At 46.7% G+C, this 68,718-nt stretch overlaps 2 protein-coding genes across 3 annotated transcripts; one reads left to right on the top strand and one right to left on the bottom strand.

Annotated features, from left to right (window-relative positions):
- Positions 1 to 10,700: 10,700 nt before the first annotated feature.
- On the bottom strand, positions 10,701 to 51,317 carry LOC123365820 (titin homolog). Of its 2 annotated transcripts, XM_045008812.1 has the most exons (27): positions 51,008 to 51,317; positions 49,501 to 49,590; positions 49,034 to 49,099; positions 46,712 to 46,819; positions 46,168 to 46,233; positions 44,812 to 44,901; positions 43,193 to 43,258; positions 42,321 to 42,410; positions 41,854 to 41,919; positions 40,580 to 40,687; positions 40,035 to 40,100; positions 38,678 to 38,767; positions 38,211 to 38,276; positions 36,938 to 37,045; positions 35,717 to 35,782; positions 34,379 to 34,468; positions 32,846 to 32,911; positions 31,489 to 31,578; positions 31,022 to 31,087; positions 27,789 to 27,878; positions 27,244 to 27,309; positions 21,512 to 21,592; positions 19,889 to 19,981; positions 19,164 to 19,359; positions 12,651 to 12,761; positions 12,034 to 12,123; positions 10,701 to 11,017 (listed from the first exon to the last, which is right to left on the bottom strand). In XM_045008812.1, the coding sequence occupies exons 1-27, from the start codon at positions 51,106 to 51,108 to the stop codon at positions 10,763 to 10,765; spliced, it is 2,541 nt and encodes an 846-aa protein (XP_044864747.1). In that variant the 5' UTR covers positions 51,109 to 51,317; the 3' UTR covers positions 10,701 to 10,762. The 2 variants fall into 2 exon arrangements, with proteins under 2 accessions (XP_044864747.1, XP_044864818.1); XM_045008883.1 differs by lacking the exons at positions 34,379 to 34,468; positions 35,717 to 35,782 and having other exon boundaries at positions 27,789 to 27,896.
- Positions 51,318 to 51,488: 171 nt separating this feature from the next.
- Positions 51,489 to 67,508, top strand: LOC123365912 (heat shock 70 kDa protein 12A-like). The gene is made up of 4 exons (XM_045008971.1): positions 51,489 to 51,793; positions 62,008 to 62,232; positions 63,787 to 63,958; positions 65,779 to 67,508. The coding sequence occupies exons 1-4, from the start codon at positions 51,506 to 51,508 to the stop codon at positions 66,825 to 66,827; spliced, it is 1,734 nt and encodes a 577-aa protein (XP_044864906.1). The 5' UTR covers positions 51,489 to 51,505; the 3' UTR covers positions 66,828 to 67,508.
- The last annotated feature ends 1,210 nt before the right edge of the window (positions 67,509 to 68,718 follow it).

The raw sequence follows: 68,718 nt of genomic DNA, 5'->3' as shown, positions 1-68,718 counted from the left end.
ACCGCTCGCTTTCGCCGAAGAAGAAGGACAGGCAGTCGAAAGCAGTAGCGCAGGCCCGCTCTGAGGACTCTGCAAGAAAGGTTGCGCAGTCGGCGGCACCTGCGGTGCCAGTGCACAAACCGTGCACCGGACCCTTGACTCCGGCGCCGCAAGGCCCGTCGAGTCCGGCACCGCCATGCTCCCCGGTACCGTCCGCGGTTGAGCCCCGGCTACCATCAACGCCGGAGACATTCGCCTCCGCAAGAGACCTGATCCAGCTGATAGAGGCACCAGGCCTCCGGCCCCCGGCACCGCCGGTGCGGGCTGTCGTGTCGGCGGGGAAGCCGGCCAGGATGACCCGGCCACCGTCCCTGGACAGGCAGCATGGACGTCGCTCCCGGTCCCGGTCTCGTTCCCGGTCCCGCGGCAGGTCTCCATCCAGGCGCTCGCGATCTCGGCACCGCTCACCTTCGCGGTACCGGTCGCCATCAAAACGCCGGTCGCAGTCCCGGTACCGCTCGTCATCGCGGTACCGGTCGTACTCCCGACGCCGCACGAGATCCAGGTCGCCATCGCGTCGGCACCATCAGAGATCGCCGTCCCGGCACCGCTCCCGGCACCGTGACTCGCGCGCACGTTCGTGGCACCGTCGATCTCAATCCCGGTCGAGCTCCCGGCACCGATCGAGCTCCCGGCACCGGTTGGGCTCCCGGCACCGGTCGGGCTCCCGGCACCGTGGCGGACATTACTCCAGGTCTCCTTCCCGGTACCGGCCGGAGCAACCTCGCGCTTCTCTGCCTCCCGGGGACGGACTACCCCATTCGGCAGTGCACTCTGCGAGTGCTTCGGCACCGCCCTGGCCTTCTCGACCCGAGTCGGTCGCTTCGGGCACGCATGGCTACGGACTCCTGCCGCCCACCCCACGAGACCATCCTCAAGGGGCACAACCGTGGGGCTTTTGGGTGCCATGGGCCCAGTACGAGGCCCAGGGGGTGCCTTTTCCACCTAGGCCCCCCACGGCGGAGCGCAGAGCCCCAGAGGCGATGATTTCCAGACCGGCCCCTTCGCCACGGGCGGCGGATGCTGTGGCGTCGGAATCCCAGGACCAGACGCAGCCCGCACCCTCAGGCGGGCAGGTGGTGAACCCCTCTGACGAACCGGTCGTCCAAGGGTTGTCCTCCTCGTCCTCGCCTGATGAGGCGGTGGCCGGTGCAGCAACTAAGGAGCCTCCGCCAATTGACGTAAGAGCTCACCAGGACCTCCTTCGTCGTGTGGCGACGGCAATGGCCTTGCCCATAGAGGAGGTACACGAGGACGAGGACCCTATCACCAATGTGGTCGAGGCCGACACGCCGGTGAGGGTTGCACTTCCGTTTGTACGGACGGTGCAAAAGAACGCCACCACTATCTGGCAGATACCAGCATCCGTGCCCCCTACAGCCCGTGGGGTTGAGCGAAAGTACTCTGTCCCTCCCACGGGCTATGAATACTTGTACATGCATCCGACCCCGGACTCCCTGGTAGTCCAGTCGGTTAATGACAGGGAGCGGCACGGTCAACCGGCTTCCGCGCCCAAGTCGAAGGACGCGAAGCGTATGGACCTGCTGGGCCGAAAGGTCTATTCTGCAGGAGGCCTGCAAATGAGGATTGCCAACCAGATGGTCCTCCTCGCCAGGTACGTCTTTGACATCCTGACGTCCCTGGCGAAGTTTACCGAGCTCCTGCCGTCAGCCTCCCGACAGGAGTTCGCGGCCATGTTGGAGGAGGGACGAAGATCGTCCAGATCCTCTATTTCGGCCGCACTCGACGCTGCAGACTCGGGGGCGAGGACCTTGGCTTCCGGGGTCACGATGCGGCGTATCGCCTGGCTGCAGTCTTCCACCCTGCCGCCGGAGGTCCAATATACGTTGCAGGACCTCCCCTTTGACACTAAAGGGCTGTTCTCTGAGAAGACGGATTCTAGGATCCAAACTTTAAAGGACGGCCGTATCGCGATACGCACGTTAGGCATGCATACGCCGGCGACGCAGCGTAGGCCCTTCAGACCACAGCCCTCCCGACCGGCCTACCAGTCCCGGTATCGGCCCTACAACAGCCGACGTCCGGCCCAAAATCGCCGTCGACCGTCCGGCAACCGCCGCAACCAGGGCCAGGCCGCTTCAAAGGCCCCTCAGGGGGCCAAACAGGCCTTTTGATGGGACGCTCGAGGACGGCCCATCACTCTCCCTACCGGATCCTTCCCCTCTGTTTCACAATCGCCTTTCCCATTTCTTTTCGGCATGGTCCCGGTTAACGTCGGACAACTGGGTGCTCCAGACAGTCCAGTCGGGATACCGCCTGCAATTTGTTTCGCCCCCGCCTTCCCACCCACCCTCCCTGTCCCTCTTCAGGGACCCCTCTCACGAGCAAGTCCTCTTACAGGAGGTCCAGACTCTGTTGAGCGTGGGTGCCATAGAGGCAGTGCCTCAGGACAGAAGGGGCAGGGGATTCTACTCCCGTTATTTTCTCATCCCCAAGGCGAAAGGCGGGCTACGTCCTATTCTGGACCTTCGCGAGCTGAACAAGTACCTGCTCAAGCCCAAGTTTCGCATGGTCACTCTGGGGACCATCATTCCCTCTCTGGATCCGGGAGACTGGTTTGCCGCCCTCGACATGAAGGACGCCTACTTCCATGTCGCGATCTATCCTCCACATCGTCGTTACCTTCGGTTTGTGCTCAACGACACCCACTACCAGTTCACGGTGTTGCCGTTCGGACTGTCCACCGCCCCGAGGGTGTTTACCAAATGCATGGCGGTGGTCGCCGCAGCCCTCCGACGTCGTCAGATGCACGTTTATCCGTATCTCGACGACTGGCTGGTTCGAGGCCAGTCCCGGCAACTTGTGATGGGCAACATGGCAGAGATCCTGTCTCTCTTTCAGCGGCTCGGTCTTCTCATCAACACAGAGAAGTCCACTTTGATTCCGACGCAGCGGGTGGAGTTCATCGGAGCGGTCCTCGACTCCACGACGGCCAGAGCCTGCCTCCCTCGCGCTCGGCACCAGACGATGGTCTCCATCATCCGGGACCTCGTCGCCTTCCCAACCACGACGGTGCGCTCCTGCCTCCGCCTCCTGGGCCACATGGCTTCGTGCACGTATGTCACAGCATACGCGCAGCTCCACCTCCGCCCGTTCCAGTCTTGGCTCGCGTCGGTGTACCGCCCTCATCGAGACCCCATCGACATGGTGGTCATGGTCACCAGGACGACCCTCGAGTCCCTCCGCTGGTGGCTCGACCCGGACGTCGTGTGTGCGGGAGTCCCATTTCACCCTCCTCGGCCGTCCGCTACTTTGACCACGGACGCCTCAGCGCTCGGTTGGGGGGCCCACCTGGGCAATCTCCACACGCAGGGCCTGTGGTCGGTCCAGGAGCTCGCCCTGCACATCAACGTTCGCGAGCTACGCGCCATCCGCCTGGCCTGTCGCACCTTCTGCGCCCACCTACAAGGTCGTTGTGTGACAGTATTCATGGATAACACCACCGCGATGTTCTACGTGAACAAGCAAGGCGGAGCCCGCTCCTCCCCCCTCTGCAAGGAAGCGATGCTCCTGTGGGACTTCTGCGTGACCCACTCAATTCACCTGGAAGCATCCTTTCTTCCAGGAGTGCAGAACGCGCTGGCCGATCATCTCAGCAGGTCGTTCCTCTCCCACGAGTGGTCTCTCCGTCCAGATGTCGTCCACACAATCTTCCGGAGGTGGGGGTTTCCCCAAGTAGACCTCTTCGCCTCCAAAGACAACAGGAAGTGCCACCGGTTTTGCTCGTTCCAGGGTCGCTCGCCAGGCTCCCTGTCGGACGCCTTCCTTTATCACTGGAGGGATCGCCTCCTCTACGCCTTCCCTCCCTTCCCGCTCGTGCACCGAGTGCTCCTGAAGCTTCGGAGGGACCGGGCCCACGTCATTCTGATCGCGCCGGCCTGGCCGAGGCAGCACTGGTACACCCTGCTGCTCGAGCTCTCCGTTCGGGAGCCCATCCCTCTTCCGTTGTGGCCGGACCTCATCACCCAGGATTTCAGCAGACTCCACCATCCGAACCTGCAGTCCCTCCATCTTACAGCTTGGTTCCTGAGTGGCTGACCCACACGGAGAGGGACTGCTCTGCAGCGGTTCATCAGGTCCTGCTCGAGAGCAGAAAGCCTTCCACTCGCTCCACTTACCTGGCGAAGTGGAAGAGGTTTGCTCTCTGGTGTGATCACCGAGGTCTTAATCCCTTCCTGGTACCGGTCCCTACCATTCTGGACTACCTCTGGAACCTTAAGGAGCAAGGTCTGGCGGTCTCCTCCTTGAGAGTCCATCTGGCAGCAGTATCCGCCTTTCGTCCCTCCGTGGAAGGTCGGTCCATCTTCTCGAACCAGATGGTTTCCCGTTTCCTCAAGGGCTTGGACCGCTTGTACCCGCCGGTGCGGCGCCCTGCCCCGACCTGGGACTTGAACCTCGTGTTGACCAAGCTGATGGGTCCTCCGTTCGAGCCCTTGGCCACGTGCTCCCTGCTCTACCTCTCGTGGAAAACGGCTTTCCTCGTGGCCATTACTTCAGCGAGGCGAGTTTCAGAGCTTCGCGCCCTAACGGTGGATCCGCCGTACACGGTCTTCCATACGGACAAGGTGCAGCTGCGCCCTCATCCGGCCTTTCTCCCGAAGGTGGTGTCAGCATTCCATCTCAATCAGGAGATCTTCCTCCCGGTATTCTTCCCGAAGCCGCATGCCTCGCCTCGGGAACAGCAGCTACATACGCTCGACGTCCGTAGGGCGCTCGCCTTCTACATTGAGCGGACTAAGTCCTTCCGGCGTTCGCCCCAGCTGTTCGTCGCGGTGGCTGACCGCATGAAGGGAGATGCGATATCCTCCCAGCGGATTTCCTCCTGGGTCACTGCGTGTATCCGGACCTGCTACGAGCTGGCTCGTGTACCACCAGGCCGTGTCACTGCACACTCGACGAGGGCACACGCCTCATCTCTGGCCTTCCTGGCCAACGTCCCAATCCAGGACATCTGTCGAGCGGCCACCTGGTCTTCGGTACACACCTTCGCCTCCCACTACGCGTTGGTGCAGCAGTCTCGAGACGACGCAGCCTTCGGCTCTGCGGTATTACACTCCGCCACGTCTCACTCCGACCCCACCGCCTAGGTAAGGCTTGGGAATCACCTAACTGGAATGCATTGGAGCAATCACTCGAAGAAGAAAAGACAGTTACTCACCTGTAGTAACTGTTGTTCTTCGAGATGTGTTGCTCCAATCCATTCCAGACCCGCCCTCCTTCCCCACTGTCGGAGTAGCCGGCAAGAAGGAACTGAGGAGCGGACGGGCCGGCTGGGGTATATATTTAGCGCAATAGCGGCGCCACTCCAGGGGGCGCCCAGCCGGCCCGCCGGGGTTGCTAGGGAAAAAAGTTCCGAGATGCTGTGCACGCGCGGCGCGCACACCTAACTGGAATGGATTGGAGCAACACATCTCGAAGAACAACAGTTACTACAGGTGAGTAACCGTCTTATCCCCACACTCTTTATGCAGCTGCGAGCTTATCTATCCCCCACAAGCTGGAGGGGAGGGCGATGGATGACACTTATCTATCAAGCGAAGAAATGGTGCCTGCCTGTGACTTTATTCACAGCGGTTTCCCAGGTCTCTACTTAACCCTTACATATCTCCAATTTGTCCACATCCTTTCTGTAGTGGGGGGCCCCAAAACCGGACGCAATGCTCCGGATATGGCCTCACCAGTGCCCAATAGAGGGGAATAATCACTTTCCTTGATTTGCTGGCAATGCTCCTACTAATGCAACCCAATATGCCATTAGCCTTTCTGGCAACAAGGGCACTGTTGACTTATATCCAGCTTCTCATCCATTGTAACCCCCAGGTCCTTAACCGCAGAACTGCCTCTTAGCCAGTCACTTGTCCTTGTTGACCTCATCCGATTTCTTTTGGCCCATTCCTCCAATTTGTCTAGGTCACTCTGTATCCTATCCCTACCCTCCAGTGTATCTACCACTCCTCCCAGTTTAGTGTCAGCTGCAAACTTGCTCCAGGTGCAATCCACGCCATCCTCCAGATCATTAATGAAAATATTGAACAAAACCAGGCCCAGGACCAGCCTTTGGGACACTCTGCTTGATACTGGCTGCCAACTAGACATGGAGCCGTTGATCACTACCCATTGAGCCCAATGATCTAGCCAGCTTTCTATCCACCTTATAGTCTATTCATCCATCCCATACTTCTTTAACTTGCTGGCAACAATACTGTGGGAAACCATATCAAAAGCTTTGCTAAAGTCAAGGAATAACACCTCCTCTGCTTTCCCCTCATGTACAGAGCCAGTTATCTCATCATAGAAGGCAATTAGGTTAGTCAGGCATGACTTGCCCTTGGTGAATCCATGCTAACTTTCCTGAGAACCTGCTCCATGATTTATCTTAGGTGCCTGTACACCAATGCAAGAAGCCTGGGAAACAAGCAGAAAGAATTGGAAGTCCTGACACAGTCAAGGAACTATGATGTGATTGGAATAACAGAGACTTGGAGGATAACTCACATGATTGGAGCATCATGGATGGGTATAAACTGTTCAGGAGGGACAAGCAGGGGAGAAAAGGTGGAGGAGTTGCACTGTATGTAAAAGAGCAGTATGATTGCTCAGAGCTCCAGTATGAAACTGGAGAAAAGCCTGTTGAGAGTCTTTGGGTTAAGTTTAGAGGCAAGAGCAACACCGGTGATGTCGTGGTGGGCGTCCACTATAGACCACCAGACCAGGAGAAGGAGGTAGACAAGGCTTTCTTTGGACAACCAACAGAAGTTTCCAGATCACAGGCCCTGGTTCTCATGGGGGACTTCAATCACCCTGACATCTGCTGGGAGAGCAATACAGCAGTGCACAGACAATCCAGGATGTTTTTGGAGAGTGTTGGGGACAACTTCCAGGTGCAAGTGCTGGAGGAACCAACTAGGGGCTGTGGTCCTCTTGATCTGCTGCTCACAAACAGGGAAGAATTAGTAGGGGAAGTAGAAGTGGGTGGCAGCCTGGGCAGCAGTGACCATGAGATGGTCGAGTTCAGGATCCTGACAAAAGGAAGAAAGGAGAGCAGCAGAATAGGGACTCTGGACTTCAGAAATGCAGGCTTTGACTCCCTCAGGGAACAGATGGGAAAGATCCCCTGGGAGGCTAATAGGAGGGGGAAAGGAGTCCAGGAGAGCTGGTTGTATTTAAAGAAGCCTTATTAAGGGTGCAGGAAGAAACCATCCCGATGTGCAGAAAGAATAGCAAATATGGCAGGTGACCAGCTTGGCTTAACAGAGAAATCTTCAGTGAGCTTAAACACAGAAAGGAAACTTACAAGAAGTGTAAACTTGGACAGATGACTAGGGAGGAGTATAAAAATATTGCTCAAGCATCCAGGGGTGTAATCAGGAAGGCCAAAGCACAACTGGAGTTGCAACTAGCAGGGGATGTGAAGGGTAACAAGAAGGGTTTCTACAGGTATGTTAGCAACAAGAAGGTCAGAGAAAGTGTGGGCCCCTTACTGAATGGGGGAGGAGACCTAGTGACAGATGATGTGGAAAAAGCTGAAGTACTCAAGGCTTTTTTGCCTCGGTCTTCACAGACAAGGTCAGCTCTTAGACTGCTGCACTGGGCAGCACAGTATGGGGAGGAGGCGAGCAGCCCTCAGTGGTGAAAGAACAGGTTAGGGATTATTTAGAAAAGCTGCACATACACAAGTTCATGGGGCCGGATGCAATGAATCTGAGTTGGCTGATGTGATTGCAGAGCCATTAGCCATGATCTTTGAAAACTCGTGGCGATCGGGGGAAGTTCTGGACAACTGTAAAAAGGCAAATATAGTGCCCATATTTTAAAAAGGGAAGAAGGAGAATCCAGGGAACTACAGACTGGTCAGACTCACCTCAGTCCCCAGAAAAAATCATGGAGCAGGTCCTCAAGGAATCCATTTTGAAGCACTTGGAGGAGAGGAAGATGATCAGGAACAGTCAACATGGAGTCACCAAGGGCAAATCATGCCTGACCAACCTGATTACCTTCTATGATGAGATAACTGGCTCTGTGGATATGGGGAAAGCAGTGGACGTAATATACCTTGACTTTAGCAAAGCTTTAGATACAGTCTCCCACGGTATTCTTCCAGCAAGTTAAAGAAGTATGGATTGGGTGAATAGACTATAAGGTGGATAGAAAGCTGGCTAGATTATCGGGCTCAACGGGTAGTGATCAATGGCTCCATGACTAGTTGGCAGCTGGTATCAAGCAGCGTGCCCCAGAGGTCAGTCCTGGGGCCGGTTTCGTTCAACATCTTCATTAATGATCTGGATGATGGGATGGATTGTACCCTCAGCAAGTTCTTGGATGACACTAAGCTGGGGGGAGAGGTAGATATACTGGAGAGTAGGGATAGGGTCCAGAGTGACCTAGACAAATTGGAGGATTGGGCCAAAAGAAATCAGATGAAGTTCAACAAGGACAAGTGCAGAGTCCTGCACTTAGGACGGAAGAATCCCATGCACTGCTACAGACTAAGGACCGAGTGGTTAGGCAGAAGTTCTGCAGAAAAGGACCTAGGGGTTACAGTGGACAAGAAGCTGGATATCGGTCAACAGTGTGCCCTTGTTGCCAAGAAGGCTAATGGCATTTTGGGCTAAATAAGTAGGAGCATTGCCAGCAGATTGAGGGACGTGATCATTCCCCTCTATTCGGCATTGGTGAGGCCTCATCTGGAGTACTGTGTCCAGTTTTGGGCCCCACACTACAAGGATGTGGAAAAATTGGATATTGTCCAGCGGAGGGCAACAAAAATGATTAGGGGGCTGAAGCACATGATTTATGAGGAGAGGCTGAGGGAACTGGGATTATTTAGTCTGCAGAAGAGAAGAATGAGGGGGGGATTTGATAGCTGCTTTCAACTACCTGAAAGGGGGTTCCAAAGAGGATGGATCTAGAGTGTTCTCAGTGGTACCTGATGACAGAACAAGGAGCAATGGTCTCAAGTTGCAGTGGAGGAGGTTTAGGTTGGATATTAGGAAAAACTTTTTCACTAGGAGGGTGGTGAAGCACTGGAATGTGTTACCTAGGGAGGTGGTGGAATCTCCTTTCTTAGGGGTTTTTAAGGTCAGGCTTGACAAAGCCCTGGCTGGGATGATTTAGTTGGGGATTGGTCCTGCTTTGAGCAGAGGGTTGGACTAGATGACCTCCTGAGGTCCCTTCCAACTCTGATATTCTATAATAACTAGCCGATTGCCCTACTTTCTCAGTATGAATCAGGAGGCCTCTCCTGTTGCACCCTCCTCCTTGTGTTTCCATCTGGTATCTCACTTCCCCACTTACCTCATGGCTTAGGTCTCCATCTACTGCAGTAGGAGTACAAACCATTATATATTTTCCTTTTGTAAACTCAGACACTGTCCAGATTCTTAGGGGACAACTGAGTGTTGCTGATTGCTGTGGAGGGAGGACCTAGAATTAATCAGAATTTTGTTCTTAATAAGGTTGAAATGATCGAATAATTTAGATGTAATTATTTAAAAACTGTAGCACACATTGAACTTGACCTGACATCACTCTGGTATAAATGCTACTTAATAATGGTCAATTCTTACTCACAAACACAGAGCTAAACTGATTGCACAATTTGGGGATTAGGAAGACCCTAGGGTATATTGGCAGGGTCTCCAGAGCATTGGTGGGATATTACCCTTTTGGATCAAGGAGGTGAGGCTGGGCTAATGAGATTCTCTCTCTCTCTCTCTCTGACACACACACACACTCTCTCTCTCTCTCTCACTCATCCCCCACCTCCATTTTTCCTCTCTGTGTGCCCCCTATTAGTAAAAAAATACAACTTTTACAGAAACTCCTTGTTACTTTTGATTTCTGCCTGTGGGTTTGAGAGCATTGTTTGTGCCTTTATAATAGCAGCTTTGCAGCAGCACTCTGCTCCCTGCCCAGCCTATCTAATCTAGGGATGAAGAAGAGAGGCAGGAATGGGGGACCAAATGTTACAGATGGTGGAAGGATTAGTTAAACCTAGCACTTCAAGAGAAGCAGCTAGGCTGTAATGGGTGGATAGGAGGTGAGGCTGCATTCCTACTGGGCTCCAATCACCCTTTGACATCTACAACTGGTCACTTATGTATACTCAGCCTTTGAACTCTGTGATGCTGGTGAGTCCTGGAACACAAGCTTGATATTACCAACATGTCCTGCATTTCCCTTTCCTCATTCTTGATTACCGGTACTAAGGACATTTTCATGCAAACAGGATACTTGCTCCTTAACACCTCATCTTTATCCCCTCCTGCTGCTTATTCTCCAGCAGAAGGCATGATCCTGTTTGTTGTGGAGCTATATTGTGACAATGTTACATGCAGTGGACTGTGACTCCCAACTGTGGAAAATAAGCAGTGGATAATTTAAAAACGGAGATTCTGTTTTCACACAAATGACACTTGGAAGGAATCAGGGATACTAAGTTTCTACAGTTTGAGACAGGCAGGAGCAAAAGTATTTCTAAGAAAAATGTTTTCCATCAGATATCTGGAGACGTATAAAACCCTATTTGTAAATCCTACACTCTCTTGTCTCCCCACCCCCTCCAAAGCTAAATTACAAGAGCTAAAACCCAGGTATTTGCTGGATTAAAAAAAAAAGACACATACCACCAGGCTGCAGGTTTACTTGTTTTTTATTGCTTTTCAACACAGGGGTTTAATTTGACTCCAAAGAGCCATTACTTTTAATCATAGATTACACCCTTTCTAATTAACTGTTCCTCACAGGTCAGCATTGGCCACAGAAAGTTTATTGAAATACAACTTTCTATCACTTTATTGTCCACATGCTCTATGGAAGCTGTTGGGATTCTTCTACTTGTGGACCACGCAGCTTTAATGGGCAGGTTCTGAAGAAGCAACAAACAGTAAATTTTGTAGCACTCTGCTGTGAACTTTACAAGTGGCTGAAACCTCTGTTGATCAGGAGCAAGAGCAGGCTGAAATAAAGCGAGGACCGTGATTATTGTAGGCACTCTGCGATGTTATGATAATTGTAAAGCAGACTCTACCACCACCCTTCGACTCACTTTGCCGCTTCTATATATGGACTAATATCAGTAAGTGAATTCCTAACCCAGAATTGATGGTAGTAGGAAAGGCATGTCTGAGGATCCTTTATTTTCTCTTCTCTCTCGTCTGGAAAGGATCTTGGGATCAGCATGCCAGAGACCTGGCATAATTCCAGTAGCCATGGGCTGCCTTTGATCCCCATATCCCCATCCCTTCAAACAGAGCTTTGCAAGTGACAGGAGAAAGAAGAGCTGCAAAGTGATGCAGCAGTTCCATTGCAGCTCATATACTTTTACCACAAGAAACAGGACAGAGTCTGGTCTTGTAGAGTTGGAATATGGTTATTAAAACTTGGGTTCCACCCATTTACTGTTTTCCCAGTTCCACATAACACAGGATAGTATACATCCACCTCTCATGAAAAAACATGAAAACCAGATATAGACAGGTTTCAGAGCAGCAGCCATGTTAGTCTGTATCCGCAAAAAGAACAGGAGAACTTGTGGCACCTTAGAGAAATTTATTTCAGCATAAGCTTTCGTGAGCTACTGTGTTGCATCCGAAGAAGTGAGCTGTAACTCACGAAAGCTCATGCTGAAATAAATTTGTTAGTCTCTAAGGTGCCACAAGTACTCCTGTTCTTTTTGCAGATATAGACAATCTATTAGCCCCTTCTGACTGACCTAAGGAATGGTATCAGCAGGGTGTGAAGGGAGGAATATCCTCAGCAAGAGGGGTTTCCACAATGTCCGCTTTGAGAGGGGCGGAAAGAGAAGTAAAAGGGAGGAGCTGGACAGGAAAATTCTTGGGGTTTGGTGAATCCCAGCCCCATGGTAGACCTGGACGATACAGCACAGAACTCAGTGGTGTGTCTTTTAATACCGCGAGTTTCACAGACATGTTTGGAAATGGAACCCCCTTTCCAGGCTTGGTATTTACTCACCCTACTCTTGGCTTGGTAAAAGTCTTCTCCATAGTTAAAATAGAGATTTTTAAGGTGATTCTTTATCTCTCTTGCCAGCCCAGGGGGCAGCTACAAACCAAACAAAGAACAAAACAGCCTGACTTAGCTGAGATAAAATGGGAATAATCCAATTCCTGGTTATTGGCCCAACAGTGATTTGGAAAGTTCCATCTCCCAGGGTCTGGGCAAATGCCCAGATTGGGACATGGGGTTGGAAGGAGGTTTCTCTCTTGTAAGTGCATTCCAGACAGTCAATGACAGGATTAGTGTCTCAGTCATGTGACCTACCACACTACATATGACTCAGCCATTCTCCTGTCACACCAATTACAAACAAAGGAATCACAGTTCTCCCCTCTGCTCTGCCTGTCCTGCACAGCTCACAATTTAGCTCATGTTATTTCCATTATAGCTGCCTGCCTATGTTAGGGCTTCCAGCATCTCTCACACTGGTGGTGCGGAACCAGGTTTAGCAACTGTGGGACATTTGAGATATTTCCCTTGTGTGAATAAGGCTGTAGAGAGGTGGCAGATCTAAGCAGGTTACCCAGCTTCCCGCTGCTACCCAAGTCCTACTGCGCTATAATGTTAAATACCTGTTGGCTGTCAAAGAGGCTTGTGGTTTTCTTCGAAACTGGAATCTCAAGGAGTTCAAAAATTTGCTCCAGTCTTTGTGACAGGTCTTCTTCACAAATGGAAAACACAGCCTGCGGTGCAAAGATAACAACAGATCATTGTAAATATTGATGAGGATCAAGAGTCATGGTGCAGTACGTACAAGACTTAAACCTCATCTGCAGCAGAGAGGTCATTCGACTGTAACATCCCTCAATCAGTAGAAATGCACCTTGAATCCATGTGCAAAAATGCTTCAGCCAGCAGGGATTGAAGCTATCGCAGTAATCTGTGGAGTTAATCAATTAAGTGAGTGCCAGTGTGGGTGCATCCAGTGTGGATGCTGCAACACTCTGAGCTGATGCCTAGTTGGAGTGAGAAATGGCAATGAGAAATTGAACGTGCTTGTCTGAATGCCAGGAGTGTGCAGCACCATTAGGTTGGTCTTTATGGCATTCCATAGGCCATGCTGGGCTGGAAAATAAGAGCTAACAACTGAGTCGTCAACATGGGTGGCGCATGAACCACCCGTTCAGGGAGGCTTCGGAGTGGGGTCTGCTACTGACGATAATACGGTAGAGCCGAAGATGGCATCAGAGGCAGAGTCCCGGGTGGTCACATAGTGATCTGTGAAAGTATGGGCAGAGACCCAGGTTGCCACCCTACACTTTTCTGAGATAAGGGCATCTTTAACAAATGCAACCGCAGTGAAAACAGATCTTGTGGTGCGCGTGTGGATCTCTGATAGAGACAGCGGGTTATGTGCATAGTAGCAGTGGTTCATGGAACTGGAGACCCATTTGGAGAGTCTTTGAGCTCGTATTGCGGAGCCCTTGGATCTTTCCTCGAATGAAAGAAAGAGTTTGGGAGACTTCCTCAAGTCCTTAGTTCTGCCCAAATACAATGCCAGGGCTCTCCTAACATCCAGCATATGTAGTGTTGCCTCCCTGTTGGCACGATGTGGTTTTGGAAAAAATACAGGGAGATGAATTAGCTGGTTCATATGAAAGGAGGAAACTACCTTGGGAGGAATTTGGGGTGTGGCCTCCATGCGCTGAGGTAATGGCCACTAGAAATGCCATCTTCATGGCTAGGTGTAACACAGAGCAAGTGGCCATAGGCTTGAAAGGTGGTCTAGTCAAGGTTCTCAAAACTAGATTGAGGTCCCAGGTTAGAGTGGGTGGTCGGACATGTGGGAAGAGGTTTCCCATGCCTTTAAGGCATGTCGTTGGTTGGGCGAATACTGAACATCCGTCCACTGGATGGTGGAAGGCTGTTAGATGTACTTTGAGTGAGCTAAGAGAGAGTCCACATCTTCTGAGGCCTAGCATATAGACTAGGATCAAAGGGAAGGAGGAAGATGTTGGGTTTGGAATCACATCAAATTTGGAATTGTTTCCATTTTTTAAAGTAACTAGGATGAGTCCCCAATTTCCTATTATGTAGTAACACCTCTTTCACCTCCTCAGAGCATTCACTCTCTAAGTGTTGGAACCAAGAAGGTGCCAACCCTGGAGCTGAAGGATCTGTAAGTTGGGGTGAAGAATCCACCTGTCCTTTTGGGAGAGCAGGTGGGGAATGGGCCAAAGAGGAATCGGAGGACATACTGCCAGCTGTGCAAGGTATGGGTACCAAACTTGTCTTGGCCAGGAGAAAGTAATCAGTATAATTTTTGTTTTTTCTCGCCATAACTTTAACAGGATGTTGGACATCAGAGGGAATAGGAGAAAGGCCTACAATAGTTCCCTGCCCTGTGGGAAGATGAGAGCATCCCCCAGGAACTGTTTCCCTAGTCCAAGGTTGGAACAGTAGCGGAGACATTTCTTGTTCTGGTAAGTAGCACAGATCTATTGTCAGCGTGCTCCATAGGATGAATATGTTGTGGAGCACTGCTGCGTTCATTTCCCATTTGTGATTGTGTGAGAAATTCTGACTGAGATTGTCAGCTGTCACATTTTGTATCCCTGGTAGGTAAGTGGCTGAAAGGAGCACATTGTGGTAGATGCACCAGTTCCAAAAGTTTCAGCATTTCCATGCATCTGGTGCCTCCTTGGTGATTTATGTAAAACATGCAAATTATACTGTCCGTCATGACTTTTGTGTGAGTAACCCTGATGAATGGGAAAGTGGCATTTCTGACGGCTCTTAATAGTAAAAGATTGATATGACGAACTGCTTCCATGGGGAACCACTTAGAATATCAGGGTTGGAAGGGACCTCAGGAGGTTGTCTAGACCAACCCCCTGCTCAAAGCAGGACCAATCCCCTGACAGATTTTTGCCCTAGATCCCTAAATGTCCCCCCCCAAGGATTCGGCTCACAGCCCTGGGTTTAGCAGGCCAATGCTCAAACCACTGAGCTATCCTTCCCCCCACTTGCCCTGGACTTTGCAGTCATTAGGTGGGCTCCCCAGCCTATTAGAGAGGTGTCTGTTCTTAGAATCACTGTTAATGTGGGTTCTGCGACTGGAATGTCTGCATGGACGTTGTGTGGTTCTTTCCACCAGTCCAGGGAGTATTTGACCCTGGAGGGCATCGATAACAGCTTGTTCAGCCCGTCCTTGTTCCAAGAGTAGATAGATCTGAGCCACATCTGCAAACATCTCATGAACAACCAAGTGTGTGGAGTCATAAAAGTGCATTCCACCATGTGCCTAAGAAGCTGAGGAAATTCCTGACTAGCATTTGGAGGCTGGCCTGGACTGTCTCTATGAGACTCCTAAGGGTGTTGGTTCTGTGCAGTGGGAGGAATGCTTTTGCTTGCACTGTGTCGAGTTTGGCCCCAGTGAACTCCAGACATTGCAGTGAGGTCAAGATCGATTTCTGGGTGTTGAGTTGTAAACCCAGCTGCACAAACATGTGCATAATCATCTGGGTGGCTTGCAGGGAATCTTGGAAGGAATGAGCCTAAAGAAGGAAGTCATCCAGGAATGGGTGAATGACAATATCTAATGTTCATAGGTGTGCCACTACAATGGAGATCATCTTGGAAAACACCCTTGGTCGACTTGGTATGATGACTTGGTATGATGTTGCTTTCCCCTGCATTAACCACATCCACAACTATAGAATTAAGCTGAGGGTGCATGAAGAGGAAGTCTGCTTCCTTAGGGGACATGTTATACTTTTTGTCAGACCTTTCTCATGTTGGTGCAATGAAGGCTGGTGTCTGCCAGATGACCTTGGCAGGGTACATAAGCACCTTGTTGATTGGGAGGGTGATTCTTGAAGAGGAGGGAGTGTGCAGTATGTCTAACCATTTATAGTATAAGTCTTTCACCTCCTCAAGAGGAATTTGTAGTGCATCCACCACCCTCTTAGTGAAGTGTTGGAAGAGCTTACAGTCATTGGCCAGTGATGGAGGATGAGGCATTACCACCTCATCTGGTGAGGAGAAGGAGATATTTGCCAGTGGGGTAGTTTCTATCTCTAGTCTAGCCTCCTGCTCCTCGTAAGTTTCTTCTTTGGGTTCCGGGGCTCAGGAGATCGAAGCTGCAGGGGAACATCTAGTGGACTCTCTATGGGAGACACGCAATGCCTGACGGGTGTGGGGCCTGTAGACTTCCCACAGATCCAAGTATGGCCACTGGGGGTGGGGAAGGGCATGGGTGGTGGTACCCACGGGTGACCATACCAGGAAGATTGACGGTTGGAGCGCGGGTGCAATCCCCAGTGTTGCAATGGTGAGTTATGGTGTGAGATCAGAGAAACATTGTCATCTTGGAAAATCTGACTCCCCACTGGAGAAGAGTGAGGCTGACAGGAGGCAAATGGCTCAGTGCTATTGGCCAGTAGCAAAGCTCCAGTACTGAATAGCAGGGATTCTGGCTCCTCCATGACCATAAGGTCACTCGAGAACTCCTGTGGTACTACTGATGGGCTTGATACCGTCAGGGATTGCCCGGTGCTGACTGATCAGTACTGATAGCCTGCTATGGGAGGCATGCTCCGACGAAGGCTGCTTTGAAGCACTCTGTGCCGAGGGTCTTTTTGTCAGTGCCAATTTTTTTAGAGGTGGTTTAGTGTCTGTCCTTATCTCTGGTAGGCAGTGCTGTTGCTTCGGTGCCTTTCCCTTTGGGTCTTTAGGTGGTAAGGCAGAGTTCATACTGTGGGGTCCCTAAAATTTCTGGGTGCCGTGCTTTGGAGCTGTTAGTGCTAAGGTGACCAAACGCATGGGGGATCACCTCTGGAAGGTCAAGGGGTTGGCTAGAGGCTTGGAGACCATTTTCTGAAGGCTTTGCGGGGGGAGTCAGTTGAATTTCTCTGTGTTTCCACCTCCCTGGAGGTTGAAGGCTCCAGGGATGATCTTCATCCTGGAGAGGATTCAGGACCTGGGTCAGATGCCAGCCTAAGAGCACCCTCCGTGAGGAAAAGTTCTACCTTCAACTCCTGGTTCTTTTGGGATCTGGCTTTTAATTGCTGGTAGAAGGTGCACTTCTGGGGAATATGTGCCTCTCCAAGGCACTGGACACAATAAGAGTGTCTGTCCGTCACTGGGATTGTCTCATTGCAGGACAGGCACCTCTTGAAGCCAGGGGAACTTGGCATGCCCCTACAGGGGTGATCCCACAGCAAAAGGCAGGAACAGAACAGTTGAAAGACAAAAAGGTTGTTTTTTTTTAACTGAAAAAACAGAAGCTCTAAAGCAGTGGTTCTCAAACTTTTGCACTGATGACCCCTTTCACATAGCAAGCCTCTGAGTGCGACTCCCCCTTATAAATTAAAAACACATTTTTTATATTAAACACGATTATAAATACTGGCTGCAAAGCAGGGTTTGGGGGTAAAGGCTGACAGCTCATGACCTCCCACGTAATAACCTCATGACCCCCTGAGGGATCATGACTCCCAGTTTGAGAACCCCTGCTCCAAAGGCACTGCAAAAGAAAAGGAAACTCAACAAATCACTATGAACTCTAACTATTTGCTACCAATATAAAGAAAGTTAAGTAGTCAATGGACTGCTACACGTTCTGTTTGAGGCCAAAGGTGATCGAGAAGGAACTGATGGTGGTTCGCCTATGCAGTGCTAGTTAGACTCAAGGCAGACCATGTGGGAGGGTGAGTGTATATATGTAAAGGCCAAATGGACACTGCTACCTAAAGTCTCTGATTAGAGGTGCAGGGGTGCAAATACACCTAAAGTGGAGCAACCATAGGGACGCATCTCGAAGAAGAATTCTCAGATTCTCTGCTGCCAGCGGAAAAGTACACACCACCTTACTCGATTCAATTCAGGATCACCACTCCATTTAACACACAGAGCTTAGATATATTGATAGTGAAAGAATAATACATTTTTTGTTAAAGGGCAAAGATTCAAACGGTAGTAAGTAAGAATATTGGAAACAGTTACGTAGAAAACAAAACCATAACATGCTTGCTAGAGCCTAAACTAAAGTCACAAAATATTCCCGTCTCTTACAGCAGTGGTTATCAACCTTTCCAGACTACTGTACCCCTTTCAGGAGTTGATTTGTCTAACATACCCCAGTTTCACTGCACTTAAAAACAACTTGCTTACAAAATCAGACATAAAAATACAAAAATGTCACAGCCACACTGGCACTGAAAAATTGCTTCCTTTCTCATTTTTACTGTATATAGTTATAAAATAAATCAAGCGGAATGTAAATATTGTGCTTACATTTCAGCATATAGTATACAGAGCAGTAAGAACAAGTCATTGTCTGTATGAAATTTTAGTTTGTACTGACTTTGCCAGTGCTTTTTATGTAACCTGCCATCAAGTTAGGCAAATATCTAGGTGAGTTAATGTACGCCCGGAAGATCTGTGTGTACCCCCAGGAGTACACGTGCCCATGGTTTAGAACCACTTTCTTACAGGATAGCTTACTTCAAGTCCTTTCCTCAGCATTTTCAACCAGGATGGCTCAGATCCCCCTTTCATAAGATCAAGCTTGCTGGGAACTTGTCTTCACTGATTGAAGGATGCCAGAACATCTCTCTCCACCCCCTAGATATACCAGGCCAGACCTTTGATCTTCATCTGAAAACAGGGCTCCCTTGGCTGTTTATCCCTTTCAGTTAATTTCCTTCTGAAGTTTCTGCAAACTCTTAATGAACATTTGACTCAGTATGGGAATAGAATTTTATTGTAAGACACATAACGGCCCACCAGAGAGATAAGTATCTTCCTCCTCTTGTCAGGAGAGTTTATCTCATGGTGCACTGCATTGGAGTGACCTGCCTTCAACTATCAGTCCTACAGAACCTAATTTTCAGTGGATACACTTAACTCCTCACGTATTCTCCATACATTCCTTTTACATTGATTATGATGTCACGTGTGACACAGGCTTTCATTACAGACCATACATGACGTTCTTTTGATGAACCCAGGGGATCCCTGTACCCCTATATCCTCGGCCAGTTGTCATCAAGAGGTGCTTAGGTCACATCTAGTTTCCTACAGTGCTAATATTTTTTCCAGACTTTATACATTTGAATTCTAGGATATGAATAGGAACAAACCTTAATTATGGTGCTACCTTTTTCATACGTCATTGGAAAGGTGAAGACACTTGCAGCACATTTGGCTTTCTCCCATTCATGTATCCTGAGCCTGTCGTACATCTCCAACACAACTGATAATCGACAGGGGTCATTCAAGTTCTCAGAGAACTTATGGCTTCCCACTGCACTGGCCGAGACAAGCTCCAATCTAGGGCTAGAAGGGGATGAAAAAAGTTCATTTTAAAATGAAAGTGCTAAATACAAAGGACACACACCAAGGCTAATGGGCTTTTAATTCTTAAAGTGATAACTAATAATAAGCCTGAAATATTTTAATAATTGCCATGTAATTCACAAGCACACAACCTCCACTCTGCAGTTCCCAATCCCAAACTCATATCCCCCTGACCAGTAAGCATCTGGGTGTGCCAGATTCTGTCTGGAAAAGTATCACCCTCACAGCGATATTCCACAAGTGGCAGCTAGCATGGTCTAAACAGCACTTGGGTTTTGTCTTGAGAGCTTGCCTCTTTCATCTGCACTTGGATACTGGGACAGACACAGAGCTGCCATAGTCCCCCATCTCACTGCAGCCAGTAGTACACACACCTCATGGAGACTGAGAATCTGGGGAGGGGACACTTCGGCTGCCAAGGTGGCATAGAGGGGTTACAGTGTTGGGAGAAGGATCAGACTCTTTGTAGAAAGATAAGCTCTGGAGGAAATATTTACAAATCTCCTACTTTTGCTCCAAGACTCTTTTCTGTTCCTTCAGCTTTTCACATTCTTCTTCCTTCTGATGAAACTCTTCTGCGCTGACCATTTTGGGAAGCTCCCTGAAATTGATTCACGACCATAATAAATATCACCAACCAACCAATGATGCACAAGGCAAGACTAGGATTAGCCATCCAGTCCAGAATCAAGTTATGAGACAGTCCCAACTTCTCACCCATCTATTCTGCAAGCCCAGCTCACAGGACAGTTATTGTCCCAGATGTATTTATGGCCTTGCAATGTTGTGATGCTGCTGCCACCTCTTGTGATGTTGTTGAATTGTGATAAGAGAATGCAATGTTGTCGTACAATGATGTAATGTCAAAGTCCCGGCCCGTGGGCCATCTGAGGCCTGAGAACCTCCCAACTGCAGCCTGCAGCTCCCATTGGCTGGAGGAGAGGGACAGAGATACCATTCACTAGTCGCCGGGCAGAGTCAGCCATAGAGGCAGCATCATTAGTTGCCAGGCAGAGTCAGCCCTGGAGGCAGCATCACTTTTTTCCACAATGAATATAAACAAGTCAAAATACCGAACACAACTATCTGATGCACACCTTGCTGCAATCCTGAAGTTTCAACTGCTCAGTCACTGAGGCCAAACATCAACAAACTGACAGAACTGAAGATTTGCCAGGTGTCTGGCAAACACTAATAACTCTCCGGCAGGTGAAGAATTGTATAAAGTTGTATGACAGTTTTATTATTTCTAAGAAATTTGAAATAAAAAAATACAACACAAACGTTTTCTTTTCTGAACACCATCTTCAGTGACATTATTGGCCTGCTGGGAGGATTTGAGGACTGGCACTGGCCCTAAGGTAAATTGAGTTTGAGACCCCTGATTTAGATACTGCAGGGATTCGCTAGATTCCCAGATATGTAAGTGAAAGGTGATGTGTATTACAAACTATGCTCTGATCCAGCACCCACTGATGTCAACTTCAAAACTCCTGTTGACTTTGTTAGAAGCAGGTTCAGGTCCTGTGTGCCAAAACCTTGGATAAGAAACATCTTTTGATGGACAAGCAACTCTGCTTGTTCCTCTCTCCTGACAATCCCCTTTCCCTGAGCACTAAAGCGTGGGCTGCTGTCTTCATGCACCTTCATGGATTTTGTTCAAAAGGTTGTGTTTGTAGACTCCAAAAAAGACGTACTAGACCAGCGGTTCTCAAACTGTGGGTCAGGACCCCAAAGTGGGTCACGACCCCATTTTAATGGGGTCTTCAGGGCTGGCTTAGACTTGCTGGGGCCCGGGGCCAAAACCCAAGCCCGAGGGCTTTAGCCTTGAGCAGTAGGGCTCAGGTTACAGGCCCCCTGCCTGGGACTGAAGCAATTGGGCCTCGGCTTTTGCCCCCCGGCCTGGGGTGGAGGAGCTTTGGCTTTGCCTCCCCCACCCAGGGTGGCAGGGCTTGGGTGGGCTCGGGCTTCAGTCCCCCCTCCTGGGGTCCAGTAGTAATTTTTGTTGTCAGAAGGGGGTAGCGGTGCAATGAAGTTTGAGAACCGCTGTACTAGACAGATGGGAGGAGGGTGACTGGCCCCAAGTGAAGAGGCAATTCACAGAATAGCAATAAAAATACACAATACTCACTTCTGAGCGAAGCACTGACTCTTGCTGGTGGCCTTCTGTGATCTGGAACAACAGGAATCAATCCTGCTGCCTGCTTCCTGACTAGAGAGGAGACAAACCAAGGTGAATAAAAGAAACAGATGGAAACAAACCAAAACCCAGAAACCTGAACTTTGGAGAAGTTCAGATGCAGCTCTGATCTGGCCTTTGCAGCTAGCCTACTGTACTTGATTGAACAAAATCTCTGGATCCAACTTCAGGGGCACCTTTTCAGATTTTGGTGGTGGTGGGGCGGGTCAACTTTAACAGTGATTTCAGGGGCTACTTTGGCACCTGAAAACTCTAGGTTTTTTGCAGATAACTTAGAAATTAGCTGGCAGAAGCACTGTATCTAATTCCTATATAAAGAAAGAAAAATAAAGAAATAATAGACCCACTCAGCTGTCTGACATCTTGTGTCAAGACACTTAAAGGGTACTGGTTAGGTTTAAAATTTTAATGTATATTCTTACTTTGTTACTAACTTTTGAAGACAACAACTGAAACAGTTGTAGAAAAATCTAGATGACTTTATATCACTTTTTTGCAGTTCACCAAGCTTGGAATAGGTCATTTAACCTTTGGAAACATTCTACTAGGGCAAGGTTCTCTGAGTTTATACTGCACCTGTCTGGGGCTCTGGGGTATTACCCCACTACAAATAAAAATAATAGACACGAAACTGACCTTAAACAGGAGTGAAACTGACACTGTCAAGTCACTTTCACAGTATTGCCAAACCCAAATATTCAAAAATCATGAATCAGGCTCATGGGGTGACCAGATGAGAAGAAGAAAATATCGGGACACATCGGGGGAGTCGCTGGCGGAGCAAAAAAAAAAAAAGCGGAGTTCCGTGAAATACCAGGACAAATTGGGACAAACACCTAAATATCAGGATATGAGATTGGCTTTAAAATAATGAGATTATGTAAAAGTAATAGATTTGGTGTTCTTTTTATTTGCCTTCTGCTTTTTGAGCCTTTAGGGTAGAATGGGGTCACATTTTGAAGCTTTCTCCACAGCAACTAGGGCTAGAAACTTAATTTTTCTTTTAGAATGAAGGCTGAAATAATCATATATCCACTTGACTCCAAGAGCTGGGGCTTTAAGGAAAGTAATAATTATCATGTAAAAGCAGCAAAGAGTCCTGTGGCGCCTTATAGACTAGCAGACGTATTGGAGCATGAGCTTTCATGTATGAATACCCACTTCATCGGATGCATGTCTAATTATCATGAGACTCACAACCAGGGGTGGCTCTAGCAATTTCACCACCCCAAGCACGGCGGCACGCCGCGGGGGGGCGCTCTGGCGGTCGCCGGTCCCGCAGCTCCGGTGGACCTCCTGCAGACGTGCCTGCGGAGGGTCCGCTGGTCCCGCGGCTCCGGTGGAGCATCCGCAGGCGTGCCTGTGGGAGGTCCACCGGAGCCGCGGGACCAGCGGACCCTCTGCAGGCACACCTGTGGGAGGCCCACCGGAGCCGCCTGACGCCCTCCCGGCGACCACCAGAGCGCCCCCGCGGCATGTCGCCCCAAGCACACGCTTGGCGTGCTGGGGCCTGGAGCCGGCCCTGCTCACAACAAAATCATGAGAGTTGGCAACACTGCTTTCACTTCTGTTTAAAGGCTAGTAACTTTCCAGAAGGCTCTTAAACACAACACTACAGTGATTGAGTTTCATTTCTCATAGGAGAACATTTAAAACCAAACACCAAGAAAATTCCACATTTTAAAGTTGAGAAAAAAATGGAGACTTCTGAGGTATATGAGGGCCACTGCAGGCAGGAAAGGAAAATAAACAGGCACAGGAGCTCTGGGAAGCTCTTCCTGTTGAAAGAAAGTTGGAGGGTCAAATCTGTTAGTCCTTTATCAAGTAAAACGTCTATTGCCACCAGCGCCTCCACTCATAGATATTACCATGTGCTCCATAACTGCACACTTCCTACTTACATATCTGAGCCATCTTGACCAGGGCTACACATTTTAGACACATTGGCTCAGGGACTAAATTTTCTGGCATATTCTGAACAGTGCTGAGCACACAGATAGTGCCCAGTGAATAATACAAATCATGACAATAATCATCGACTTTATGGACTCTGTGGATGCAATTTCTGTTCTTTGTTCTGGAATTAGCCTGGATACGTGAAACCCTAAGAATCTGAGGCAAAAACACACCTGATATTCATATAACACTTTCTCCTTCCTTCCTTTTCTTGAACTCGGAACAAAAAGTGACAAAACAAAATGGGTTTCTGTTAAAATGTAAAATTGCACAGCAACCATTGCTCTATAACCCAGCATGGGGCAGAACCTGCCATCCCATGGGAGTTAAGTGATCTCCTCTTATCTCTCTCTCTTTCTTCATCTTTTCTGACCCCTGTGCTGCTTTTCATGCGGTCAACCATGACATCATTCCCAAGCACCTGGGACCATTTCCTAGAGTCTCAGAGATCTGGCTGCTTTGGTGTTGTACCCATCTATCAGAGTCTTCATTTTTGTAGCATTCAACAGAGAAAGAGGCTGGTTTGCTAGATAGGGAGTTAGCCCTGAAAGACCTAGGTTCTACTCCCCCCATGGACTTCCTGTATGATCTCAGGCCAGTTCCTAAGGGACAGAGTTTTTAAGGCACCCAAAGATGCAGCTAGATATCTAACCTTTTAGGCGCTTTTGAAATTCCCACTAGGTTCCTTAAATACCTTTGAAAATCTGGCCTTTAGTCTCTCCATGCCTAAGGCCTTGTCTACACTACAAAGTTTTGTCAGCAAAAGCTGCCTTTTACTGACAAAACAGGGGAGGGATACACACTACAAAGCTACTTTTGGCAGCAAAACTCTGGTGTTTTGCCGACAAAATAAAATCACCTCAATGAGAGGCATAAAGCTTTTTGTGGCAAAGTTAAAGTGACAAAGGTCAGTGTAGACACTGCTGTTTGTTTTGTCGACATAACTGGCTTCCACCAGTATCCCACAATGCCTGCCCTTACCGCTCTGCTCACTGTTTTGATCTCTGCTGCCCTGCAGGCTTGCGCTCCTCCCCTTTCAAAGCTCTGGGGAGTATCTGAGTGCTGAGCGTGCTGCTCTGTTTGGGGAACAAAGAGCAAATCATTAATGGGGAATGCTCTCGTTCTGCCCTCCAGTAGGAACACAGCTGCAGGCAGACTGCTGCTGCAGGGAAGGTGGGATAGGGAAGGGAGACTGCTGTGCTGCTTTGACATTCCTCAGCACAGAGAGCTGCTCAAGATGCTGCTCCCCGGCTGAGGACCCAGTGGGAGAGCTTGGAGGGAATCACAGAACCATAGGCAGGCAGGCAGAGTGGGCTGCTTCTGCCAGAAGGGTGGGGTGGGGGAGAGACTGCTGTGCTGAGCCAGGGGCTGGCATGGGGGGTGTCCCCCTCTACCTGCCTCAGGATAGGTTGATCAGCCTGCTGTCTCCCCCACCCCAGACACACCACTCGCAGCTCCCTCTCCCCACATCTGACAATCTACTAGGATGCCCCTGGAATAATGGGATTGAGAAACCTGCATCACGTGACACTGTACCTGCTCCATGAGGCATTGCAAACCCTTCCCAAAGCTCCTGCAGCCAGTTGCATAGTGGGAAAGCTTCCCAAAGTGCACTGGTCTCTGTGTCGATGCAAGAGTTGCTAGTGTGGATGCACTCTGCTGACATAAGGAGCTGGTGTGGACATGCAAAGGCGATTTTAATTACAGCGGCATAACTTTTGCTAACCAAACTAGTGTAAACAAGACCTCAGTGCCCCATCTGTACAATGGGGATAACAGCACTGCTCTACCTCATGAGAGGCTGCGAGGAGAACTAGGTTAGACACTGAGAGATGTTCAGATACTATGGTGATGGGGCCACAAAAGTACCACAGGTAGAGTGAAAACTTCTCTATACCACTGCTATCCCTTCCCTGGGGTTTGACCCCTTCTTTTAACCTCACCCCTGAAATCTCCCTCTTTTCTGAATGTAAACTTGGCTCTCAGGGCTTCACTGTATTTCTTCTGAGTCCCCTGGATTCTCTCTTCAACACCTCCTGCCCCCAGAAGAGGGATTCCTGTTTTACAGGCTCATTAATGACTTCCAGATCCTTGATTTAATCACCATCCCTTTCTTATCTTAATTCCCTGCCTCTGTAAACAAAATACTGACTCCCTGCCTAAGAGGCACAAGCTGGGAGCAGCCCCTCTCTCCTGTAGGACTCACATTCCGCACACATGCTGTGCTGCAGTTAAGAGCTCCTCCAGGGAACAAGAAACATACTGTATGAAACTCGGGGGGAGGAGCCCCCCAGATCCCTTTAAATGGTGCCCAGTGGCAGATTAGCCACTGGGGAAAAGGGGGCCCCCGCCCAGGGGCTCCGGCCAATTGGAGGGCCCTGGAAAAAGGGGCACACCCATGCCCTGACCTGCTCCGCCTGCCCAGGGCTCCTGTGGGGGAGCAGGGGAAGCCTGAATTTCCCTGGCAGCAGGAAAGGCAGGGGACTGCAGGATGAAGAGGTGGGGAGTTCCCACTTGCTCTGGCCCAGGGCCCCACAAAAATTTACTGCCACTGATGATGCCTCTGTCCAAATTGGTCTGAATTTGGGGGGAAATTTGTATCTAGCTCCAATCTCAGTATCATGGATCACTTTCTGTTAAAAAGCTGAACCTTTGTCCTACATCAACCAACTTGTAAGATGATAAAATTCAAAGAAAAACCTTTCAGGTTTGAAAAAGATTGATTAGCTATTCCCCTTATCCCTCGTGTGGATGCACTCTGTAAACTTGGTGAAGAGAAAACCAAACTTGGAAATTTTCAAGACTTCTTTTGTACAGTAGTCTTGTCCTGGCTGCCTCTGTATTTCCTTTTTCTAGCTGGGATTGGAAGCTCCAAAATGCCATGGAGAGAGGCGGCTGTCATTGTAATGCCATCCTGACCAGGCACAGAAGTTGCAGGAAATCTCAAACCAAAACCTGTTCTCATAGTTATCTGGGGTTCAGATAAGGTTCCAAAAACATCTTAAATTTTCTGTGTTTCTTGGAATCAACCTGTTTGAAATTTGCTCATCACTATTTTTGATCTCTTCAGAGGATTCATTTTGGCATTTTATGCTTGTGAACTGCGTCACTAGGGTACAGCCTCTCTTCTCTCCCCCACAGTTCACCCCTTTACACCCTCACCAGAATCCCAGCTGACACCCTTCCCTTTAGGAGCTTGTCCAAGCCACCCAGGAGTGCCACCAGCTTTTTTGCCGCCCTAGGCGGCGGAAGGTCCCGCCCCCAAAATACCACCAACGACCAGGGTGGCCGAAGATCCGGCTGCCGCAGTTGCCACCCCCCAAATGTTAGCGCCTTAGGCGACCGCCTAGGTCACCCAATGGGTTGCGCCGGCCCTAAAGCCATCCCTTAATTAACTGTGAGGAGGTCACCGCATACAGGATTCTCTCTTCCCTCTAGCCCCAAGAGCAGTGTGGAAAGAACCATACAACAACTGTGAGTGCAGGCATTCTGTTCGCACAACCCAAGAGATGCCAAGCAGGAGAAATGGAGCTAGTCCAGTCACTAGGCATGTGGATATTTTACGATCAACACCTACAAGCACTCTGTAAACTTGGTGAAGAGAAAACCACAGTTGGAAATTTTCAAGACTTCTTTTGTACAGTAGATATTTAAGAAGGAATCACAATATTTTTCACTGTCATGGAGGCCTGAACCTCCTCACTTACCTGAGGCTTTCTTCCAAAAACTGTAGATGTGTCACCATACCTTCATATAGAGCATTCATTTCACTTCTGTCAGGCAGAGAATAATGAAAAGGAATTAGATTTAATAAAATATCCATAAAGTAATAACATCTGCACAAGCTAAAGCCCCTCCCACAATTATTAGTCAGTCCTTCAGCAAAAACCCAAAACTGCCAAGACTTATATGGTTAAAAACATATCTGCTTCGGCTGGTGGCTTAGAGATCAGTGCTCTGCCCTGCTCTGAGGGAGATGTGTAATGACCTTAGCCACCCTCTCTCTGTCTCTTTTTCTAGGAGTCAGAACCAAGCAATGGTGCCTAGGCACAGCACTGAGCCCCTGGAGACAAGGAGGGCCACACATTGTCTCTCTAGGCAAAGAAGGGGCTGGAGTCTCAATAAAGGGCAAGGAGGACAAATGACAAGAACGGTGCAAACCTCAGAGATCCATTAGGAACATGAACAATTGTTTGGCGGCCCCAAGGGCAGGGGTAGAAAATGGAATCAGATTTCATCTCACTAAACTTACCTAAGATTGTCTTCCACAGATTTCACCAATTGTTCCATGTTGGTTCCATCCAAATATGTGAGCTTGCCCTGTGAAGCCTCACTTTCACCTCTGTAGGGCACAGATGTACTGGGGATGAGAGTTAACTAATTAGAACCTTCCCAAAATAAAAGCAACACACCAACACCACCTTCTACCAAGTAAACCCGTACCCTCACAGAACAAAAAGAGGAAGTTAATAAACTATATATATAAAAATAAAAATAATAAAAAACCCTACCCCAAGCAAAGTTACCCCAGAAAGAAAAGTGCCAGAGTCTCAATGAAAGCCACTCGAGACTTCGCTATTGCTACTCATCTTTCCGTGGAAAGTTCTAAGGTACTACCGTGATGGGTGGCAGGATAAAACCTTAACATAGGTTAATGATTGCATTAATCATTGGGGCAGGATGAACTGGGTAAGATAAAAGAAGACCTCACCAAACAAAACTCAAACTGAATCTAAAACCATTTCAGTTACGGAAAAAAAATCTGTCTAGCTATTTTGCTTAGAGCAGATTTCTTTTTTATTAAGGACACTTTTTTTTTATTTTGAAGAATCCCATTTAGAGAAGGAGAAAGGAGGAACTAGACTGTAACATTATAAAGATACTTTTCAGTTTTATGGATGCTTCTCTGTTTTCTGGTTCTTCCTAGGACCAGTAATGCCAATATTGTTCTGGAGAGATTTCCAGCTCAGTTTTATAGGTTCAAGATACTCCTGCAATTCAGCTAATGATAGAGCAAGGATCTGACACCCCTCTCTCCCATATAAATGCATCTTGATGAATTTTATTAAAAATACTGTCTTTGCAGAGTCCCAACAAGTTCAAAGATGACAGATGCACTAGGCAGATGGGAGGAGGGTGACTGGCCGCAGGCGAAGAGGCAATTTACAGAACAGCAACGAAAATACACATGTGCAAGGGAGTATTACTCATTTAGAAAATTCTTTGGAATGGAAATAAAAGTTATCATATTGCCTGACATCATGACATCATTTCAGGATGCCAATCACATGGCATAATAAGGCTGTGGTGTTATATCACATTGTCAGATTTGCCCTTCCAGACAAATTGAAGTTGGTGGCACGTTGTGGACCTGACCCTCCAGCGTCAAACACTCCCTGGACTGGTGGAAAGAACCATACAACAGCTGTGCAGGCTTTCCATTCGCACAACCCCCACTGATGGAGAGCGATGCCAAGCAGGAGAAATGGAGCTAGTCCAGTCACTAGGCATGTGGATATTTTAGTATCAACACCCACAAGCACTCGGTAAACTTGGTGAGGAGAAAACCACACTGAGAAATTTTCAAGACTTCTTTTGTACAGTAGATATTTAAGAAGGAATCACAATATTTTTCACTGTCATGGAGGCCTGAACTTCCTCACTTACCTGAGGCTTTCTTCCAAAAACTGAAGATGTGTCACCATACCTTCATATAGAGCATTCATTTCACTTCTGTCAGGCAGAGAATAATGAAAAGGAATTAGATTTAATAAAATATCCATAAAGTAATAACATCTGCACAAGCTAAAGCCCCTCCCACAATTATTAGTCAGTCCTTCAGCAAAAACCCGAAACTGCCAAGACTTATATGGTTAAAAACATATCTGCTTCGGCTGGTGGCTTAGAGATCAGTGCTCTGCCCTGCCCTGTGGGAGATGTGTAATGATCTTAGCCACCCGCTCTCTGTCTCTTTTTCTAGGAGTCAGCACCAAGCAATGGTGCCTAGGCACAGCACTGAGCCCCTGGAGACAAGGAGGGCAACACATTGTCTCTCTAGGCAAAGAAGGGGCTGGCGTCTCAATAAAGGGCAAGGAGGACAAATGACAAGAACGGTGCAAACCTCAGAGATCCATTAGGAACATGAATAATTGTTTGGCGGTCCCAAGGGTAGGGGTAGAAAATGGAATCAGATTTCATCTCACTAAACTTACCTAAGATTGTCTTCCACAGATTTTACCAATTGCTCCATCTTGGTTCCATCCAAATATGTGAGCTTGCCATGTGAAGCCTCACTTTCACCTCTGTAGGGCACAGATGTACTGGGGATGAGAGTTAACTAATTAGAACCTTCCCAACATACAAGCAACACACCAACACCACCTTCTACCAAGTAAACCCGTACCCTCACAGAAAAAAAAGAGGAAGTTAATAAACTATATATATAAAAATAAAAATAATAAAAAACCCTACCCCAAGCAAAGTTACCCCAGAAAGAAAAGTGCCAGAGTCTCAATGAAAGCCACTCGAGACTTCGCTATTGCTACTCATCTTTCCGTGGAAAGTTCTAAGGTACTACCGTGATGGGTGGCAGGATAAAACCTTAACATAGGTTAATGATTGCATTAATCATTGGGGCAGGATGAACTGGGTAAGATAAAAGAAGACCTCACCAAACAAAACTCAAACTGAATCTAAAACCATTTCAGTTACGGAAAAAAAATTTGTCTAGCTATTTTGCTTAGAGCAGATTTCTTTTTTATTAAGGACACTTTTTTTTTTTTTTGAAGAATCCCATTTAAAGAAGGAGAAAGGAGGAACGAGACTGTAACATTATAAAGATACTTTTCAGTTTCATGGATGCTTCTCTGTTTTCTGGTTCTTCCTAGGACCAGTAATGCCAATATTGTTCTGGAGAGATTTCCAGCTCAGTTTTATAGGTTCAGGATACTCCTGCAATTCAGTTAATGATAGAGCAAGGATCTGACACCCCTCTCTCCCATATAAATGCATCTTGATGAATTTTATTAAAAATACTGTCTTTGCAGAGTCCCAACAAGTTCAAAGATGACAGATGCACTAGGCAGATGGGAGGAGGGTGACTGGCCCCAGGCGAAGAGGCAATTTACAGAACAGCAACGAAAATACACATGTGCAAGGGAGAATTACTCATTTAGAAAATTCTTTGGAATAGAAATAAAAGTTATTATATTGCCTGACACCATGACATCATTTCAAGATGCCAATCACATGGCATAATAAGGCTGTGGTGTTATATCACATTGTCAGATGTGCCCTTCAAGACAAATTGATGTTGGTGGCTGCTTCTGGACCTGACCCTCTGGCGTAAAACGCTCCCTGGACAGGTGGAAAGAACCATACAGCAACTGTGCAGGCATTCCGTTTCCCCAGCCCCACTGATGGAGAGCAATGCCAAGCAGGTGAAATATATTTCACTGTCATGGAGGCCTGAACCTCCCCACTTACCTGAGTCTTTGTTTCAAAAACTGTAGGTGTTTCAGCATATCTTCTAATCGATCATTCATTTCACTTCTGTCGGGCAGAGAATAATGAAAAGGGATTAGACTTCATAAAATATCCATAAAGTAATATCATCTGCAAAAGCTAAAGCCCCTCACAAAATTATTAGTCAGCCCTTCAACAAAAAAACGAAACAACCAAGACTTATCTGGTTAAAAACATATCTGCTTAGCCTGTTGGCTTAGAGATCACTGCTCTGCTCTGCCCTGTGGGAGACCTGAGCCTCTGGAGACAAGGAGGGCCACATATTGTCTCTCTAGGCGAAGAAGGAGCTGGCGTCTCAATAAAGGGCAAGGAGGACAAATGACAAGAACTGTGAAAACCTCATATATCCATTAGGAACATGAAGAGTTGTTTGACGGCCCCAAGGGTAGTGGTACAAAACAGAATAAAATTTCATATCACCAACTTACCTAAGTTTGTCTTCCACAGATTTCACAAATTGTTCTATCTTGGTTCCACCCAAATTTGTGAGCTTGCCTTGTGGAGCCTCACTTTCACCTCTGTAGGGCAGAGACATATCGGGGATGACAATTAACTCATTAGAAGCCTTCCCAGCATAAGAGCACTTTTTATTTTATTTTGTAGTATCCCATTTAGAGAAGGAGAAAGGAGGAAATAGTTTATATCATTATAAAGATATTTTTCAGTTTCATGGAGGCTTCTCCATTTCCTAAATCTTCCTAGGACCAGAAATGCCAGTATTGTTCTGGAGAGATTTCCAGGTCACGTTTATAGGTTCAAGATGTTCCTACAATTCAGTTAATGACTGAGGAAGAATCTGACACCTCACTCCTCCATATAAATGCACCTTGATGAATTTTGTTAGAAATATTGTGTTTTAGAGTTCCAACAAATTCACAGGTGACAGGTGCAGTTGACAGATGGGAGGAGGGTGACTGGCCCCAGGTAAAGAGTCAATTTACAGAATAGCAACGAAAATACACAATACACACTTCTGATCACTAGTCTTCATCTTTTCAGAGGATTTATTTTGGCATTTTATGCTTGTGAACTGCGTCACTAGGGTACAGCCTCTCTTCTCTCCGCCACAGTTCACCCCTTTCCACCCTCACCAGAATCCCAGCTGACACCCTTCAGTTTAGGAGCTTGTCCAAACTACCCCTTAATTAGCTGTTAGGGGGTCACTGTATACAAGATTCTCTCTTCCCCCTAGTCCCAATAGCACTGTATGGTACCACAGCAGGTGCACTCACAGCGACTGCCAAATATAAGTTTACTACCTGCACTTACTGTATCAGGATGGGTGGCCTTATCCTCTGTCCTGCTGAAGTGCAAGGGGGTATTACTTATTTAGAAAATTATTTGGAATGGAAATAAAAGTCATCATATTGCCTCACAACATGACATGATTTCAAGATGCCAATCACATGGCATAATAAGGCTGCGGTGTTATATCACATTGTCAGATTTGCCCTTCCAGACAAATTGAAGTTGGTGGCACACTGTGGACCTGACCCTCCAGCGTCAAACACTCCCTGGACTGATGGAAAGAACCATACAACAGCTGTGCAGGCTTTCCATTCGCACAACCCTCACTGATGGAGAGCGATGCCAAACAGGAGAAATAGAGCTAGTCCAGTCACTAGGCATGTGGATATTTTAGTATCAACACCCACAAGCACTCGGTAAACTTGGTGAGGAGAAAACCACACTGAGAAATTTTCAAGACTTCTTTTGTTCAGTAGTTATTTAAGAAGGAATCACAATATTTTTCACTGTCATGGAGGCCTGAACCTCCTCACTTACCTGAGGCTTTCTTTCAAAAACTGTAGATGTGTCACCATACCTTCATATAGAGCATTCATTTCACTTCTGTCAGGCAGAGAATAATGAAAAGGAATTAGATTTAATAAAATATCCATAAAGTAATAACATCTGCACAAGCTAAAGCCCCTCCCAAAATTATTAGTCAGTCCTTCAGCAAAAACCCGAAACTGGCAAGACTTATATGGTTAAAAACATATCTGCTTCGGCTGGTGGCTTAGAGATCAGTGCTCTGCCCTGCCCTGTGGGAGATGTGTAATGATCTTAGCCACCCGCTCTCTGTCTCTTTTTCTAGGAGTCAGCACCAAGCAATGGTGCCTAGGCACAGCACTGAGCCCCTGGAGACAAGGAGGGCCACACATTGTCTCTCTAAGCAAAGAAGGAGCTGGCGTCTCAATAAAGGGCAAGGAGGACTGTAATGAGGCGGCCTGGCTCCCAGCCGAACCTGAGAGGGATGAGCCAGAACAGCCGCCTCAGTGGGTGGAGCCACCGCCGCCTGTCCCCGCCCCCCGGAAGTCACTGGGTGGGACAGGAAGTATAAAGGCCCGGGCCCAGCACTCAGTTGCGGCCCGGCCACTGGAGAGGACAGACGCTGGTGCCCGAGCTCCTGCTGAACCAAGCCTTCCCCGAGCCCGGTACCCTGAGGAGGACTGGCCGAGCCTGCCCCGAGTCCGGTATACCGAGGAGGAGTCAAGCCGACCTGTGCACCCGTCTCCTGAGGAGCCAATGCTGGTGGACCCCCCTGCCGAATCCACAACGATACAGGTACCAACGGAGGGGGAGATTGGAAGTGGCCCGGGGATAGCCGACCCCAGTCTGGCTGCCGCCGACCCTGAGCCTATGTCAGTGTGTTGCGGCCAGGATCCCCACTGACAGCAGCGGATCCACGCCGCTGCTAGGGCCCCGGGCTGGGACGCGGTGGAGTGGGTGGGCCCGTGTCCCCTCTGCCACCCCCCTCACGGGTGGCAGTCTCCCCCTCACCCCCAACGCTCAGGCTTAGAAGCCTGGACTTACCTGTTTGCTGTTCAGCCCGGCCTGAGGGTCTGAGCCCTGTACCTGTTGCTGCCCCGCCCTGAGCTAGGGCTTGGGCTTTGATAAACTGAACTCCTGTGTGTTTGCTCAGCCCCTGCCCGAGGGCCTGAGCCCCTGACCTGCTGTGTGTTTGCTCAGCCCCTGCCTGAGGGCCTGAGCCCCTGAACTGCTGGGTGTTTGCTCAGCCCCTATCTGAGGGCCTGAGCCCCTGAACTACTGCCTGTTGTCCCGCCCTGATCTAGGGCGTAGACTGTAAGACTGAACTGCTACTCAGCCTCCTGTAGTGAGGCGGCCTGGTTCCCAGGCACCCCGAAGGTGAAGAGCGACCCCTCACCTGACAAGGGGACCCATACACGGACCCTTACACAGACAAATGACAAGTACTGTGAAAACCTCAGGTATCCATTAGGAACATGAAGAGTTGTTTGACGGCCCCGAGGGTAGTGGTACAAAATGAAATAAAATTTCATATCACCAACTTACCTAAGTTTGTCTTCCACAGATTTCACAAATTGTTCTATCTTGGTTCCACCCAAATTTGTGAGCTTGCCTGTTGGAGCCTCACTTTCACCTCTGTAGGGCAGAGACATATCGGGGATGACAATTAACTCATTAGAAGCCTTCCCAGCATAAGAGCATTTATTTTATTTTGTAGAATCCCATTTAGAGAAGGAGAAAGGAGGAAATAGTTTATATCATTATAAAGATATTTTTCAGTTTCATGGAGGCTTCTCCATTTCCTAGATCTTCCTAGGACCAGAAATGCCAATATTGTTCTGGAGAGATTTCCAGGTCACGTTTATAGGTTCAAGATGTTCCTACAATTCAGTTAATGACTGAGGAAGAATCTGACACCTCACTCCTCCATATAAATGCACCTTGATGAATTTTGTTAGAAATATTGTGTTTTAGAGTTCCAACAAGTTCACAGGTGACAGGTGCAGTTGACAGATGGGAGGAGGGTGACTGGCCCCAGGTAAAGAGTCAATTTACAGAATAGCAACAAAAATACACGATACACACTTCTGATCACTAGTCTTCATCTTTTCAGAGGATTTATTTTGGTATTTTATGCTTGTGAACTGCGTCACTAGGGTACACCCTCTCTTCTCTCCGCCACAGTTCACCCCTTTCCACCCTCACCAGAATCCCAGCTGACACCCTTCAGTTTAGGAGCTTGTCCAAACTACCCCTTAATTAGCTGTTAGGGGGTCACTGTATACAAGATTCTCTCTTCCCCCTAGTCCCAATAGCAGTGAATGGTACCACAGCAGGTGCACTCACAGCGACTGCCAAATATAAGTTTACTACCTGCACTTACTGTATCAGGCTGGGTGGCTTTATCCTCTGTCCTGCTGAAGTGCAAGGGGGTATTACTTATTTAGAAAATTATTTGGAATGGAAATAAAGTCATCATATTGCCTCACAACATGACATGATTTCAAGATGCCAATCACATGGCATAATAAGGCTGCGGTGTTATATCACATTGTCAGATTTGCCCTTCCAGACAAATTGAAGTTGGTGGCACACTGTGGACCTGACCCTCCAGCGTCAAACACTCCCTGGACTGGTGGAAAGAACCATACAACAGCTGTGCAGGCTTTGCATTCGCACAATCCCCACTGATGGAGAGCGATGCCAAGCAGGAGAAATGGAGCTAGTCCAGTCACTAGGCATGTGGATATTTTAGTATCAACACCCACAAGCACTCGGTAAACCACACTGAGAAATTTTCAAGACTTCTTTTGTACAGTAGATATTTAAGAAGGAATCACAATATTTTTTCACTGTCATGGAGGCCTGAACCTCCTCGCTTACCTGAGGCTTTCTTCCAAAAACTGTAGATGTGTCACCATACCTTCATATAGAGCATTCATTTCACTTCTGTCAGGCAGAGAATAATGAAAAGGAATTAGATTTAATAAAATATCCATAAAGTAATAACATCTGCACAAGCTAAAGCCCCTCCCAAAATTATTAGTCAGTCCTTCAACAAAAACCCGAAACTGGCAAGACTTATATGGTTAAAAACATATCTGCTTCGGCTGGTGGCTTAGAGATCAGTGCTCTGCCCTGCCCTGTGGGAGATGTGTAATGATCTTAGCCACCCGCTCTCTGTCTCTTTTTCTAGGAGTCAGCACCAAGCAATGGTGCCTAGGCACAGCACTGAGCCCCTGGAGACAAGGAGGGCCACACATTGTCTCTCTAGGCAAAGAAGGGGCTGGTGTCTCAATAAAGGGCAAGGAGGACAAGTGACAAGAACGGTGCAAACCTCAGAGATCCATTAGGAACATGAATAATTGTTTGGCGGCCCCAAGGGTAGGGGTAGTGTAGCAGGGTGGACCCTGCTCCGGAGTTTTAAGGGGTTAGAAGTGGCCTGACAGAGCTGAGCTGATTGGGGAAGTGGCTACAGCTGGGGGCCACGCCCCAAACTGAGGAGCAGGGCCTTATAAAAGGCAGGGAAGCTAGGAGCCCAGACAGTCTCTCTTCTGTCTTCAGAGAGAGATGGGCCTAGCTGCTGGGAAAGAGAGACCAGGTACCTGAGTGCAGCAGGGCTGGGGAAGGCTGAGGAGCCGGGGAGCTCCAGCCTAGAAAGCCCCAGGCTGCGGCCTAGGAGTGGGCCGATAGGTACTGTGGGTTGCAGAGGGCGGCCCAGGGGTAGGACAAAGCAGCAGGTCCAAACCCTCCTTGCCAGGGATGAGTTGGCTGAGACTGCAGTCTGCCCAGAGTGGGGGGCTAGACAATGACTGGCAGTAGCCATACACTGAGGCAAGGTAGGGATAGAGGGTGAGGGGTACCTAAGGAGGGGAGACCCAGAGAGACGGGGGTTATTGCCAGGGGGCAGCACCCCAGAGAAAGGGGCACCGGGTCCAGGGAGGGACACGGGGGCCAGAAGACAGGTGGATCACCAGCCTGCAGAGGGCGCTCCGGCGCTGGATGGAGCTAATTCCATGAGTCACCAGCGGGAGGCGCCGCAGGGGTGAGTACCGCCCTGTTACAGGTAGAAAATGGAATCAGATTTCATCTCACTAAACTTACCTAAGATTGTCTTCCACAGATTTCACCAATTGTTCCATCTTGGTTCCATCCAAATATGTGAGCTTGCCATGTGAAGCCTCACTTTCACCTCTGTAGGGCACAGATGTACTGGGGATGAGAGTTAACTAATTAGAACCTTCCCAACATACAAGCAACACACCAACACCACCTTCTACCAAGTAAACCCGTACCCTCACAGAAAAAAAAGAGGAAGTTAATAAACTATATATATAAAAATAAAAATAATAAAAAACCCTACCCCAAGCAAAGTTACCCCAGAAAGAAAAGTGCCAGAGTCTCAATGAAAGCCACTCGAGACTTCGCTATTGCTACTCATCTTTCCGTGGAAAGTTCTAAGGTACTACCGTGATGGGTGGCAGGATAAAACCTTAACATAGGTTAATGATTGCAATAATCATTGGGGCAGGATGAACTGGGTAAGATAAAAGAAGACCTCACCAAACAAAACTCAAACTGAATCTAAAACCATTTCAGTTACGGAAAAAAAATCTGTCTAGCTATTTTGCTTAGAGCAGATTTCTTTTTTATTAAGGACACTTTTTTTTTATTTTGAAGAATCCCAATTAGAGAAGGAGAAAGGAGGAACTAGACTGTAACATTATAAAGATACTTTTCAGTTTCATGGATGCTTCTCTGTTTTCTGGTTCTTCCTAGGACCAGTAATGCCAATATTGTTCTGGAGAGATTTCCAGCTCAGTTTTATAGGTTCAAGATACTCCTGCAATTCAGTTAATGATAGAGCAAGGATCTGACACCCCTCTCTCCCATATAAATGCATCTTGATGAATTTTATTAAAAATACTGTCTTTGCTGAGTCCCAACAAGTTCAAAGATGACAGATGCACTAGGCAGATGGGAGGAGGGTGACTGGCCCCAGGCGAAGAGGCAATTTACAGAACAGCAACGAAAATACACATGTGCAAGGGAGTATTACTCATTTAGAAAATTCTTTGGAATGGAAATAAAAGTTATCATATTGCCTGACACCATGACATCATTTCAGGATGCCAATCACATGGCATAATAAGGCTGTGGTGTTATATCACATTGTCAGATGTGCCCTTCAAGACAAATTGATGTTGGTGGCTGCTTCTGGACCTGACCCTCTGGCGTAAAACGCTCCCTGGACAGGTGGAAAGAACCATACAGCAACTGTGCAGGCATTCCGTTTCCCCAGCCCCACTGATGGAGAGCAATGCCAAGCAGGTGAAATATATTTCACTGTCATGGAGGCCTGAACCTCCCAACTTACCTGAGTCTTTGTTTCAAAAACTGTAGGTGTTTCAGCATATCTTCTAATCGATCATTCATTTCACTTCTGTCGGGCAGAGAATAATGAAAAGGGATAAGACTTCATAAAATATCCATAAAGTAATATCATCTGCAAAAGCTAAAGCCCCTCACAAAATTATTAGTCAGCCCTTCAACAAAAAAACGAAACAACCAAGACTTATCTGGTTAAAAACATATCTGCTTAGCCTGTTGGCTTAGAGATCACTGCTCTGCTCTGCCCTGTGGGAGACCTGAGCCTCTGGAGACAAGGAGGGCCACATATTGTCTCTCTAGGCAAAGAAGGAGCTGGCGTCTCAATAAAGGGCAAGGAGGACAAATGACAAGAACTGTGAAAACCTCAGGTATCCATTAGGAACATGAAGAGTTCTTTGACGGCCCCAAGGGTAGTGGTACAAAACGGAATAAAATTTCATATCACCAACTTACCTAAGTTTGTCTTCCACAGATTTCACAAATTGTTCTATCTTGGTTCCACCCAAATTTGTGAGCTTGCCTTGTGGAGCCTCACTTTCACCTCTGTAGGGCAGAGACATATCGGGGATGACAATTAACTCATTAGAAGCCTTCCCAGCATAAGAGCACTTTTTATTTTATTTTGTAGTATCCCATTTAGAGAAGGAGAAAGGAGGAAATAGTTTATATCATTATAAAGATATTTTTCAGTTTCATGGAGGCTTCTCCATTTCCTAAATCTTCCTAGGACCAGAAATGCCAATATTGTTCTGGAGAGATTTCCAGGTCACGTTTATAGGTTCAAGATGTTCCTACAATTCAGTTAATGACTGAGGAAGAATCTGACACCCTACTCCTCCATATAAATGCACCTTGATGAATTTTGTTAGAAATATTGTGTTTTAGAGTTCCAACAAGTTCACAGGTGACAGGTGCAGTTGACAGATGGGAGGAGAGTGACTGGCCCCAGGTAAAGAGTCAATTTACAGAATAGCAACGAAAATACACAATACACACTTCTGATCACTAGTCTTCATCTTTTCAGAGGATTTATTTTGGCATTTTATGCTTGTGAACTGCGTCACTAGGGTACAGCCTCTCTTCCCTCCCCCACAGTTCACCCCTTTCCACCCTCACCAGAATCCCAGCTGACACCCTTCAGTTTAGGAGCTTGTCCAAACTACCCCTTAATTAGCTGTTAGGGGGTCACTGTATACAAGATTCTCTCTTCCCCCTAGTCCCAATAGCACTGTATGGTACCACAGCAGGTGCACTCACAGCGACTGCCAAATATAAGTTTACTCCCTGCACTTACTGTATCAGGATGGAAGGCTTTATCCTCTGTCCTGCTGAAGTGCAAGGGGGTATTACTTATTTAGAAAATTATTTGGAATGGAAATAAAAGTCATCATATTGCCTCACAACATGACATGATTTCAAGATGCCAATCACATGGCATAATAAGGCTGCGGTGTTATATCACATTGTCAGATTTGCCCTTCCAGACAAATTGAAGTTGGTGGCACGTTGTGGACCTGACCCTCCAGCGTCAAACACTCCCTGGACTGGTGGAAAGAACCATACAACAGCTGTGCAGGCTTTCCATTCGCACAACCCTCACTGATGGAGAGCGATGCCAAGCAGGAGAAATGGAGCTAGTCCAGTCACTAGGCATGTGGATATTTTAGTATCAACACCCACAAGCACTCGGTAAACTTGGTGAGGAGAAAACCACACTGAGAAATTTTCAAGACTTCTTTTGTACAGTAGATATTTAAGAAGGAATCACAATATTTTTCACTGTCATGGAGGCCTGAACCTCCTCACTTACCTGAGGCTTTCTTCCAAAACCTGTAGATGTGTCACCATACCTTCATATAGAGCATTCATTTCACTTCTGTCAGGCAGAGAATAATGAAAAGGAATTAGATTTAATAAAATATCCATAAAGTAATAACATCTGCACAAGCTAAAGCCCCTCCCACAATTATTAGTCAGTCCTTCAGCAAAAACCCGAAACTGGCAAGACTTATATGGTTAAAAACATATCTGCTTCGGCTGGTGGCTTAGAGATCAGTGCTCTGCCCTGCCCTGTGGGAGATGTGTAATGATCTTAGACAGAGAGCGGGTGGCTCTTTTTCTAGGAGTCAGCACCAAGCAATGGTGCCTAGGCACAGCACTGAGCCCCTGGAGACAAGGAGGGCAACACATTGTCTCTCTAGGCAAAGAAGGGGCTGGCGTCTCAATAAAGGGCAAGGAGGACAAATGACAAGAACGGTGCAAACCTCAGAGATCCATTAGGAACATGAATAATTGTTTGGCGGCCCCAAGGGTAGGGGTAGAAAATGGAATCAGATTTCATCTCACTAAACTTACCTAAGATTGTCTTCCACAGATTTCACCAATTGCTCCATCTTGGTTCCATCCAAATATGTGAGCTTGCCATGTGAAGCCTCACTTTCACCTCTGTAGGGCACAGATGTACTGGGGATGAGAGTTAACTAATTAGAACCTTCCCAACATACAAGCAACACACCAACACCACCTTCTACCAAGTAAACCCGTACCCTCACAAGAAAAAAAAGAGGAAGTTAATAAACTATATATATAAAAATAAAAATAATAAAAAACCCTACCCCAAGCAAAGTTACCCCAGAAAGAAAAGTGCCAGAGTCTCAATGAAAGCCACTCGAGACTTCACTATTGCTACTGATCTTTCCGTGGAAAGTTCTAAGGTACTACCGTGATGGGTGGCAGGATAAAACCTTAACATAGGTTAATGATTGCAATAATCATTGGTGCAGGATGAACTGGGTAAGATAAAAGAAGACCTCACCAAACAAAACTCAAACTGAATTTAAAACCATTTCAGTTACGGAAAAAAAATTTGTCTAGCTATTTTGCTTAGAGCAGATTTATTTTTTATTAAGGACACTTTTTTTTTATTTTGAAGAATACCATTTAAAGAAGGAGAAAGGAGGAACTAGACTGTAACATTATAAAGATACTTTTCAGTTTCATGGATGCTTCTCTGTTTTCTGGTTCTTCCTAGGACCAGTAATGCCAATATTGTTCTGGAGAGATTTCCAGCTCAGTTTTATAGGTTCAGGATACTCCTGCAATACAGTTAATGATAGAGCAAGGATCTGACACCCCTCTCTCCCATATAAATGCATCTTGATGAATTTTATTAAAAATATTGTCTTTGCAGAGTCCCAACAAGTTCAAAGGTGACAGATGCACTAGGCAGATGGGAGGAGGGTGACTGGCCCCAGGCGAAGAGGCAATTTACAGAACAGCAACGAAAATACACATGTGCAAGGGAGTATTACTCATTTAGAAAATTCTTTGGAATGGAAATAAAAGTTATCATATTGCCTGACACCATGACATCATTTCAAGACGCCAATCACATGGCATAATAAGGCTGTGGTGTTATATCACATTGTCAGATCTGCCCTTCAAGACAAATTGATGTTGGTGGCTCCTTCTGGACCTGACCCTCTGGCATAAAACACTCCCTGGACAGGTGGAAAGAACCATACAGCAACTGAGCAGGCATTCCGTTTCTCCAGCCCCACTGATGGAGAGCAATGCCAAGCAGGTGAAATATATTTCACTGTCATGGAGGCCTGAACCTCCCCACTTACCTGAGTCTTTGTTTCAAAAACTGTAGGTGTTTCAGCATATCTTCTAATCGATCATTCATTTCACTTCTGTCGGGCAGAGAATAATGAAAAGGGATTAGACTTCATAAAATATCCATAAAGTAATATCATCTGCCAAAGCTAAAGCCCCTCACAAAATTATTAGTCAGCCCTTTAACAAAAATACGAAACAACCAAGACTTATATGGTTAAAAACATATCTGCTTAGCCTGTTGGCTTAGAGATCACTGATCTGCTCTGCCCTGTGGGAGACCTGAGCCTCTGGAGACAAGGAGGGCCACATATTGTCTCTCTAGGCAAAGAAGGAGCTGGCGTCTCAATAAAGGGCAAGGAGGACAAATGACAAGAACTGTGAAAACCTCATATATCCATTAGGAACATGAAGAGTTGTTTGACGGCCCCAAGGGTAGTGGTACAAAATGAAATAAAATTTCATATCACCAACTTACCTAAGTTTGTCTTCCACAGATTTCACAAATTGTTCTATCTTGGTTCCACCCAAATTTGTGAGCTTGCCTTGTGGAGCCTCACTTTCACCTCTGTAGGGCAGAGACATATCGGGGATGACAATTAACTCATTAGAAGCCTTCCCAGCATAAGAGCACTTTTTATTTTATTTTGTAGAATCCCATTTAGAGAAGGAGAAAGGAGGAAATAGTTTATATCATTATAAAGATATTTTTCAGTTTCATGGAGGCTTCTCCATTTCCTAGATCTTCCTAGGACCAGAAATGCCAATATTGTTCTGGAGAGATTTCCAGGTCACGTTTATAGGTTCAAGATGTTCCTACAATTCAGTTAATGACTGAGGAAGAATCTGACACCCCACTCCTCCATATAAATGCATCTTGATGAATTTTATTAAAAATATTGTCTTTGCAGAGTCCCAACAAGTTCAAAGGTGACAGATGCACTAGGCAGATGGAAGGAGGGTGACTGGCCCCAGGCGAAGAGGCAATTTACAGAACAGCAACGAAAATACACATGTGCAAGGGAGTATTACTCATTTAGAAAATTCTTTGGAATGGAAATAAAAGTTATCATATTGCCTGACACCATGACATCATTTCAAGATGCCAATCACATGGCATAATAAGGCTGTGGTGTTATATCACATTGTCAGATCTGCCCTTCAAGACAAACTGATGTTGGTGGCTCCTTCTGGACCTGACCCTCTGGCATAAAACACTCCCTGGACAGGTGGAAAGAACCATACAGCAACTGAGCAGGCATTCCGTTTCTCCAGCCCCACTGATGGAGAGCAATGCCAAGCAGGTGAAATATATTTCACTGTCATGGAGGCCTGAACCTCCCCACTTACCTGAGTCTTTGTTTCAAAAACTGTAGATGTGTCACCATACCTTCATATAGAGCATTCATTTCACTTCTGTCAGGCAGAGAATAATGAAAAGGAATTAGATTTAATAAAATATCCATAAAGTAATAACATCTGCACAAGCTAAAGCCCCTCCCAAAATTATTAATCAGTCCTTCAGCAAAAACCCGAAACTGGCAAGACTTATATGGTTAAAAACATATCTGCTTCGGCTGGTGGCTTAGAGATCAGTGCTCTGCCCTGCCCTGTGGGAGATGTGTAATGATCTTAGCCACCCGCTCTCTGTCTCTTTTTCTAGGAGTCAGCACCAAGCAATGGTGCCTAGGCACAGCACTGAGCCCCTGGAGACAAGGAGGGCCACACATTGTCTCTCTAAGCAAAGAAGGAGCTGGCGTCTCAATAAAGGGCAAGGAGGACTGTAGTGAGGCGGCCTGGCTCCCAGCCGAACCTGAGAGGGATGAGCCAGAACAGCCGCCTCAGTGGGTGGAGCCACCGCCACCTGTCCCCGCCCCCCGGAAGTCACTGGGTGGGACAGGAAGTATAAAGGCCCAGGCCCAGCACTCAGTTGCAGCCCGGCCACTGGAGAGGACAGACGCTGGTGCCCGAGCTCCTGCTGAACCAAGCCTTCCCCGAGCCCGGTACCCTGAGGACGACTGGCCGAGCCTGCCCCGAGCCCGGTACACCGAGGAGGAGTCGAGCCGACCTGTGCACCCGTCTCCTGAGGAGCCAATGCTGGTGGACCCCCCTGCCAAATCCACAACGATACAGGTACCAACGGAGGGGGAGATTGGAAGTGGCCCGGGGATAGCCGACCCCAGTCTGGCTGCCGCCGACCCTGAGCCTATGTCAGTGTGTTGCGGCCAGGATCCCCACTGACAGCAGCGGATCCACGCCGCTGCTAGGGCCCCGGGCTGGGACGCGGTGGAGTGGGTGGGCCCGTGTCCCCTCTGCCACCCCCCTCACGGGTGGCAGTCTCCCCCTCACCCCCAACGCTCAGGCTTAGAAGCCTGGACTTACCTGTTTGCTGTTCAGCCCGGCCTGAGGGTCTGAGTCCTGTACCTGTTGCTGCCCCGCCCTGAGTTAGGGCTTGGGGCTCTACAAACTGAACTGCTGCTCAGCCCTGCCTGAGGGTCTGAGCCCTGTACCTATTGCTGCCCCGCCCTGAGCTAGGGCTTGGGCTTTGATAAACTGAACTCCTGTGTGTTTGCTCAGCCCCTGCCCGAGAGCCTGAGCCCCTGACCTGCTGTGTGTTTGCTCAGCCCCTGCCTGAGGGCCTGAGCCCCTGAACTGCTGGGTGTTTGCTCAGCCCCTATCTGAGGGCCTGAGCCCCAGAACTACTGCCTGTTGTCCCGCCCTGATCTAGGGCGTAGACTGTAAGACTGAACTGCTACTCAGCCTCCTGTAGTGAGGCGGCCTGGTTCCCAGGCACCCCGAAGGTGAAGAGCGACCCCTCACTTGACAAGGGGACCCATACACGGACCCTTACACAGACAAATGACAAGTACTGTGAAAACCTCAGGTATCCATTAGGAACATGAAGAGTTGTTTGACGGCCCCAAGGGTAGTGGTACAAAACGGAATAAAATTTCATATCACCAACTTACCTAAGTTTGTCTTCCACAGATTTCACAAATTGTTCTATCTTGGTTCCACCCAAATTTGTGAGCTTGCCTTGTGGAGCCTCACTTTCACCTCTGTAGGGCAGAGACATATCGGGGATGACAATTAACTCATTAGAAGCCTTCCCAGCATAAGAGCACTTTTATTTTATTTTGTAGTATCCCATTTAGAGAAGGAGAAAGGAGGAAATAGTTTATATCATTATAAAGATATTTTTCAGTTTCATGGAGGCTTCTCCATTTCCTAAATCTTCCTAGGACCAGAAATGCCAATATTGTTCTGGAGAGATTTCCAGGTCACGTTTATAGGTTCAAGATGTTCCTACAATTCAGTTAATGACTGAGGAAGAATCTGACACCCTACTCCTCCATATAAATGCACCTTGATGAATTTTGTTAGAAATATTGTGTTTTAGAGTTCCAACAAATTCACAGGTGACAGGTGCAGTTGACAGATGGGAGGAGGGTGACTGGCCCCAGGTAAAGAGTCAATTTACAGAATAGCAACGAAAATACACAATACACACTTCTGATCACTAGTCTTCATCTTTTCAGAGGATTTATTTTGGCATTTTATGCTTGTGAACTGCGTCACTAGGGTACAGCCTCTCTTCTCTCCCCCACAGTTCACCCCTTTCCACCCTCACCAGAATCCCAGCTGACACCCTTCAGTTTAGGAGCTTGTCCAAACTACCCCTTAATTAGCTGTTAGGGGGTCACTGTATACAAGATTCTCTCTTCCCCCTAGTCCCAATAGCACTGTATGGTACCACAGCAGGTGCACTCACAGTGCCTGCCAAATATAAGTTTACTCCCTGCACTTACTGTATCAGGATGGGTGGCTTTATCCTCTGTCCTGCTGAAGTGCAAGGGGGTATTACTTATTTAGAAAATTATTTGGAATGGAAATAAAAGTCATCATATTGCCTCACAACATGACATGATTTCAAGATGCCAATCACATGGCATAATAAGGCTGCGGTGTTATATCACATTGTCAGATTTGCCCTTCCAGACAAATTGAAGTTGGTGGCACGCTGTGGACCTGACTCTCCAGCGTCAAACACTCCCTGGACTGGTGGAAAGAACCATACAACAGCTGTGCAGGCTTTCCATTCGCACAACCCTCACTGATGGAGAGCGATGCCAAACAGGAGAAATAGAGCTAGTCCAGTCACTAGGCATGTGGATATTTTAGTATCAACACCCACAAGCACTCGGTAAACTTGGTGAGGAGAAAACCACACTTCAAAATTTTCAAGACTTCTTTTGTACAGTAGTTATTTAAGAAGGAATCACAATATTTTTCACTGTCATGGAGGCCTGAACCTCCTCACTTACCTGAGGCTTTCTTTCAAAAACTGTAGATGTGTCACCATACCTTCATATAGAGCATTCATTTCACTTCTGTCAGGCAGAGAATAATGAAAAGGAATTAGATTTAATAAAATATCCATAAAGTAATAACATCTGCACAAGCTAAAGCCCCTCCCAAAATTATTAGTCAGTCCTTAGCAAAAACCCGAAACTACCAAGACTTATATGGTTAAAAACATACCTGCTTCGGCTGGTGGCTTAGAGATCAGTGCTCTGCCCTGCCCTGTGGGAGATGTGTAATGATCTTAGCCACCCTCTCTCTGTCTCTTTTTCTAGGAGTCAGCACCAAGCAATGTTGCCTAGGCACAGCACTGAGCCCCTGGAGACAAGGAGGGCCACACATTGTCTCTCTAGGCAAAGAAGGGGCTGGCGTCTCAATAAAGGGCAAGGAGGACAAATGACAAGAACGGTACAAACCTCAGAGATCCATTAGGAACATGAATAATTGTTCGGCGGCCCCAAGGGTAGGGGTAGAAAATGGAATCAGATTTCATCTCACTAAACTTACCTAAGATTGTCTTCCACACATTTCACCAATTGCTCCATCTTGGTTCCATCCAAATATGTGAGCTTGCCATGTGAAGCCTCACTTTCACCTCTGTAGGGCACAGATGTACTGGGGATGAGAGTTAACTAATTAGAACCTTCCCAACATAAAAGCAACACACCAACACCACCTTCTACCAAGTAAACTCGTACCCTCACTGAAAAAAAAAGAGGAAGTTAATAAACTATATATATAAAAATAAAAATAATAAAAAACCCTACCCCAAGCAAAGTTATTGTTTGAATTGAATTAATATGAATAAATTGAATAATTGTTGGGCGGCCCCAAGGGTAGGGGTAGTGTAGCAGGGTGAACCCTGCTCCGGGGTTTTAAGGGGTTAGAAGTGGCCTGACAGAGCTGAGCTGATTGGGGAAGTGGCTACAGCTGGGGGCCACGCCCCAAACTGAGGAGCAGGGCCTTATAAAAGGCAGGGAAGCTAGGAGCCCAGACAGTCTCTCTTCTGTCTTCAGAGAGAGATGGGCCTAGCTGCTGGGAAAGAGAGACCAGGTACCTGAGTGCAGCAGGGCTGGGGAAGGCTGAGGAGCCAGGGAGCTCCAGCCTAGAAAGCCTCAGGCTGCGGCCTAGGAGTGGGCCGATAGGTACTGTGGGTTGCAGAGAGCGGCCCAGGGGTAGGACAAAGCAGCAGGTCCAAACCCTCCTTGCCAGGGATGAGTTGGCTGAGACTGCAGTCTGCCCAGAGTGGGGGGCTAGACAATGACTGGCAGTAGCCGTACACTGAGGCAAGGTAGGGATAGAGGGTGAGGGGTACCTAAGGAGGGGAGACCCAGAGAGACGGGGGTTATTGCCAGGGGGCAGCACCCCAGAGAAAGGGGCACCGGGTCCAGGGAGGGACACGGGAGCCAGAAGACAGGTGGATCACCAGCCTGCAGAGGGCGCTCCGGCGCTGGATGGAGCTAATTCCATGAGTCACCAGCGGGAGGCGCCGCAGGGGTGAGTACCGCCCTGTTACAGGTAGAAAATGGAATCAGATTTCATCTCACTAAACTTACCTAAGGTTGTCTTCCACAGATTTCACCAATTGTTCCATCTTGGTTCCATCCAAATATGTGAGCTTGCCCTGTGAAGCCTCACTTTCACCTCTGTAGGGCACAGATGTACTGGGGATGAGAGTTAACTAATTAGAACCTTCCCAACATAAAAGCAACACACCAACACCACCTTCTACCAAGTAAACCCGTACCCTCACAGAAAAAAAAGAGGAAGTTAATAAACTATATATATAAAAATAAAAATAATAAAAAACCCTACCCCAAGCAAAGTTACCCCAGAAAGAAAAGTGCCAGAGTCTCAATGAAAGCCACTCGAGACTTCGCTATTGCTACTCATCTTTCCGTGGAAAGTTCTAAGGTACTACCGTGATGGGTGGCAGGATAAAACCTTAACATAGGTTAATGATTGCAATAATCATTGGGGCAGGATGAACTGGGTAAGATAAAAGAAGACCTCACCAAACAAAACTCAAACTGAATCTAAAACCATTTCAGTTACGGAAAAAAAATCTGTCTTGCTATTTTGCTTAGAGCAGATTTATTTTTTATTAAGGACACTTTTTTTTTATTTTGAAGAATCCCATTTAAAGAAGGAGAAAGGAGGAACTAGACTGTAACATTATAAAGATACTTTTCAGTTTCATGGATGCTTCTCTGTTTTCTGGTTTTTCCTAGGACCAGTAATGCCAATATTGTTCTGGAGAGATTTCCAGCTCAGTTTTATAGGTTCAGGATACTCCTGCAATTCAGTTAAAGATAGAGCAAGGATCTGACACCCCTCTCTCCCATATAAATGCATCTTGATGAATTTTATTAAAAATACTGTCTTTGCAGAGTCCCAACAAGTTCAAAGGTGACAGATGCACTAGGCAGATGGGAGGAGGGTGACTGGCCCCAGGCGAAGAGGCAATTTACAGAACAGCAACGAAAATACACATGTGCAAGGGAGTATTACTCATTTAGAAAATTCTTTGGAATGGAAATAAAAGTTATCATATTGCCTGACACCATGACATCATTTCAAGATGCCAATCACATGGCATAATAAGGCTGTGGTGTTGTATCACATTGTCAGATCTGCCCTTCAAGACAAATTGATGTTGGTGGGTGCTTCTGGACCTGACCCTCTGGCGTAAAACGCTCCCTGGACAGGTGGAAAGAACCATACAGCAACTGTGCAGGCATTCCGTTTCCCCAGCCCCACTGATGGAGAGCAATGCCAAGGAGGTGAAATATATTTCACTGTCATGGAGGCCTGAACCTCCCCACTTACCTGAGTCTTTGTTTCAAAAACTGTAGGTGTTTCAGCATATCTTCTAATCGATCATTCATTTCACTTCTGTCGGGCAGAGAATAATGAAAAGGGATTAGACTTCATAAAATATCCATAAAGTAATATCATCTGCAAAAGCTAAAGCCCCTCACAAAATTATTAGTCAGCCCTTCAACAAAAAAACGAAACAACCAAGACTTATCTGGTTAAAAACATATCTGCTTAGCCTGTTGGCTTAGAGATCACTGCTCTGCCGTGCCCTGTGGGAGACCTGAGCCTCTGGAGACAAGGAGGGCCACACATTGTCTCTCTAGGCAAGGAAGGGGCTGGCGTCTCAATAAAGGGCAAGGAGGACAAATGACAAGAACTGTGAAAACCTCAGGTATCCATTAGGAACATGAAGAGTTGTTTGATGGCCCCAAGAGTAGTGGTACAAAATGGAATAAAATTTCATATCACCAACTTACCTAAGTTTGTCTTTCACAGAGTTCACCAATTGTTCCATCTTGGTTCCACCCAAATTTGTGAGCTTGCCTTGTGGAGCCTCACTTTCACCTCTGTAGGGCAGAGACATATCGGGGATGACAATTAACTCATTAGAAGCCTTCCCATCCTAAGAGCGGCAGCACCAACACCACCTTCTACCCAGTTTCCATGAAAGCAACTTGAGACTTCGCTATTTCTACTGATTTTTATGTGAAGAGTGCTAAGATACTACCATGATGGGTGGCAGGATAAAACCTTAAAATAGGTTAATGATAGCAATAATCACTGGGGCAGGATGAACTGTGCAAGATAAAGTAAGAACTCACCAAACAAAACTCAAACTGAATCTAAAACCATTTCAGTTATGAAAAAAGTCTGTCTAGCTATTTTGCTTAAAGCAGATTTATTTTTGGTTAAAGACACTTTTTTTTTAATTTTGTAGAATTCCATTTAGGGATCGAGAAGAGAAGAATTAATTGGAACATATAAAGATATTTTTTCAGTTTCATGGATGTTTCTCTGTTTCCTGGTTCTTCCTAGGTCCAGAAATGCCAATATTGTTCTGGAAAGATTTCTAGCTCAGGTTTACAGGTTCAAAATGTTCCTGCAATTCAATTAATGACTGAGCAAGGATCTGACATCCTTTTCTCCTGTATAAAGCATGAGGGAACCAGGGGCCAGTGGCAACCACAAGTCTATAATTCTCTTCTAGGGTTCAGAGGTAAACAAAACACAAGGATGAAACCAATGATACTTTTCATTGAGACTGTAGCTTCAACACCACCCCTGGCTTATGAACTACTTTTTAATATTAACGGAAGAAGCAGTTCTCTGGCACTTCACTGGGTGTCACTGCTGTGGAAAACCTCTCTTTTAAAACTGAAACAGGATCTAAACTGTGCAGCTTGAGCTTGCTCCATCGTACAATGATTGGAGCCAAAACTCCAGAACCAAGACTTATAGTTTAGGGGAAGTCCAGCTTTGGAGACTACAGATGTAGTTAAGACTTACTGCACAAACACATACCGGCCAAGCTTTTGCAGCTGAGCATGGGATGATTCAGGATGCATGTGTGTGTGCCTGCGGGTGACCTCAAATGAGCAGAAAGGTCAAGTTCAGCAGTGTTCAGTGAAAAAGCAAACCCTGTTCTCCCCATGCAGTATGTGCGGGAACAATCATTTTGCAGGGAAACCACTTTAAACAAAAATGGCAATTTTCCAAATGGGGCAAAATCAAGGCACTTTAAGGTTTCATATGGTAGAGGGCAGTGCAAATACAGAATCTTGTCATTTTGGTTTCAAATATGCGTTTTTCATCTTGGATGGAAATGTACAAATATTAGCAAACAAAAACACGTAGTCTCTGGCTGCAAACACTGATAGCAGGAAGAACTCTGCATGCAAGTTTCACGAGTACTTTTAAACAGAAACTTAGAGCTCCTATTAAACATGATATGATTACCCTCTGAGTCCCCACTACCCAACATACCTGCAGGTCTCTTTTGAAACCCTTGTTCTGTTACCTAGCTTCTTGCACTGTGAAACATCTGGTCGAGCTCCGCCGGGCTTACGAAAAGTGCTTCGGTCCATGCTTCTATTAAAATAGCAGATGTCTCTTCCAAACAGGAGGGGACAGAAGGGAGAGGGGATAAGTGGAAGCGGATCCACAGGAGTGTGGGGAAGAGCTCCAAGTATCAAGCACTTTCTTGCTTGCACAAACAAGCAGGAAAGGCAGCCCCAACTAGGGCATTGGTGCTTTCAAGATCCGTTGTAGCTCAAAACTGCAATTTAGTTAGGCCGACCCCTGCTTGGAGAATTTATGCAGAGAGCCCTGGCTCCCCACCCCCCCACACCAGAAACTGCAGTAACCACCCAGCCAATTGAAAAGGAGGGGCAGGGTTTCATACTGCAGAGTTAACTGTAAAACTGTTTCACTTTAAGTAGTCTGTTCTAACACGCTGTGTAGGACTCTCTCTCTCTCACGTTTATGATCATGGCAAGCAAGTCCTTGTTCATTGTTGCCATTGATTTTGGCACGTCTTACAGTGGCTACTGCTTTTCTCTTGCGACACGCACGGATCAAATTCGGCAGGTGTTCTGGGGACAGGCACACGGGCTCATGACTGTGAAGACCCCAACGTGCATCCTCTTCAATGAAAAGCGTGAGTTTAAGAAGTTTGGCTATGATGCCGTCATGAAGTACACCACGCTCCCCTCCAGCGAAGCTCACAAATGGTACTACTTCCACCACTTCAAGATGAACCTGTACAACAAGGTAAATGCAATCTCTAGGTAAGAGCAGCCAATTACGAAAAGAGCAGGGAACATGCATAATAAGGTTGTTACCTTTCTAAGAGCCGGTAACTGGACCACTGAGATGCCACCCCCTGCCTTGCCTCTTCCCCCAAAGGCGCTGCCCTGTCTCTTCCCCCAAGACCCCACCCCTGCACGCCCTGTGCCACCATTAGCTGCCTGGCCCTAGAGGCGGCAGCAGCTGCTGCTGCTGTGCTGTCTCCTTCCTTCCACTTAGAGTTGCCAAAGATCAAAAAGAACCAGCCATCAGGGCTTGTCAAATGGTCCCCGGACACACAAGCTGCCACCCAGACACACAAGCCCGAACGTGGACTGTCCAGATGAAAACCGGATTGGTGGCAATCCTAGTGCTTAATGGACTAGACGGAGGGACTGATTTATGAGGGAGGATTAAGAAACATGTGTAGGTTAGTTAAAGCAGTGGTTCTCAACCCCTGCTGGAAGTACGCAGAGGGGTACCATCAACTCATCTAGATATTTGCCTAGTTTTACAAGAGGCTACATAAAAAGCACTAGCAAAGTCAATACAAACTAAAATTTCATATAGGCAATGACTTGTTTATTCTGCTCTATGTGCTATATGCTGAAGTGCAAGTACAAGATTTATATTCCAATTGATTTTATAATTATATGGTTAAAAATGAAAAAGTAAAGAATTTTTCAGTAATATTGTGGCTGTGACACTTTTGTATTTTTATGTCTGATTTTATAAGCAAGTAGATTTTAAGTGAGGTGAAACTTGGGAGTACACAAAACAAATCAGACTCCTGAAAGGGGTACAGTAGCCTGGAAAGGTTGAGAGCCACGAGGTTAAAGGTAACTTAATAAACTACCTAGAAGTATCTGTGAAGACCAAGGAGGGAGGAGAATTGCTTCATGTGGCTCAAGAGCTAAAACTAAAGCCTGGTCTGTACTAGGAAACTGAGTCTTCACTGAAACACTTGCAGCAGGTCCTCTTCTGAGCTAGTATTGAAAATATTTAAATGCTAATGTAGGCAGGACACAGACATTTTCAACATCAGTTCTGAAAGCATGACTGAGACTTACCAACAGTTATTGTGAAAATAGGCCTATACTGCAGCATTCTTTTTTTTTTTTTTAAGTATGAAGAATGGGTGAGAACTGAAGCCATGGAAGAGAGACATGGATTTCAGCTGAATCCCCTGTGTCTCTGCACATGTGCTGAGAACAGGGCAGGGCAATTTATGTAGAAGGACTCAGGGACACCTAGAGGAGAGGCAGTTACTAGACATGCTCAGTAGCTGTTTTGGAAGCTATACAGACATTTTCCGCTAAGGATAAGCAGTGCTACAGATTCCACATATTCACCATAGGAAAACTGAGCCAAGAAACGGAGCTCAAAGGAAAGAGATTATAAATATGGGAGGCAAATCTGGGGATTCAGCAGCTAATGATGCAGAACCAAGAGATGTGTTTGCTGTGAAGGCTGCATCGCAATACCTGCACCTCTTAGATACAGGGGCGGCTCCAGACCCCAGCACACCAAGCGCATGCTTGGGGCGGCATGCCACGGGGGACGCTCTGCCGGTCCCTGGGAGGGCGGCAGGCAGCTCCGATGGACCTCCCGCAGGTGTGCCTGTGGAGGGTCTGCTGGTCCCGCGGCTTCAGTGGAGCATCCGCAGGGTCGCCTGCGGGAGGTCCACCGGAGCCGCAGGACCAGCGGACCCTCCGCAGGCACGTCTGTGGGAGGTCCACCAGAACCGTGGGACCGGCGACTGGCAGAGCGCCCCCCGCGGCGTGCCGCCATGCTTGGGGCGGCGAAATCGCTAGAGCCTCCCCTGCTGAGATATGGGCTATAGATTCCTCTTCTTACTAGAAGGTCAGACAGTCCACTGTTGGCTCAGAGACTGGAACTGCTGCTGGCTGTAAGAGCTTTAGAATATCCTCAGGAAATCAATGGTCCCAAGAGTTTGGAGGGGAATGGAAAGGAGGCCATTTTCCTCAGGCTTTGCCAGAATCCAAGTGACAAAACATGTACATTAAAAGGCCACATCATAGCGCCTGAGAAATTATCTCTGTGTAGGGTGACCAGACAGCAAGTGTGAAAAATCGGGGCAGGGGGTGGACAGGAGGCTATATAAGAAAAAAAAGACCCAAAAATCGGGACTCTCTCTATAAAATCGAGACATCTGGTCACCCTAACTCTGTGAGAAGATTAGAGGTGAATGTGAATGTATTTGTGTGCCAAAGTACAAAAGGGCATAAAATAGGCATACTGTCTGTTAAAACCTGGCACTGAATTTTATGTATGTAACAGCAACAAAGTGGGGAAGCCCAGGGCTGGCTCACAATATTTTGGCACCTGAGGCGAGAAGCTCAAATGATGCCCCCATGCCCCCTCGCTTGGGCTAAAACTTTGAAGGGTCTCAATTCTGCCTTCTTCCTGTTCTACTCCTCTCATGGTACTGCTCTACTACCTACCCCAATAAAGGAGAACAAACAACTTAAAATGCCTTGTTCAAAATTTTTAAGTAACACTTAACTTTCAAATGCTTGAACAGCAAACGTAACTTTTCTTGTCTGCATAGTAAACCCTGGAATTTTTATCTGTTTGAATAATCAAAGTGGTTCTTTCCGTGCCTTCTTGGTTGCAAAGATTTGAACTGCTTCCTGCTGAAGGTCCACAGTCTGGGCCAGCTCATGCTCTATTGAGATGGTTGCAAGGCCGACCAGCCTCTCCTGTGTCATTGTGGAGCATAGATAAGTTTTTATTAACTTCAGCTTGGAGAAGCTGCGTTCTCCACTGGCAACTGCTACAGGAAGTGTTAGAAGTATGCGCAGAGCAACAAAAGCATTTGGAAAGAGGGTGGTCATCTTATCTGTGCACATATATTCCAGAACAGCCTTTGGAGCTCATCCTGCTGAAATGTATCTTGAAAGGGCTTTCAGTTCATCCAGGAGCAGCTCCAGACACCAGCGCAGCAAGCGCGTGCCTGGGGCGGCAAGCCGTGGGGGGTGGTGTGCCGGTCTCTGTGAGGGCAGCATGCCTGCGGGAGGTCTGCCGGTCCTGCGGCTTCAGCGGCAATTAAGCAGCGGGTACGGTGAAGGCGTGGGACTGGCAGACCACCCGCAGAAACGCCGCCGAATCCACATGGGCAACGGACCACCCGCAGGCATGCCACGAAAGGCTGCCTGATTGCTGTGCTTGGGATGGCAAAAAACAGAGCCGCCCCTGAGTTCATCACCTAAATCACTAGCATCAATACCGTGCATGTCATCAGGTGTCAAAATTGTCTCTAGTGCCCTGCATTGCTGGTGTAGGTCTTCTTCATTTATAGGGAGGAGTTTTGGAATATCATACAACATTCCAAATATACTGCTGTGTTCCTTGAGCTGCATGAAACGTTCTTCAACTGACTGTATTGCACAACCTAGCACCTGGTTAAAGAATTCAACTTTGAATTGTTGTTTGGGGTCTCTGATGGGATTATCCCGTGCCTTGTGATCAAAATGTCTTCTCCTTCGGTGACTCTTGTATTCTTGAATGGGTGGGAAAATAGCTTCAGTGTGAAGTTCCTCTGCTGTTCACTCTTCAGAATGTTTTGAAATCCCTCATCTGACCAGTAAGACTGTAGTTATGACTTTGCTTTGTCCAGTTGTTCCAGATATATCATGCACTATCAAGGCTGGAAGGGACCTCAGGAAGTCATCTAGTCCAACCCTCTGCTCAAAGCAGGACCAATCCCCAGACAGATTTTTGCCCTAGATCCTTAAATGGCCCCCTCAAGGATTGAACTCACAACCCTGGGTTTAGCAGGCTAATGGGAAGGTCAACACCTTGGAGTCTCTTGCTTACAACATTTATTTCAAACAGTATGTCATGCCACAACACTAAGCCACACAGAAATTTGAAGTTATGTATGTTTCTGGTGATTCCATTTCCCTCTGCCACTGTTCTCCCACAAACAGTTCCTGTCATAGCATTATCCTCCATAATGGCAACTATGACATCATCTATCTTCCCAAATAGATGTCTGATAGGCTTTATCGCCTCCACTCGACTTTCCCATCGCTTGGAACTCGGTGGTTTCAGTGTCAGAGAGGATGTTCCCTGATGTTGCTTCAAAATTTGCCATCGAGGAGTCGATGCAGAGAAAAATATATAGATGCTTTGAATTACATTAAAAAATTCAGAAGCCTCACTAGAAGCTGATGCTGCATCACTGATCACCAAGTTCAATGAATGAGAACTTCATGGGACAAAAAAAGCTCAAGGGTTTAACTCTCGGAACTGTGACTGCACTCCTCTGTTCTTTCCTCTCATGTTGATACCATTATCGTAGCCCTGACCTCTCATGTCAGCTATCGCAATTCCCGTATCTTCCAGCTTTTTAAGAAGCACATTTGTCATACCAGCTTCTGTAGTATCATCAATGTCAATAAATTCTAGAAAATGCTCTCTGACAGTCACCATTGCAGGGACATTTTCACTAGGTTCTGTTGCTGTTACAAAATGCACCATTAAAATCATTTATTCAGTATGGCTGATGTCAGGTGTGCAGTCCAGAATAACAGAGTGATATGTTGCTGACTTCAGATCTGCCACAATCTTCTGTTTTACTTTTGTATGATCTCATTTTGAATTGTTTTTCCAAGGTAGTGATGTGTGAACATTTCTTGGGTGGTGACTCTTCTTAGATGCTCCTGGAATACAGCATCAAACTCAGCCATCAGCTCCACAATTTGAAGGAAGTTTCCATTGTTCCACATACAGCTGATCTGAAGTACCACATAGTGCTAGGTTTTGGGTAGCAAGCATTATCACAATGGCAATGAGCCGTTTCAGAACATTTTGCCAGTGAAGAGACTCTGATGCAATCTTCTCTTGATGCTGATCATCTATGGTGGCATTTAACCTTAGTCTCATCTCAAGCTCTTTCCACCTGTGGAATGTTCTCTGGTGATTTGCTGCCTTCTCATGGCATGCCAGATTTCTAGCCAGATTTTTTCAGTCCTTTGTTCCTGTAGAACTCAATGTGGCTGGAACATTAGACTGGAAGAGTTTGCAACAAAAACAGTATGCAGCGTTCTGGGTTTTTGAGTACATAAGCCATGGCCTCTCCACTTTGTCACCATTGGGGATTTCACGCCTGTAATGTGTTGGATGAAAACTTCTATTTTCATTGTCTTTGGGGAACATGACGTTTTTCACTTGCTGTGGCCCATGCAGTACAAGGAAGTCCCTCAGGCTACTGCTCAAGTGGGTCCACAGTCCTGGATCATCTAGACTTAAGGAACTAAACTCAGCACCAGCTGTTTCTTGCGCCTCCACCACACTCTTCTCTAATCTACACTTTTCTTCAGGAATGTGCATGGTTATGTCCATTTGACATGGAGATATGGATGCTGCAGTAGCTGCCAGGTCACGGGCACTCTGACTAACTGGAAGATCAGGCATCTCCTCACCACTCACATCCTCACTGGGGCCGGAAGGCTCACCGTGAACATTTGTGTCTATGCACCTCAGGAGAGCTCCTTCCTGCTTAGATAGAAAACCTTCCTTTGCTTTCTTTCTTTTTCTGAATGCTGCCCCAGAGGGGTGTTTTCTTCTTTCACTCATGACTGCTGTTCTGTGCCAGCTATAGTGGCTCTCAATGCTCAGTTGAAGGGGACAAATAAGCAGGCTGGTAGCAGGGCCTGAGTGAGGGACGATATCAGCATCTTAAGGGCCTAACTGACTTCAGTTGATTGCCTGTTCTCCTCAAGTGGGTTCAGGGAAGCAGCAAGCTCCCTAAGAAGCTACTGTTAATCAGCCCAGGCTCCTGGAGGTGCAAGAGAGGTATCATAGAATCATAGAGCATCAGGGTTGGAAGGGATCTCAGGTGGTCATCCAGTCCAACCCCTGCTCAAAGCAGGACCAATCCCCTGACAGATTTTTGCCCCAGATCCCTAAATGGCCCTTTCAAGGATTGAATTCACAATGGTGGGTTTAGCAGGCTAATATGCAAACCACTGAGCTATCCCTCCCCCCTGTATAGAAGAGGCTCCTCTTCGTCTCTCTCCCTGCAGCTCCTGCTGCTTTCTGTTATTCCCACTCACCTTTTCTCCTGCCTGCCTGTTATGTCTCTTGTGCCTTCCTTCCTCCAGCACAGCACTCCTCCATCTCTGTGCATCTAGAGCAGAGAGAATACATATGCACCAGCAGCAGACACAATTTTCTACACTCTGGGTCCTAGTGGCGCCCCACCCCCACCTCACGCCAGTCTGGCACCTGAGGCGGCCGCCTCAGTTCGCCTCATGGTAAGGCCAACCCTGGGGAAGCCTGTATAAAGAACACCAATAGGTTTACTGCCTAACAGTTTTGTTTATGATGTTATTCAAAAATATGCATAATACAGGTTGCAAATGTTTGTGTATGTATTAAATGTGTGTTCACTAAGAAATAAATTGTATGCTGGTTCTCTCTCAGGCTGACTGGCAGCTGTTAAGGTGCTGTTCTCTTGCAGTGTTCTTTGGGAATTTTGTGGGGTGTGTATAAAATTAGTGTAAAGTTGCCTTCGGTGATTCAAGAGCATGAGTACCAACCTCAGGACAGACTGTCAGGAAGCAGGGCATAAACCCCAAACTGGCTGTGAGTTCTTGTCATAAACAGATAGTTAAGGGTTAAGGTCTGTTTTACCTGTAAAGGGTTAACATGTAGTACCTGGTGACCACCTGACCAGAGGACCAATCAGAGATAAGATTTTTTCAAATCTCTGTGGAGGGAAGCCTTTGTCTGTGTAAGAACTGTTTTTGAATCTAACAGAGGACAGTCATGTCTCCAAGTTCTCCTGGAGTAGTTTCTACTAATTAATAGTGAGTATTAATTAGAAAGGCGAATTAGTCTTATGATTTGATTTCTATATTTGCAATTGTGTGTTTGCTAAAGGAAATGCTTTATTCCTGTTTGCTGATTTTGCTTTGACTGAGAAAGGGGGGAGGGGGAATTCTCTCCAGAGATTGATAAGGTTATCCCCTATGAGTGTCCAGCTTGGGCTCATAGAGATTCTGTACTTTCTTTTTGTTCTCTTAATAAATTCTTTTCTATTAAGGACTTGTTGGTCTTTCCTTGGGTGGATTCTCAGGGAAAGGGGAGGGGGAGGTATCCCTCTGTAGTTGGATCCCGGTATCTCTCCTAGGAAAAGGGAGGGGGGAGGAAGCAGGGGGAATGGTTTGTTTCTCCTGGGTGTGAGAACTCCATGGATTTGGGGCTCTTGGAATCCCCTAGGATTTTGGGGAAGGACTGTGTCTCAATTCACATTTCCTAATTGAGTGGTGGCAGCGAGAAGGAACCCTACCCTAAGGGTTAGGGTGGTGGCAGAATACCTGCGGGTCCCCATCTTTGAACCCACAAGCTCAAAGTGGGGGTGAGATCCCATAGGACATGGTGGCAGAATACATGCGGGTCCCCATCTTTGAACCCACAAGCTCAAAGTGGGGGTGAGATCCCATGACATGGTGGCAGCGGAGTTTCGAACCCATTGTTACAAGGAGTTTTTTTCAGCTGGGCTACGCTGAAGGGAGCTCAAATGCATACAAAGTGTTCTTCAGTGTCAAATATCTTGTTGTTTACATACTTAGTAGTATATGTAATAGTGCATCTGTTTTGTTTATCTGTTTATTTTACAGTTCTAGGAGGAAATCACCACCAGTAGTTCCCACTGTTGGCAATTTGGGGGGCGTGTCATAAACAGATAGTTAAGGGTTAAGGTCTGTTTTACCTGTAAAGGGTTAACATGTAGTACCTGGTGACCACCTAACCAGAGGACCAATCAGAGATAAGATTTTTTCAAATCTCTGTGGAGGGAAGCCTTTGTCTGTGTAAGAACTGTTTTTGAATCTAACAGAGGACAGTCATGTCTCCAAGTTCTCCTGGAGTAGTTTCTACTAATTAATAGTGAGTATTAATTAGAAAGGCGAATTAGTCTTATGATTTGATTTCTATATTTGCAATTGTGTGTTTGCTAAAGGAAATGCTTTATTCCTGTTTGCTGATTTTGCTTTGACTGAGAAAGGGGGGAGGGGGAATTCTCTCCAGAGATTGATAAGGTTATCCCCTATGAGTGTCCAGCTTGGGCTCATAGAGATTCTGTACTTTCTTTTTGTTCTCTTAATAAATTCTTTTCTATTAAGGACTTGTTGGTCTTTCCTTGGGTGGATTCTCAGGGAAAGGGGAGGGGGAGGTATCCCTCTGTAGTTGGATCCCGGTATCTCTCCTAGGAAAAGGGAGGGGGGAGGAAGCAGGGAGAATGGTTTGTTTCTCCTGGGTGTGAGAACTCCATGGATCTGGGGCTCTTGGAATCCCCTAGGATTTTGGGGAAGGACTGTGTCTCAATTCACATTTCCTAATTGAGTGGTGGCAGCGAGAAGGAACCCTACCCTAAGGGTTAGGGTGGTGGCAGAATACCTGCGGGTCCCCATCTTTGAACCCACAAGCTCAAAGTGGGGGTGAGATCCCATAGGACATGGTGGCAGAATACATGCGGGTCCCCATCTTTGAACCCACAAGCTCAAAGTGGGGGTGAGATCCCATGACATGGTGGCAGCGGAGTTTCGAACCCATTGTTACAAGGAGTTTTTTTCAGCTGGGCTACGCTGAAGGGAGCTCAAATGCATACAAAGTGTTCTTCAGTGTCAAATATCTTGTTGTTTACATACTTAGTAGTATATGTAATAGTGCATCTGTTTTGTTTATCTGTTTATTTTACAGTTCTAGGAGGAAATCACCACCAGTAGTTCCCACTGTTGGCGATTTGGGGGGCGTGTCATAAACAGATAGTTAAGGGTTAAGGTCTGTTTTACCTGTAAAGGGTTAACATGTAGTACCTGGTGACCACCTAACCAGAGGACCAATCAGAGATAAGATTTTTTCAAATCTCTGTGGAGGGAAGCCTTTGTCTGTGTAAGAACTGTTTTTGAATCTAACAGAGGACAGTCATGTCTCCAAGTTCTCCTGGAGTAGTTTCTACTAATTAATAGTGAGTATTAATTAGAAAGGCGAATTAGTCTTATGATTTGATTTCTATATTTGCAATTGTGTGTTTGCTAAAGGAAATGCTTTATTCCTGTTTGCTGATTTTGCTTTGACTGAGAAAGGGGGGAGGGGGAATTCTCTCCAGAGATTGATAAGGTTATCCCCTATGAGTGTCCAGCTTGGGCTCATAGAGATTCTGTACTTTCTTTTTGTTCTCTTAATAAATTCTTTTCTATTAAGGACTTGTTGGTCTTTCCTTGGGTGGATTCTCAGGGAAAGGGGAGGGGGAGGTATCCCTCTGTAGTTGGATCCCGGTATCTCTCCTAGGAAAAGGGAGGGGGGAGGAAGCAGGGGGAATGGTTTGTTTCTCCTGGGTGTGAGAACTCCATGGATTTGGTGCTCTTGGAATCCCCTAGGATTTTGGGGAAGGACTGTGTCTCAATTCACATTTCCTAATTGAGTGGTGGCAGCGAGAAGGAACCCTACCCTAAGGGTTAGGGTGGTGGCAGAATACCTGCGGGTCCCCATCTTTGAACCCACAAGCTCAAAGTGGGGGTGAGATCCCATGACAGTTCTACACTTGGATTTCACCAGTCTATTTTAACTGACTAATTCAGCTATGTGTTTGTCAGTGTCCAGTTGAGACAGGGGGACTTTTGCATGAGCTGGCACCTGGTCTGCCAGCGTCACAGTTTGGTTGAGGGGAAATAGTTTGCTCTAATAGCCACATTAATATTTGACTTACGAAGTCATTCACAGATTTGAGGCAGCTGGCAGTCGTGGGTTTTTGGAACAGCTGCACCTCCTAGACTGAGAGTGCAGTGATCAATGCTCCACAGAGTTATTCTCCCTGCTTACTTAGATTGTAACATCTTGGGGGCAGGGACCATCATTTTGTTCTGTTTGCACAGTACTGATCACAAAGGGACCCTGGCCCATGACTACGGCTCTTGGGTGCTACTGTACCCCACTGATGAGTGTGTTACAGGTCCTCCTCTGCACCAATCCCCAGAAGCTGAATGGTTACAGTCCCAGTTACAGAGAAGCTGTTCTTGTGCTTTTGGCTCTGGAGGTCCCCAGTTCAATTCTCGGTGTGTTGGCCAAGCTGGCAGCAGGGAGGGGAACCTGCAAACACACCCAGCCATGGGTTACGCTACCACAATACAAATACAAATAATTCATTGTTTTTTTTTCACTTCTAGAAAATCACTTCCAACATGGAACTGGAAGCAGATAATGGAAAGAAGTTTCCAGCCCTAAAAGTATTCTCAGAAAGTCTGCGGTACATGAAGGACCATGCTCTGAACACCATACGGGAGGCCTCATCCCAAACTGTCTATGACACTGAGGATGTCACCTGGGTCATTACTGTTCCAGCCATATGGGATGCTTCTGCCAGGCAGTTCATGCGACTGGCAGCTAAAGAGGTAAAGTGAGTAATAGCCTGATGGCTTCTGAGATTCTCTCTGGAATTTTCACTGCACAACAGTGTGGAAGAATCGTTCAACATTTCAACAAACCTTATTTTAAAACTTGCTCTGCCATGGAGTGGGCTGTGGTTGAAGACTTTTTCCTATGTTTGGTGTTCTCAACCTGGAGGTCACAGCTGCTCTGCCCTCTCTATCCTGCTAAATTAGAGGGGAATCCTGACTAGATCTTGTCTAGGCTGGAGAAGTGTTACAGTACAGAGCACTGTTTTGCTTGCTACACATTATACAAGAAGTGACAAAATTATCTACTGGCTGAAAGGCTTCTGTGAATGAGAATAGCATCTGCAGTGAGAGTAGTTGGAACAGAACTTACATGGACTATGGATCCTCATGTGTCATGGCATATACTAATGCTGGTTGGAATCAGGTAGAAATTCCCCTCTCGGCACACACACAGTTATAGTACTAAGTATCAGAGGGGTAGCCGTGTTAGTCTGGATCTGTAAAAGCAGTAAAGAGTCTTGTTGCACCTTATAGACTAACAGACATATTGGAGCATGAGCTTTCGTGGGTGAATACCCACTTCGTCGGATGCATGTAGTGGAAATTTCCAGGGACAGGTATATATATATATATATGCAAGCAAGAAGCAGGCTAGAGATAATGAGGTTAGTTCAGTCAGGGAGGATGAGGCCCTCTTCTAGCAGTTGAGGTGTGAAAACCAAGGGAGCCACACCATCACCGGTTCATTCACCTGCACATCCACCAATGTAATATATGCCATCATATGCCAGCAATGCCCCTCTGCTATGTACATCAGCCAAACTGGACAGTCCCTACGGAAAAGGATAAATGGACACAAATCAGATATTAGGAATGGCAATATACAAAAACCTGTAGGAGAACACTTCAATCTCCCTGGACACACAATAGCAGATCTAAAGGTAGCCATCCTGCAGCAAAAAAACTTCAGGACCAGACTTCAAAGAGAAACTGCTGAGCTTCAATTCATCTACAAATTTGACACCATCAGCTCAGGATTAAACAAAGACTGTGAATGGCTTGCCAACTACAAAAGCAGTTTCTCCTCCCTTGGTTTTCACACCTCAACTGCTAGAAGAGGGCCTCATCCTCCCTGATTGAACTAACCTCGTTATCTCTAGCCTGCTTCTTGCTTGCATATATATATACCTGCCCCTGGAAATTTCCACTACATGCACCCGACGAAGTGGGTATTCACCCATGAAAGCTCATGCTCCAATACGTCTGTTAGTCTACAAGGTGCCACAAGACTCTTTGTTGCAGTTATAGTACTGCACATAAATTGTCCATGAGCGTGGGGTGGGGGTTTCACCTTCCTCTGGCTCATCTGGCTTTAGTCACAGCTGAGAACAGACTAGATGGAACAGACCATTATTCCTGATAGGCCATCCCAGCGTTCCTGGGATTAGAAGAACCTGGCCAACATACTGTGCTCATGGTGCATCCAAGAGGTGGGAAGTCAGGATCCCATCACCACTCCTCTTATGATCACTTCTCTTCTGATTTTAGGCAGGACTCATCAGTGACATGTTTTCTGAGAAGCTCATCATCGCCTTAGAACCAGAAGCTGCCTCAGTCTGGTGCAAGCAGCTCCCACGAGAAGGGTTTGTGGCAGAGGGTGGTGATAAACAAAAGTTTCAAGAGTCACCTGGGACCCAGTATGTCATCGTTGATTGTGGAGGTAACTTTCCCCCTTAAACAGGTATAATCTCTGCTACCTGCAGAGTTTGTGTATTCAGCAGCCACAGACCCTTCTCGCATAGAGAGCAAGGGACCAAGCTCTATACTGAACTCTGATCCCCCAGGCTGTGCTTGCTCTGGGTTCTTTAATTTCTACCTGAAAGAGCAGACACCTGAGGTTTTGTCTATATGTGGGGTGGGGAGTAGTCTATACTAAGTTGAGTTAGTGATGATTGAAAAAGTCTGGTACACGACACAAACCCCTGCAGCGCACTAACTCCCTACATTCTGGAGTCCTCTTTCAAAGTGTGCTAAGTTCAATGCAAATTGAGTTAGTTCGGTCCACAGCTCTGGGGTCAAGTTGACGAGATGTTTCCTCCGCTGTTTAAAAACTGATGCAGAGCCAGGATTAGCCCATTTGCTCCTGGATCCAAATATATCAGCATTGCTGCAATATTTGTCCAGCAGTCTTATAACATGCTTCAAGCAGCCATGGTGAGATACTTGATCTCTTCATCATCTGGGGAGAAGTGATGGTGCAGGCAGCTCTCATGGCCAGCTATCACATCTGTCCAAGGAGATCTCAAAACACATGGCTGAAAAGGGTCACAACTGCATGCCTGGCAGTGCTGTACAAAAAACAAACAACTAAGAAAAATGTACAGAGGAACCAGGGATGACAGAAGAAAGTCTGGCACTGCCCATTTGACCTGTTCATTTTAGGAGGAGCTGGACAGGATTTTAAGTTGGCTCGCCACTGCAGAAAGGGGGATGAAAGGAGAGCCCCTTTAAGAGCCGGATCCAAACCCCATTGAAGTCAACAGGATTCTGTTGTCTTCAGTTGACTTTGATTAGATCCTAGTGTGCAAGTTGCTGCTATCAGAGCCACACCACTCCACGGTACACTGCCCTGCTACATCAGCAATGCGTACACACCCATTTCCTGTTGTGTAGCTTGAATCCATAACCTTCTGCTGTAGGAGCAAGAGTGCTGCCACACAGTTTCACAGTATTCACCCACGAAAGTTCATGCTCCAATACATCTGTTAGTCTGTAAGGTGCCACAGGACTCTTTGCTGCTATTACATCTTCTTTAGTTTCTTGCTGTTGTTTTGGCGTAACATGTGAACTTAGTGCTGATGACAGATTGACATCCCGGTGAGACAGAAGTTTGTGTTACATGCAGAACAAATTCAGTATGGACAGCAGCAGTGCAAGCTTCCTACAGACAACCTATGTTCAGCATTGTGCCCCAACTCAGCCAGAGAACATGGATATCACAAGATGTCAGTTTTCATACCTATTCAGTTCTGACATCTCAGCAGACTACCCAGAAGGGACTTAGCATCAACTGGGATGTGGATACTTGGCCACTAGGTACTAGACTGAGACCTACCAACTCATTTCCTGCTAGCATAAGAGCTCTCCTGCCAGCATAATTAACCACTCCCAACAAGTGCCGTTAGCTATGTTGGCAGAAAAGCCTCTCTTGCCAACATCATGCTGTCCCCACCAGCACTTTTGCCAGTGAAACTTATGTCAGACAGGGGAGAGTTTTTTTTCACACCCCTGACTGACAAAAATTATACTGACAAAAGTGGTAGTGTAGACAAAGTCTAAGAATCCTTGCGCATGGAAAGATTATAAACTAAAGAATGGGCAGCTCTGTATCCAATTTTCAGAGCACATTTGCCAATTGTGAGATTTTTTTGCTTTTGTAAAGTTATGAACTCTTTAGAAAGCAGCCTTTTATTCAGCTGAGGTGAAAGCAATAACTTCTTTTTAAAAATTAACTAATTTTACTCATTTTGGGGGGCTTAGGTGGTACCATAGACATCACAGTACATGAAATCCAAGAGAACCAATCCCTGAAAGAGTTACATAAGGCATCAGGAGGAGGATGGGGAGGCAACACAGTAGATGAAAATTTCAAAGAGTTCCTGAAGGAGATCTTCCAAGATGGAGTATGGGAGGAATATGCACAGAATCACCCAGCGGAATGCCATCAAATGATGTACAACTTTGGCCTTCAGAAATGCTCTTCCAGCAGAGATGAGGTCTACATACATTGCTACCACAACCTAACAAAAGTGGCAGAATGCAAGCAAAAAGACATCTCCCTCTTCTTCAAGGGTGTGGAGGGAGCTCTGTGGTGCAATGGGACTATCATGATTACATATGAAAAAATGAAGAGCTTTTTTGCCTACAGTGTCAGACAAACCATTGACACCTTGCAGGAAATCCTCAGCAAGCCTGAGATGGCCAAGGTCCAATATATTGTACTGGTTGGGGGCTTTGCCTCCAGCATTATCCTGAGGGAGGAGATCTATCAGACCTTTAGGGAGCGGTATCATATCCTGTGTCCACTGGAAGCTCAGGCAGCTATTGCAAAGGGAGCCATTTTATTTGGGCACAATTCACAAATTGTTGCCTCGAGAATCAGCGCTCTGACATATGGGGTAAAGATATCTCGGGCATTTGATATTGCTGTCCATGATATACAGAAAAAGAGAGTCTCCAAAGCTGATAATTATGTATATTGCACAGATCTCTTCAATAAGTTGGTGGGAATTGGGGATTTGGTAGAGGTAGATGAGGTTGCCTGTTATACTTTCACTCCCATAGAACCAGATCAAACAAGTGTGATTTTTAGTTTCTATTGCACAAAAAAGAAGGATGCAAAGTACGTAGATGAGGAAGGGCTGAAAATGCTCGGCTCCTGTACTGTGCCAACGCCAAACACAGAGCTGGGGAGAAACCGCCAACTGAGACTGGATATTAAATTTGGGCTAACGGAATTTAAAGCCACAGGTACTGATGTCACGTCCGGTGAAAGTCGGACGGTTATGATAGATTTTTTATCAGTTTAAAGATTGCACAGTTCAAGGACATGTAAGAAGAGCATCAGACTTGGATGATTCAAGGGACTATAAGGCTCAACTAGGAGAATATATGAGCTGTCACAATGGAATAGCCAAATGGACCATATAGTCCAGTAACTCACTTCCTGCCACATTAGAACAAACCAATAGTCTGTCTAGTCTGATGATCCTGCCTCTTCGCAAGTCACCCATTTAGTCTGATATTCTGCTATCTGCCATTCCTGATTGGCCCAAAACAATTTGTCTAGTTCAGTATTCTGCCCCCTCCCATGCTAGATTAGACTAATGGTGCAATATCTAGTCCAGCATCCTGCATGCTACACTACTGGATCTGAACACAGTAGCCCAGGTAGTCCAGTATAATTACCTATATCCCACTAGATCAGCTTTATCGCCATCTAGCCTGGTATCCTTTTTGCTGCCAGACCAAGCCAATGGTCTCTCTAGTCCAGTATTTTTCTTGCAGCTGTATTTTCTTAAGCTATTATCTTGTCAGACCTCATTTTCTAAAGACTAAGTTTAATTCTGCTTGCTGTGATTTTACTGTATTATGAAAAATATTCAAATATATGACTGTATTGTTTTAAAGATCAGAGAAAGTGTGAACACATAATATTTTGCAACAGTGAAATTATGTTTAAGCAATAATCGAATCGTAGGACTGGAAGGGATCTCGAAGTGTCATCTAGACCAGTCCCCTACACTCCTGGCAGGACTAAGTAGTATGTCAAATTAAATATCTTAAGTACTAACTAAATATAGGTATATTGAACAGGTTGAAAGACAAAAAACAAACTCTGAACCATCATACATGGACAATTACAAAATGTTATGAATTTGGGGGCTTTTAGATACGAAATTGTGAGCGTGTGGTGATAATTTAACTACATCATTTAAGCAAATTGGCATCATTAATTGAATAGATATTAATGGGCAGATTGTATCACACAGCCCTGAATAATAATAATGCTGCAAACCCCCTTTGGGGAACTAGCAGTCTCTGTTTAGGGGAGTACAGGGACTCAACTGTCTCAGGCTCCTCTACGCACAGGACAAGCAGTCTGGCTCTAATTAATCTGGTTACTAAGAAAGAGCTGCAAGGCTTTGATCCTGCTGACTGATCTGTGTGAGAAGACCCCCTACACCAGTTTATCTGAATAGGGCTTTTGGACAAAGGCTTTGCCTACACAGATCCATTGTAGAATCAGGGCCTAATTGACTATTACTGAGATCCTGTAGTGTACATTTCTATGCTCTTAGAAGTGAAAATTACCATGTGAAAATACAAACTGTTATCTGGATTGATACACTGTATTAGAATTAGATTTGGGGATATTTTACATGAGATTTCTGTCCTCTGCCATAGAGTGAACACTTCAGTTTTACTAGCTGCCCCTGCACATTAAAAGTGGCATTCAGACAGATAGATTGTGGCCTTTTTTCACTGCCTTACCGGGTTTCATTCTCCCAACTGCTGAACACTTCCTGAGCCTTCCCCAATGACAAGTGCCCCAGGTCAGGTGAGTTAAGGGTTACACAGAAATATAAAATTGAATATGAAAATGTCAAATAAAAAATGTACACAAAATGGGCAACTTCACCCCATCTGTGATATTGTGACTTGGGTAGGGCCTCAGGTAGAGACAGTAAAGTAAACTGGAGAGACCCTCAAGACCCTGTCCTTCCCTCACTCTCCAAAACACATATGGGCAGAACAAAGGTTTCCATGACTAAACTGACTGACTGGCAGTGCCTACCACTGTAGCAAACCCCACACAAATGGCATGAAATTACCCATGCTGGGAACATCAGTTAAAAACACTGCTGCTGTTGCCACAACCAATATTTGCATCTAGCTGGTAAGGGGGTCAAAACAGTC

This window comes from Mauremys mutica, chromosome 1, assembly GCF_020497125.1.
Source record: "Mauremys mutica isolate MM-2020 ecotype Southern chromosome 1, ASM2049712v1, whole genome shotgun sequence".
In the NCBI taxonomy this organism is placed as follows: Eukaryota; Metazoa; Chordata; order Testudines; family Geoemydidae; genus Mauremys; species Mauremys mutica.
Note: the sequence above shows the minus strand (reverse complement) of the source record. Positions and strands in the feature narration are given on the sequence as shown.

What these genes read in the sequence shown, in the direction of transcription:
- LOC123365820 (XM_045008812.1), bottom strand. Translation starts at nt 51,108, where the DNA reads ATGGACCGAAGCACTTTTCGTAAGCCCGGCGGAGCTCGACCAGATGTT. An exon ending in TGTGTGGAAGACAATCTTAG is followed by an intron (nt 46,234 to 46,711) that starts GTAAGTTTAGTG and finishes TCTGCCTGACAG; the next exon opens with AAGTGAAATGAATGCTCTAT. An exon ending in TTTTTGGAAGAAAGCCTCAG is followed by an intron (nt 21,593 to 27,243) that starts GTAAGTGAGGAG and finishes TCTCCTCTCTAG; the next exon opens with TCAGGAAGCAGGCAGCAGGA.
- LOC123365912 (XM_045008971.1), top strand. Translation starts at nt 51,506, where the DNA reads ATGATCATGGCAAGCAAGTCCTTGTTCATTGTTGCCATTGATTTTGGC. An exon ending in AGATGAACCTGTACAACAAG is followed by an intron (nt 51,794 to 62,007) that starts GTAAATGCAATC and finishes TTTCACTTCTAG; the next exon opens with AAAATCACTTCCAACATGGA. An exon ending in TGCGACTGGCAGCTAAAGAG is followed by an intron (nt 62,233 to 63,786) that starts GTAAAGTGAGTA and finishes TTCTGATTTTAG; the next exon opens with GCAGGACTCATCAGTGACAT.